General features: G+C 39.1%; 1 protein-coding gene across 4 annotated transcripts; it reads right to left on the bottom strand.

Moving 5' to 3' along the window:
- Positions 1 to 34,484: 34,484 nt before the first annotated feature.
- LOC110663858 (monocopper oxidase-like protein SKU5) lies at positions 34,485 to 39,630 on the bottom strand. 4 transcript variants are annotated; one of them, XM_058149936.1, is made up of 9 exons: positions 39,246 to 39,626; positions 38,811 to 38,920; positions 38,458 to 38,728; positions 38,226 to 38,364; positions 36,920 to 37,283; positions 36,237 to 36,602; positions 36,059 to 36,137; positions 35,035 to 35,231; positions 34,485 to 34,775 (listed from the first exon to the last, which is right to left on the bottom strand). In XM_058149936.1, exons 1-9 carry the CDS (start codon positions 39,387 to 39,389, stop codon positions 34,667 to 34,669), a joined length of 1,779 nt encoding a protein of 592 aa, XP_058005919.1. In that variant the 5' UTR covers positions 39,390 to 39,626; the 3' UTR covers positions 34,485 to 34,666. The 4 variants fall into 4 exon arrangements, with proteins under 4 accessions (XP_058005919.1, XP_058005921.1, XP_058005920.1 ...); XM_058149938.1 differs by lacking the exon at positions 38,811 to 38,920 and having other exon boundaries at positions 39,246 to 39,392; XM_058149937.1 differs by lacking the exons at positions 34,485 to 34,775; positions 35,035 to 35,231 and adding an exon at positions 35,238 to 35,411 and having other exon boundaries at positions 39,246 to 39,630.
- Between the last annotated feature and the right edge of the window lie 32,459 nt (positions 39,631 to 72,089).

Raw genomic sequence — 72,089 nt, 5'->3', positions numbered from 1 at the left:
ATCAGGTGATTCTTCCACCTCTGCCGGATTTTCAATGACCGGTTTAGTGAAGACTTCTGTGATTCTCGGGACTACTTTCATCTTTCCCACTTTCTGATCGAATCTCTGATCCCAAAGTGTTTTCCTCATCCAGAATCGTCCATCCATAAGGGCATCTTCCTCATAACCCAAACCACTGCGACCTATCTTCTGAATAGCCGGTATAGGTTCAACGATCTCTTGCAATGCGGTGCCCAAGCCTTTGCCCTCCTGATATCCATTCTTTGACATCACTTTGGCCACCATAGCCATAGCCTTATCATTTCCGGTGTCTTGTAACTCAAGGGCCTGGAAAGAGCTTTCCAACGACTCCTCGGCCGCTTCCACATAAGGGAGTGATTGTGGCTTGGTGACTAATATGGCTTCTTCTCCTCTCACCGTGATGATTTTGCCGTCCATAATATATTTGATCTTTTGGTGCAAAGTTGAAGGAACGGCGTTCGCAGAATGGATCCAAGGCCTCCCCAACAACATAGTGTAGGCCGGCTCAATGTTCATCACCTAAAACGTGACGTTGAAAGTACATGCACCGACTTGGATTGGCAAGTCAATGTCTCCCAACACTTCTCTCCTTGTACCGTCGAAGGCTCTCACCACCATAGCACTCTGACGTATATCAGATTGGTCAACCGGCAGCCTGGCCAAGGTGGTATTAGGCAGTACATTCAGAGCTGACCCGTTATCAATAAGTACCTTGGCTACTATACACCCCTTACACTTCACTGTTACATGCAGAGCTTTAGTGTGCCTTAAACCCGCAGGGTCTATCTCGTCCTCCGAGAAAGTAACAGAACTGGATGCCTGGATTTGCCCCACTATCTTCTCAAACTGCCCCGGAGTAATGTCGGGGTTTACATAGGCCTGATCCAGGATTCTCTGCAAGGCTTGTCGGTGCACTTCCGAACTCAAGATCAGTGATAACAGCGAAATTCGGGCAGGTGTCTTTCTCAACCGCTCCACCACATCATACTCGCTCTGTTTCATTATTTGGAGCAGCAGTTCCTCCTCTTCTTTATGCTCAGCAGGCTCTACCTCCTCTGTCTTCTCAACCTCCTCTTCTGAATTCTTCAATGACTCTCCCATCTTTACTTTCCCTTTCCTCTTTTCTCTCTCTTCGTTCCCGTAACACCTCCCACTTCGAGTTATGAACTCAACTTCTTGCTCATGCGAGGAGGATTTTGTGGTAGTGACAGGTTGAGGATTATCCTGGGGAGTAGCACTGGCGGTAGGTCCGACATAAGTCATCTGAAAGTGTTCATGAGGAGCGAAACATGGCTTAGGAGGTGCCGGGGGTGAAGCAAGGCTAGGAGCCGGTGTACTGCTTGACGCTCCTTGGGTGAGGACTTGGAAATTATAGTTCCAAGGTATGGCATGGGTGTTGGTAATAGGGAGCTGAGATGGGGCTCGGATAACCGTTACTGGTGGCGAGGCTACTGGGGGTGAGAAGGTGATTCTGGGTTTAGAGGTAGAAGCATTCTGGCTGTATCTAGTGGTGTTCACTCCCTCTTCCATCTTCGACCTTGTCTGGCATCTCAGAACCTTGAGAGACAACAAGTTCTGAACCTCTTGCCTGAATCTCTCACAGCCCCGCAGCTCATGATCAGCTGCTCCTCCATGATAAGGACACCCCGTACCTTCTTCTAATCCCGTTACCTGAGGGCAAAGGTAGCCTTCCCTCATTGCCACAGCAAAAATTTCTTTAAAGTAAGGAATCAACTTGTCCACTTCCGGTGTTAATCCCTCTCCATCAGACTCTATCATATTTACACCACCGCCCGCATTATGGTTAGGCAGTGGGTTTGAGGTAACATTGGGGAGGGAACCATTTCCCTCAATTTTTAGCCATCCATTCCGGATTAGAGAGTGCACTCTTCCTCTGAGTGCTCCGCAGTTGTCAGTTGAGTGCCCTTGTGCCCCCCCATGATACTCACAACGGGCAGTGGCATCATACCACCTAGGATATGGAGGCTGAATTGGGTCTAGGGAGACTGGTACAATTTGGTTGATACCGACAAGGTATCGGTATATTTCACTGAGTGGGAGGGGAAGAGGTGGATCCGGGTTTCTTGGGGGTCTTGAGTTGTTTGGTGGTGGTCTTGGTTGAGCAGGAGGAGGAGGTGGTCTTGGTTGGTAATTTGCAGGGGAAGGGTATTGTGGGCGTGGGTGTGGATAATTTGGGAAAGGCGGTGGAATGTTTGCGATTGTTTGGCCATGAGGGGGAGGATATGGCCGATAATTGTTTTGAGGGAACGGGGAATAATTGTTTTGACGGGTGACAGAATGCACATCACCCTCCTTCTTCTTGCCAAAGCTGGCAGTCTTTTTCGCAGGGTTCTCAGCCAACTCCTGCAACCGTCCCATTCTTAGATTGGCCTCTATTCTTTCACCGGCCTGTATGATGTCAGAAAAGCTGTTGGAAGTGTTCCCAATCATCAAATTGAAATAAGGGGCTTTCAACGTCTCAATGAACAGAGAGCACAGCTCATTGTCAGTCACCGGAGAGTGGACTTCTGCCGCCTTTTCTCTCCATCTCTGGGCATACTCCTTGAAGCTTTCCCGGTCTTTCTGCACCAGATTTTGAAGATCCCTCCTTGTGGGGGCCACATCGCAGTTAAATTTGTACTGCTTTAAAAAGGCCTCGGCTAAATCCTTCCAGGAGCGCAGTCTGCTCCTGTCTAACTGAATACACCACCTCAGCGCTGCTCCAGAGAGGCTCTCATGAAAGAAGTGGATTAACAGTCTGTCATCATCTGTCATAGAGGACATCTTGGCAATATAGGTGGCCAAATGAATTCGAGGATCTGAATTCCCGGTATACTTATCAAAATCGGGGACCTTGAATTTGGGCGGCACTACCACATCCGGTACTAATCTTAGTGATGCCACGTCAACTGAGCCATACATATTCAGGCCCTCTATAGCTCTCAATCTCTCTTCCAGAGCGGACAGCTTCTCATTTTCTCTCATCTTACTTTCTCCTCCTGTTGTGTGAGGTACTCCCCCAACTAGGAAATGAGGGGCAGAATGAATTGGAGGGTTCGGGACCGAAAGGGATGGTTCGGCATTCGGGATGGCTGGATAATAAGAGAAAGGAGGTTCATTGTTGACAGTGACCGTCGGATCCGGGATTGATGGCTGGAAAGTGAAAGAGGTTGAAGCGTAGTGAGAATCAACTGTTGTAGGAGGTGGGGGAGGTAATGGTAGGTTAAGGTCAGAAGCTGGCTTATTTTGGGACATCTCCCTCATCAGCTTCATAAGTTCTGAAACCTGGTCTTTTAGTTCAGACACTTGCCCCTGTAGGTTCTGTACTTGTTCCTGGTCTTCCATTAGTTTTCTTGTTCGAGATCTTGTTAAGTACACTCGCTGGGGTTGAATCGCGTGCTTGGTCAGACTTGCCTTGTTCGAAGCAATATTGTTTTTTCTGTAAGGAGCCAAAAAAGAAATTTTTAGTGAATTTTGATCAAAATTAAATAGGGTCCTGATGTGGACGAAGGATACGGTGGCATTTGAGAGCCAGAAATGAAATCTGTTGAAGGATAACTGCATCAACTTTATCATGGCATCGTTCGATAGTCTGACTGTGAATGACTGGATTGAATGTGTGTTTATGATACCTGTCCATATAACGCATTCAATTTTTCATATAACCCTAGCGAGGGAATTCCTACGGGAGTCATATTATTCATTCACAAATTTGCTCAACAATGGTCCAGAAATCATTTCATTAACTGAATAATTTGTACACCGCATTCTTTACATCGGCCTAGGCTCTGGGAGGTTTTTTATAATGAGATGAAATTTTCTGAGATACTCATATAACCTTTCTTCTTGTTTGGCAGGGTCGAAAGCTTTCAGAGCATACTCAGATTCAGGTAGGAGTTCTTGCTTTCCCTGTGCTATCGTTCTCTCCAGCTGGTCAACGTTCTCTTTCAGCTCTTGATAGAGAGCAGCTTGTCTTTCTTTCTCTTTCCTTTCCTTTGCACATTCTTTGAGAATATCGTTAATGAGTAGTGCTTGTTCTCTCAGTTCGAGCTTTTTCTTTTTATTTTCTTGTTTATGCTCTTCTACGAGTATCTCTTGGTATTTTATTTCTTCCTGGAGCTTGCTGTTTCGTGCTTCTACTTCTTTTGATACATCTTGGAGCGAACTTCTTTCCTTTTCCCACCGTGCCTTTTGCTCTTCGAACCCCATTTTCTCAGCCCTTGCCTCTTCCCGGAGTCTTCTTACTTTCCTCTTGAGAATCTGTTGTTTGTCCTCCAACTGTTTTATTTGCTCTTGCAGTTGCGAGTTCTCGGTATTTGCCTTTTGTAGCGAGTCAACCAGGCGATCATCAGCTTCTTCTAATAGGACATCTCGGCGCGGATTGCTGTCTTCGAATTCTGTAGTTGAGTATTCTCGGTCCCTGTCAGCTCTCCATTTAAGATAATCGCCCAAGGCGCTTGGGCCTTTAGGCGCTCTCTTCATCAGAGTGATGTTCTCCCAAGACTTGAGAGCCATTTTCAACCCTTCCTCTTCCTTGAGCTCATGGTAGAAATGGCTTTGGTGATATTCTTCAATGTCGATTCTGGACTGTGTTGAGCCAAACTGCCTCATTACCAATGCCGGAGTGTAACTTGTGTATCCGGTTACTCCGATTAGGGACACCGACTGATTTCCTCCCGTGTTGATCAAAACGGATTGGCCTGACGCCCACAGCTTCCTCCAACAATAATCATGGCTATTAAAACTCAAAATCTGTTCCCGCCACTGCTGTTCATTCTTCGAACTGATTATTAACCGGGTCATCTTCTCGATGGGAGGCTGGTCAAGGTACCAAGTCAATCCCTTTGTCTCCACAGGGCATATGTGACTGATAATCCAGAGATATAACAATTGAGAACAACACTTGATGGACCCTTTACCCTATTGTCTGCAGTAGGTAAGGGTTAATAAGGTCTCCGCAAGAATTGCCGGTATCGGATTGACCTCCTGCCTTTCTACCGCCCAGAATACTTCCACCGTGCTGCAGGTTATGATTCCTAATGGTCTCGGGAACAAAATCAGGCCATAGATTCCCAATGCGAGCGCTACTGAAGCTTGATCCCACTGTTTCTCTTGGAGGAATTGATCTAACCGCTTCTCGAGGTAGGTCCAATACCATCCATGCGTGTTCCCTTTGACCGTTTCTTTTGACTTTGCCTCCTCCGAAGGAATACCCAACAAATGTGTTAATCATTTCCAGGTCTGCCTATGCTCAAGGTGTAGGTAGATCCGATTCTGTGTTGAGTAAGGAATCCCTAGTAATGCCTGATATTCTTCCATAGTGGGAACTGTATCAATGTCATTGAAAGAGAATACCCCGTACTTAGTATTCCAAACTGACAGCATGGCCTTTAATGCCGGGATTTGGACCTTGACTTGCATTAGGGTTGCAATTTTCCCGTATTTCTTTTCAAATCATGCCTTGACTTGCTCGGGAAGCGACCTCCATCCATTAGACAGGCTCTCGAGGCTGTTCATTCTGACCTCGATTTTATTCTGATCCCATAAGGATAGTAAGCTAGCATGTGCCTTGGAAACATTATTCTGCGGGGGTACTGGAGTATGAGTTGATTTGGACCAAAGTTTGGCATTCTGAACCTCTTCTGCCGACTGACTCGAGGATGCCATGATAAAAATGATGCCTTATCCTTTTATGCACTCTTGGTTTGATGATGCTCATGAAAAACTCGTTAGCAAGATAAATTTGGGTAATTTTGAATCATACTGTTGGCAGGGTGACACATACACATTTATCAAAGTAGGAAAATGTGTAGGTGTTTCAGTAGAATTCAAGATTACCCTCACAAAAACGAACAAAAGGAAATTAAAGCATAACAGGGAAAGAGTAAGTATGCCCCTTTTTGTCCTAGCATAGGGAGACTCCTGATACCGGATGAGTGCTACCTAATTGGATAGTTCTATCTTATAAGGTAGCTTACTACGGCTTTCAGCTATTGTGATAGTTTAGCTCAAGGTCTAATTTTCTAAAAGCCACAGGTTCCCAAATTGCCCCTACTATAATAAAGAGAGCCCGTTCTATAACCATGATATTATCGGGAAAATTCCACGAGTATCACGGTGGATAGAACGAGTTTCAATCTGAGCAGAAGCCTTCACGGATACTAACGGGGTAAAACCCACGGGTACCGCTACATGACCCCCTCCTACTTTCCTAAAAGAGTAAGAAAGCCCGGGTATAGGACCGAAGTGTGTGAGGACATCGTGTGAGTGTTCAGTGTGTGAAGGGACACCTTTACCTCTTCCCAATTCAGGGGGATTTTATCCTTTCCATTTTTCCTTTTTCCTTTTTTTTTTCGAAACGAAGAGCACTGTAGGGGGATAAAACAAGCAAAACAAGCAAAACAAGCGGAACAGTTAGTAGGAATAAACAAAAATTAACACGTAAACTATCGCCGGGTGAGCCCACCTAACTATAATTTGATTAGAAAATTAAATCTACTTTTTAGACCTCTAGACCGGGGTTAAATTCGGATATAATATCCCCAGCGGAGTCGCCAAGCTGTCGCAAGGGGTTTTGCGGTCGCTGAACGAACCCTCACCGAAGTGGGAAAGAATGAGGAGTCGCCACCTTAGTTTTGAGGGAAACTAAAGAAAACCATTTGTGAAAATAAATTGAAATGAAACCACTTCAAGACAGAGATTCTAGGTTTGGGGTCCGTAAACGGGTGGGGAAGGTGTTAGGCACCCCACCTCATCCCTTAATAAGGGTAAGTAGATTTAACTTTGCATTAGTTAGGAGGGCTTGAATGGACATGTTAATCCTTTTGTCAAAAGGAAATTTTAATTTTTCACTAAATTCGGATCACCCAGATACATAAGTAAATGAGACAACCTCAGTGAATTGACGTCGCATATCATTTTTGGTTTTGGGATTATTTTGCGTACAGGTTAAGATCTGGTGTGAGAATCGGATAAGAACTCTCCTCCGATCTCTTTTAAGTATTTATTAAAATTTTAGCTCGGAGATCGGATAAGAACTCTCCTCCGATCTCTTTTAAATGTTTATGGAAATTTTAGATCGAGAAACGGATAAGAACTCTCCTCCGATCTCTTTTAAATGTTTATGGAAATTTTAGCTGAGAATCGGATAAGAACTCTCCTCCGATCTCTTTTAAATATTTATTAAAATTTTAGCTCGGAGATCGGATAAGAACTCTCCTCCGATCTCTTTTAAATATTTATTAAAACTTTAGCTCGGAGATCGGATAAGAACTCTCCTCCGATCTCTTTTTAAATGTTTATGGAAATTTTAGATTGAGAAACGGATAAGAACTCTCCTCCGATCTCCTTTTAAATGTTTATGGAAATTTTAGATTGAGAAACGGATAAGGACTCTCCTCCGATCTCTTTTAGATTAACAGGAGCCTGAAAGGGACTTTTCCGATCTCCCGAATTTTAATTTCAGCTACATGTCATAAGAGCCTAAAGCTAAGGATTCTGGCATTCAAAGATGCTGGGGATAAGGCTTCTTGATACCTTGTGACTAAACGGGGGATACTAGACTTGATTTACCAACCTTCCATGCAGTCACCTTACCAATACCTATTAATGTCCGATCTATTCTGTTTCGTTTACTTTGGTTTTATTCCACTTTATGGCATCTTGCCGAATTGCCGCCACGCCACCTAATAGTTTGGCTATTTTCCTGATGTGTTATTCAGGCTTTCTCTTTTAAAAGAGACCCTTAAGTTGCAGTTACCTACGTTTTACCCAACCACTTACACGCTACTAGGAGCTAGGAAACTTTCATTCAGAAATGACGAAGATTAATAAAATGATGGACTGATCACTAAAGAAATAACTCGAGAGTAACATTCTTTGGGGTTCTTTGGCACAAAATGAACTTGGAGAAAATCGCATACATAAGAAGAACAAAGAAAATGCGAAAAGTAAACGTAAACACTTAATAAAACGGCAATATGAGCTCTTACCTATAAGGAGCCAAATCTATCGAAATAACTACGGGGTGGCAAATAGTGATAAGACAGCGGACTGATTAGCCTGAGGGCTGATGTTCGTTGTGAACAGAAGGGTGCTTAGCTAAAATGCAATCAGATTAAGATAAAAACCGAGTGGAATGAAGTTGAGCTTGGACAATGGGAATGAAAACAGAGATGATAAAGGGCTGAAAGTGAGAATGTGACCAGATAATGAACAAACTGAAAATGTAGAGTTCCAGTATTCAGAATCCTTTTCAAGAAAACACTTCAGAAAACTAGTTTCAAAAGTCTTTCTAATCAACACTTCTAAGTAGCAGAGTAACAAACTGAATGAAGTTTCAGAGTTCTTCCGCTATAATAACTATCTCTCTTTTTGCCCGTCCCCTTGAACAGTTTTCAGGCAGGTATTTATAGGAATCGGGTGCTCCCCATGAAGGGTCAGGATTTATTTTGAGGGAGATGGAGGGTCTGGATTTTGAAGGACATGATCGGATGTTTGAGAATTAAAGAGAACCAAAAGTGAACGGCTGAGATTATTCTTCAGAATATTTGTCCTTTTCTTCTTTCAATCTGACGGTCTCAAATCCTTTTGTCCGGAGCGATCTGAGGGCTAAGAGCAAAAGGCGCTGGTCTTATCGTCTCCTCTCTTGATCCAAGGGCTCCAGGTTCGTCCTTACAAGTGAGATCAACAGTGGAGATTGGGATGTACAGATCACATGACATACCTCGCACTGTCAAAGATTAAGTAAGCGATTCTTAGGCGTGCGGTGGAGATCTCGTCTGCCACGCTTTAACTACCTCGGCTCTGATTCTGACGACGGTTATTTGGGATTTGTCTTATTCTTTTTGCCTTCCGATCTCTCCCACGCTCCTATGCTGGTCTCCCATCTTCCGATCTCTATTATTCCGATCTCTATTATTCCGATCCCTAGAGATCGCCCAAATGATGTAATCCGATCTTTTGAATAAAAGTCAATTATCATCTTATTATTATTGCATTAATTATTTTCCGATCTCTGATGTGTTTATCCGATCTGGTTCCTAACTGAACAACCCTTAACTGATCCGCAATTCGAATCATTTATCTTAATATGCCGATCTCTAATTAGCCGTTCTCTCTATGGGATTTGAGAGACGTGTCAGAACAGCTGGCTAATCCCGTTAACCGATGCATTGCCTGGGACATCGTGAGCATTAAATGCTCGGACGAGTATAAATAGGGGTAGGGGTTAGCCAGTTTCTTACTTATTCCATTTTCTGTCTCTCGCAAGCAATTCCAAAACTCTCCCGATTTTCAAGCTCTTCCGACTCCGTTCAAGCTCCGGTAAGGGTTTTAATCCTTCTTTTAGCTTTAAGTTCTTTGTTTTCCTTAAAAATGAGCGGCGCCGAAGGTCAGAGAGCGACGAGCCCTCCTTCCATTCAGTTCTCGTGGTCGTCGGATGAAGAAGAGGTGGTTGGGCCGAGCGCACAACCAGAACCTCCTAGGGTCTCCGTTCCAGCTCGGGGGCGGATCGCACCATCAAGGCATGCACCTTCTTCGGGAAGGAAGAATCTTCCTATGGACGAGCTGCCGTCGATCTTGCAAGAATCCGATCTGCAATCGTTTAGCCAGGAGTACAACATGGAGCCCGATTCATATGAACTTATCCGGTGTCACGGCGATCACCGAGCCGATCACTCCTTTGAAGAGAATGACATGGTGATGGTATACGAGGAACAGTTAAAGGCCGGTCTTCGGTTCCCTCTGGACGACTTCTTCAAGGAGGTCCTAAAATTTCACCGAGTGTGCATTGCCCAAATTCATCCTAACTCGTGGCGGATCTTGGTAGCCTTCCGAGGCCTGTGCCGAGCTAAGGGAATCAGACCTACGGCTAAGGTGTTCGCCGAACTGCATAGGCTAACTCGCCGAAAGGATGACGAGCACTGGTTCTTTCAGGCGAAGCCTCATTGTGGGCTCTTTACCGATCTGCCCTCCTCCCTTAAGAATTGGAAGAACCGCTTCTTCATTCTGAGGAGCAAAAATCCGACCTGCTTTGAGGACTTCCCCCGTAGCTGGTGGCACCAGGGGCCCTTGATTCCGAAGCGTATTATCCTGAACAAGGAGGAAAGCCTAATAGTGATGGAATTGAAGAATCAAGCTGCCACTCAAAAGTACTCCTGTTTAGATGCGGTGACTGCCGAGCTGCATCATTGGACGATGGAGTTGATCACGGGCGAAAGTCGCGGGCTTCAGCTCTCTGATCTTGGCATCGGTATTTTCTATTTCTCAGATCTTTGGACCTTAGCGATCTCACTGACCTCTTTTTTGTGCAGGTATGGCGAGTGGTGAAGGTTCCAGGAAGCGGAAGAAAGAAAAAGAGATTTCCCGGAAAATAAAGGAGATGAAGCGTTCGGCATTACTTCAAACACCCGGCCATGAACCTGGGGAGACGCAAGGAGGCCCGCCCCGACCTTCGGGGCCGCCGATCACAGAAGCTGTCCGATCTCCTCCTCAACAGGAAGATCTGCCTCCACCTCCTCCAGTTGCTCCAAGCACAGAAGGGGGTCGTTCTCGACCTCCTACGAGGCCCCCTTCTCGTGGCGCTCAAGTGCTGATTGCCTCCCTGGAGAACAACCGTACTGTTCGGGAGAACCCCGATTTTGCCAAAGTCTTGGGGTCTTCCATCTGCCTTCGGGAGGATCGGGACAGACTGTCTCCGGACAATCTTGACGACATCCTAACCCGATCCATGAGTCTGAATGTAGAGTGCTTGGTGAACCAGCACATAGTTCGGGAAAAGGCACACCGCCTGGGTAAGGAGGTCGAGAAGAAGAGTCAAGAGGTGGCATCCCTCCGATCCCAACTCTCATCCACTCAGGATTACATATCTCAAATTGAGGGGCGGATGAAGTACTATGAGGATAAGCCGCCGCAATGCACTCATGTTCTGGCTGAAAGGGATCATGCTCTTAGAGAAGTCCAGGCACTCCGGGCCAACGAAGCTGCTCAGGTCGCTCATCTTGCTAAGGAGCTTAAGGCAAAAGATGAGGAGATGGTAACAGGTATAGCCGGTGCCTATGTGAACGCTCACAAGGATCTCTTGGCCGAGCTCCAGAAGCGTTACCCGGAGGAGGACTTCTCTTGGATGGCCGACCTGGCTCCCGAAAGCGAGGAGGAAAGCGAAGAGGAGGCCGAGGGTGAGAGAGAAAATGAGCAAAATGTAGATCAGCCGGGGTGATCCCCTACGAATGACTTGTACAAATTTTGAAGTGAAATGAAGTGGAATGCCCTTTTTGTTCAATGAATGGTTATGATCAGAAAATTTCTAAATTATTAAACACTTGATTGTCTGAGTATGTTGAAATAACTGAAGATGATTATTAACCTAAGTGTGAGAGATCGGAAAACACAATGAGCATGAGATCGGTAGGGAAGAAATGCTGAACGGGACTTGATTAAAATTGGAAATTTGACTTGAACACTTAAGATCGGAATCCTCATTAAACCGGACCAAAACCTTAGCTCTTAAACTTTTGAAAGGGAGATCGGCAATAAAACTGGTGAGAAAAGATCTAGTGTCAGTTCATTTCGTTTATTAACAGAGATCAGGAATATACTTGTCTGGTCCGGAGATTCGACAATGGGTTCGAGAGATCAGTGAGCGATTTAATAGACTAGTAAGGCTTTGACTGATGTGAGGACTTAGCATTAATTTAATTCTTTGTGAGGAGAGATCGGAAATATGACTGTCTATCAAAGAGAGATCGGAAATGTGATTAGCTGTCAAAAGGAGACTTAGTACTGAGGTCAGTTTCAAAGTTTTATTGATTTTGGGGATCGGCCAAAATATGGTGTCGAAAAGTTCTTTAATTTAATTTTCGATTCCGAAATTTTCTTTTCTTCTATTTTATTTGACAGTTAGGTCAGGAGTCACCTCTCAGGGTCAATTGACCAAATTGCCCCTCGCCGGTTCATCCCGGTTGGCAAATAATTCCATATTTCTTTCGGTTCCCTGACCTAATTATTTGACTGACTTAACAGTTCTTTTTCATGATTTTCTCTTTTCCACTGTGTCCATAAGGGTCCTAAGGACAGCAGCGTCACTTTTTACGGTTCGAAATTTGAGTTTAAAACGACTTCGCAGTCATTCCCGAGAAGGTCACCCATCGCTGTGACTCTCGACTCGTTTAACTTCTTTTGTTCTGTCTTTCTTATTTATACTTAACTAATTGAACATTACTAATTATTTTTGTTTGTGGCTTATCTAGTTGTCTTAAGTGTGGTTCTAATCCCCTTAACTGTCCGGACCGACACCGTCACGAATGATGAAATCTACCAGCTATGCAAACGGGGTGTTACAATTCTCCCCCCCTTAAAATAAATTTCGTCTCGAAATTTTACCTGGTATCAATCTCTGAACAGCTGTGGGTGCTGTCTCCTCATGTCCTCCTCTCGTTCCCAAGTAGCCTCCTGGCCCAAATGATGGTTCCACAACACTTTTACCAACGGTATCTACTTGTTTCGTAGCTGCTTCACCTCATAAGCCAGAATCTCTATGGGTTCTTCTTCATATGTGAGGTCTGGATTTACTTCAATTTCCTCTACTGGTAGTACATGAGATGGGTCTGATCGATACCTCCTCAACATAGACACATGGAAGACATTATGTATCTTTTCCAACTCTGGAGGTAGTGCCAACCGATATGCCAAAGGACCCACTCTTTCCAGAACCTCATATGGCCCAATGAAACGAGGACTCGCTTCCCTTTCTCGAATCTCATAATTCTCTTCCAAGGAGAAAATTTGAGGAAAACTTTCTCACCCACTGCATACTGAATATCCCTTCTTTTCAAATCAATGTAGGACTTCTGACGGTCTGATGCAGCTTTAAGTCGATCTCTAATCAATTTGATTTTCTCTTCAGTTTGCTGAACGATTTCGGGTTCAATCATCTTTCTTTCACCCACGTCATCCCAACACAACGGGGTTCTACATTTTCTGCCATACAAAGCTTCATATGGAGGCATCCCAATGCTTGATTGGTAGCTGTTGTTGTAAGCAAACTCAATCAAAGGCAAGTGTGTATCCCAACTACCCTCAAACTCAATCACACAAGCCCGTAGCATGTCCTCCAAGATCTGAATTACCATCTCAGACTGGCCATCTGTCTGTGGGTGGAATGCAGTACTGAAGTTCAATCTAGTTCCTAGGGCTCTCTGAAGACTACCCCAGAATTTAGAAGTGAACCTAGGATCTCTGTCTGACACGATGGATACTGGCACTCCATGCAGTCTCACAATCTCATCGATGTATACCTTGGCCAATCTTTCCAAACTATAATCCATCCGGACTGGCAGAAAATGAGCAGATTTAGTCAGTCTGTCAACAATGACCCAAACTGCATCATGACTCTTCTGTGTCCTCGGAAGTCCCATCACAAAATCCATCGTTATTCTTTCCCATTTCCATTCAGGCACTGCTAGTGGATGTAACAACCCAGTGGGTACTTGATGCTCTGCCTTTACTTGTTGACAAGTTAGGCATTTGGATACAAACTCTGCCACATCTCGTTTCATACCCATCCACCAGTAATGCTCCTTTAGCCCTCTGTACATTTTTGTACCACCAGGGTGCATGGCAAAAGGAGACTCATGTGCTTCCTTCAAAATGATCTTCCTCAATTCAACATCCTTAGAAACACATATTCTGCCCTGGTGTAGCAGTAGACCATCATCTCTGATTGAGAATTCTGGTTTCTTGCCTTGCCTGACTTCTTCCAATAGCTTCTGATACTTCTGATCATTCTGAGCAGCCATTCTAATCTGATCAATCAACACTGGCTGTACATGCCATGCAACTGCTGTCTGCCCATCATCATTAATCTCTAAGCTGGCATGCAATGATCTCAACTCATGTACCAAAGACAAAGGAGTAACCCGTAGACTTGCCATAGTCTTGCGACTTAAGGCATCAGCCACAACATTAGCTTTCCCTGGCTGATAGTCTATCAAACAATCATAGTCTTTTATCAACTCTAACCATCTCCTCTGTCTCAAATTCAGCTCTTTCTGGGTGCCCAAATACTTCAAACTCTTATGATCTGTATAGATGTAGCACTTCTCCCCATACAAATAATGTCTCCAGATCTTAAGAGCAAACACTACAGCTGCAAGCTCCAAGTCATGTGTTGGATAATTCCTCTCATGCGGTTTTAGCTGGCGTGATGCATAGGCAATGACATTTCGATCTTGCATCAATACACAGCCTAACCCATTGTGAGAAGCATCACTATATACTATATATTCTTTACCCAGAGTAGGTAAAGTCGATCTGAGCTTCACCAAACATCTCTTCAATTCATCAAAACTCACTGGCATTTGTCCGTCCACCGAAATTTTACATCTTTTCTAAGCGGCTTGGTCAATGGAGATGCCAACATGGAGAATCCTTCACAAATCTACGGTAGTATCGGCTAAAACCTAAAACTACGAATTTCTGTGACATTTCTGGGTGGCCTCCAATTAAGGACAGCTTCAATCTTACTTGGATCTACCTTAATGCCCTCTTCTGATACTACATGCCCCAAAAAAGATATTTCTTTCAGCCAAAATTCACACTTCGACAATTTGGCATATAGCTGTTTCTCCCTCAAAGTCTGCAGTACAATCTGCAGATGTCTATCATGCTCTTCTGCATTCCTCGAATAAACCAATATATCATCTATGAATACCACAACAAACTGGTCAAGGTATGGTCTGAAGATAGTGTTCATCAGATCCATAAAAGCAGTCGGAGCATTAGTTAACCCGAATGGCATGACTAGGAATTCATAATGGCCATAGCGGGTTCTGAAGGCAGTTTTAGGAATACTCTGCTCTTGTACTTTCAGCTGATAATAACCTGATCTCAGGTCAATTTTGGAGAACACAGCTGCACCCCTCAACTGATCAAACAAGTCATCAATACGGGGCAATGGATATATGTTCTTTATTGTCACCTTATTCAACTGCCGATAGTCTATGCATAACCGGAGAGTGCCATCCTTCTTCTTTACAAACAACACTGGCGCTCCCCAAGGTGACACACTAGGGAGGATAAAGCCCTTGTCAAGCAACTCCTGCAACTGTACTTTTAACTCTTTTAATTCTGCAGGTGCCATTCTATATGGTGTTATGGAAATTGGGTCCACACCAGGCATAACATCAATCTCAAACTGCACCTCTCTTTCTGGAGGTAATCCTGGCAATTCATCAGCAAATACATCCGGAAAATCACATACAGTAGGGATGTCCCTTAGTACTGGACTCCCCACTTGGGTGTCTATCACATGTGCTAAGTATGCTTCACACCCCTTTCTGATCATTCTTCTGGCTAGTGCAGCCGAAATGATGTTTGATGGCAGTAACTGCCTCTCCCCGTGTATTACCACATCACCGTACAGAGGGAGACCAAAAGTGACTGTCTTCAGTCTACAGTCAATCATGGCATGATGCCTGGCTAACCAATCCATGCCCAAAGATGATATCATACTCTCTGAAGGGCATTTCAATCAAGTCTGATGGGAAAACATGTCCTTGGATTACCAAAGGACAGTCTCTATAAATTCTGTTGACCCGGACCTCTTGTCCTAACGGACTAGTTACTAGCACCTCAAAACCCAGTTGCACACATGGAACAGCAAGTGAACTAACTATGCTAGCACTAACATATGAATGGGTTGAACTCGGATCAAACAATACAAATACTTCTTGATCAGAGACAGAGAATGTACCAGCTCCCACATCAGAAGTCTCAGCCTCTTCTCGCTGTCTCATTGTGTAGATTCTGGTTGAAGCACTTCCTTGTCTGGCCGACCAAGCGTGCTCGATCGCTGAAGTAGTGCCTCTACCTCTGCCTCTTCCTCTGCCAATTGACTGTGAACCTCTGAGAGCAGGACTCTGAATAGATCCCTCGGCAGTAGTAGGAGCTGGACTATATCTCAGAGCACTAGTACAGTCTTTAGCTATATGGCCCTTGCCACCATGATTAGCGAGCTCCAGTGGCCCAGTAGCACTCTCCCCCATGAATCTTGCCACAGGTCTCACAGGGGCAGGAAGAATGTGAACCCCTGCTCGACTGCTGACCAGACCTAGGGGGTCTCTGTCAGGAGAATCGGCCCCTACCAAATCTTCCACCTCGACCCCTGCTGGGTCCACTAAACTTCTTCTTTTTCCTAGAAGTCCCACCAGAACTCGGCTCTACAGACTTTTCCCCCTTGTCTTTGTCTGATTTCTCAGCTTTCTCTGATTTTTCTTTCACTGGGGTTGCTTCTGATTCTATTCTTTCCAACTCAAGTCCTTGAGACATGAGCTCTGAAAAGTTGCTGTGTCGGAATCCCACAACTTGCATCCTTATGCTGGGCTTCAAACCCGTATCAAATCTCTTACATCTTGCCTTCTTTGGTAGTAAGGAGACTCAAAGATAGTGACTCAAAGTGAGAACTCCCTCTCATACTCTGCCACTGATCGATTCCCTTGTTTCATACTCAAAAATTCTTGCAGTTTCTGGTCAACATATGCATCTGGGATGTATTTCTGTCTGAATTCTCTGATGAAGTCATCCCAGGTCAACACTGGTGGTTCAGCCAAGCTGTGGGGGATGGTCTTCCACCAATCATACGCATCCCCTTGCAGTAGCGACACAGAATACTCAAACTTCAGTTCATCTTGGCAATGTAGCTTCTTAAATACTCTGTCTATTCTTTCAAGCCATTGCTCTGCCTCTAAAGGGTTCACTGTACCCTTAAATTCTGCAGCCCCATACTTCAGCAATTTATCATACTGTCTGGCTAGAGGCAATGGTTGTGCCAAAGGTGGTTGTGGTGGAGCTTGAGCCGGCATACCCCCAGCCATTTGCTGAAACATCGCATCCATCTGCTGTGCGAATTGTGCAGGGAACTGCGGCATTTGTGGGGTCTTTCTTGACCCACGACATTCGCAAGGCGGGGCTTCCTCTTGTGCCTCGGCTTCAGCATCGCTCAATCGAGCGATCCCCTTCTTCCATAACAGTCTGGAGTAGGGCATCTCCTGAACAAGTAACACAGAGATTTCCCTCCGTTAGTTCATATTCATGATGTAATGCACTGTATGTAACAATTATGGACATTGAACAGTTGAGAAAGACACAAATTTATAAGTTAAAACATACTTCAAAAATTTGCTCTGATACCACTAAAACATGTCACACCTTACCCCTCTGTAAGGCATAACATGATCGCGTAGAATACCTAATGAACTACCGAACTTCACCTACCGATAACTCATTAAGTACCCTACAAGGGATTTTAAAACGATTTTCTTATTTTTGATAAGTGGTGAGCATTTCTAATACGTATTTTAAACATGTAATTAAATTGAAAGCTAGTTGGAAATTTTAGCCCATTTTATTTTTTTGCAAATTTTATAAAAATTTTGACAGAGTTCCCTCTGTATTTTGAGAAAACAGTTCTTCAAATACCTGTAAAAAACACTTCTAAAAATTTTCTCAACAACTGCTTCAATTTCATACGCAATCTCAATCAAGTTCTCAACACATTTATCAACTTTCAATTTCAAATCCACTATCCAATGATCATCAAAATACTAACAATCCATTTCATTCAAATTAAATAAAATAGTTCCATTCATATTTCGTTAGAAACAAAACAATTTAAATAGATTATTACAAAATTTACATTAAGAGAATTTCAAACTACAATATATATTATAACTTTATACAAATCTTATACAACTGCTCAAGACCCATTTTTACATGTCCATACATTTATGTGCAATATATACATCAAAAGAAATATTTACAATTAGGGTATAAATTATACCCGAAACTATAGGCTGAATGATCCTCAATCTTTAGCAGCTCAGTCTGCTGCTCCTCTAGTCTCTGTATCTGCGACAGCAATAAAAGCTATCGCTGAGTACTAGGACTCAGTGGTGCACAACATACTAAAATAATCTTTATGCAAAAATAAAATCACATTTATTCAAAAATTTGACTAAACATAAGCATTAAACACAAAACATGAATTATGAGATTTTAATGCAAACTACGTTCATTTCGAAGTATCAAAACACATTTCATAAAACCCACAGTTAAATCATGCCATTCGAAACAAATAGAATCTCAATAGCCAGAGGCTAAAGAGAAATCACATTACAAGGCTAGCTAGCTCAAATATATGGATATCCATTCACATCCTCTTCTACTGGCACACCTCAACACTTCTCCAGAGAAGGAATCAAAATTCGAAACTAATTACCCCCACTAGTCGTGCTAGTGAGGTGTTCAAATATATAGTCATGACACTGTAGTTTCAAAACTTATCTTAACAATTTGCTAAACATTGCTATTTCAAATATACACAATAACTTTCACAGTTTAAATCAAAACATCATAAATAATGTCACAAATAAACTTTCAACAATTTCAAAACACAAGTGAAATACATATTTCGTTCACTTTATCAATGAATTTTAAAGCATGGAGATGTTGTGCACAAACCTCAAGCGAGTCGTCCCTTAGCCTCGACTCGGTTCCTCGGGTTCCTTCTCGATATTCTTTTCAACTGAAACACACAATTTTACAATGTTTCAGTACTAGAACTTAACATAAATCCAAAATAAATTTAGCTTCACATTTACCTAATTCTAACGTGTTAAATTCGACGTTCTTGAAATTTTTGTGTTTCGGGTTACTATTCACTACACTATTCAAGTCAAATAGTTGACTTTCTAAGGCTTAATAGGTATGGGAACTCAAACTTCACCCACATACCACATTTTGGTCATTAAATTTGTTGGTTTTGGTCATTTTCTCAAAGCTTAAATCCTTTTTGGCCAAATTGTCAAATTTTCAGTTTTGGTGCTCCAAGTTGCACTGTTCCATTGGCCCTTTTACTGTTGGAATTTGGCAAAACTTCCTTCATAGAAAATGTTTCTTATTATCTTAAGTGTATTCTCATTTTTGGATCACCCCAATTGGAGTTTTGTAGCTCAAGTTATAGCCAAAATACAATTATTGTTCACGTGCACTGTTCATGCTGCAATTTAGGTTCTGGCAGATTTTTGATCCAACTTCATTCAATAATTTGATCAAGTTAAGTCCATAATTTGGTCTAATTTCCTTCATACGAAATATTATATTATGTCTTAGGTTTCCATCGGTTCAAGAATCGCCTAAATCAGAGTTTTCTAGAGAGAGTTATAGCCATTGGAACTTTACTGTTCAAATGGAAATTTACAGTTTTGCAGGTTCAGTAACTCAACTTTGCTCAATCATTTGATTAGGTTAATGGCATAATTTGGGTTGGTGTTCTTCATGAAAGTTTTAGATCTATATCTTATCTAATTACTGATAAAATTTCAGGTCATTTTGACCTTCCTAGCTCGAGTTATGACCAAATGAACAATTACTGTTCATTTGGTCAATTTGTGCAGTGGCAGCCTACTCTCATTTCACTTTGGTCAATTGGTTCACTAAGTTTTGGTCAGTTTTTGGCCATGGTGTTAGTAGTATGCCCTAGAGCATATCATTTAGTATGTATCTTGTACATAATTTTATTAATAAAAGGCATTTCCACTTTTCCATTTACATAATATATTTATGTGTAATAGAAAAGGTCCATTGATATTTTGTTAGAAATATTATTCTTAAGTTGTTAAGAATATGAGTGACAATATTTCTAGCACAAAGTATCATAAATAGGTTCACAATCGAGGATACTTCATAATAAGGACATGACTTATCCAGAAAGATTGTATTCATGTTTGTTCCCAAGTTATTTATATGAGATATAAATAAGATGGAATGGTGAGTCTCATGCCATATAACAAACATGATAGGCACTTATAAATGATAAGTAGGCCGAACCAGTGACACTTATGACAAACACATGGAGTTTACTCTTGTCAATGTTTTGTCATAAATCATATCAGTGCATATAATCTTTAGACCTGAGATAGCACAGTTATCTTGTATATAGGTAGTTTGAGTTTGATCTGCTTTCATACTTGTACGTGTATGGGTATATGGGCATCTGTTGGCTCCTACTAGTTATATATGGAGGTAGGTGTTGATCAAGATGGAATCTATTCCTCTAAGTAAATAGAGATAAAATCCTATGTTCATTTAATTGTTCTTGATGTTTCAAGTTCCTGGCCAGGATAGATAGATTTATTGTAAAAGAGTTTCGATGAGAAAAATCTTTTAATCAAGCTGGAATTAAAAGAGAACATAATATTCATAGCAAATGGAGTTTGACATAAACCATGACTCCAGCTTGAGTTAGGATTTTGTAACAGAGAGATTCTAGTGCATGGTAACATATGATTATAGGTTCATTTAAGGTAAACCTTATTACTAATTGGGTGGCCATGGCATGCTATGCTAGGTATTAACCATGGTCTATGAGGTTCATAAAATGATTTAGAGAAATCATTTATGGTAAGAAAGAGTTCTGATGATATTAAGAGTTGATATCATGTCTCATTGCCAATTAGTGATGAGCCTAGTAAGTCACACACATACACAAGTTATCACCTATTTAAATATGATTTAATTAATTAATTAAAGAGTTTAATTGATTAATTAAATAGATTTGGTTTGCAATTAAATTGCAAAGTCCCTAGCATGACTTGAAACCAAATCTAGATTATTGGATGTATAATATAAGTTAAATTTATATTTAAAGTGTTTAAATATGAATTAATTAATGAGAAATTAATTAATAGAGATTAATTAATTAATTTATATTTGATATAAATTAATTAGAAGAAGAAAATAATTATTTTGGGTTAAGAACTCAAAATTAAGACACAGGGGCATTTTGGTCATTTTGCAGTGTGACACGTGGCACCATGAGATGGTGACACGTGGCATAACACATAAGCTTGCCAAATGTTTTTTAATCATGTAAGATGATTAAAATCAAGATTAAATATAGGTTTGACACTTGGCACAATGTGATTGGGTCACTTAAACCTAGAGCTAATCAAAAGGTGACATGTGGCTAGGGTTTAATGTGTTAACCTAGCTATTTAAGTGTGGTTATGAAAAGAAAACATAACCAGCAGCCTCTCCTCTCAATTGTCACGCCACTTTGAGCCTCTCCAGCTATTTCTCTTCATCTTTCATCAATTCAAAGAGATTAGCCATCAATCTCTTGAATTAAGAACACTAGAAATTGTTTCTAGTGTCCTGTTTACATCTCTAATCTCTTAAAAGGCAGAACTTGAATTTCTAATTAATAGAAAAGGCTTTAGAAGCTATTCAAGGGCTGCCATAGGTGTTCTTGGTGTGGACAAGCTAGAGGGACAACATCTGGTGTCCTGAAGACGAATCTCAAAGGCACAAACACGCTGCAGCACATCAAGAGGTTAGTGTAATCGTTCTTGATTTAATCTAGGGTTCTAAAATTAATCTGATTAATTTTAAAATCTTAAATGGCAAATACAGATCCAAAAACATATTAAAAGAGTTTTAATATGTTGTTTATCATTGAAATCAAATAGATAAAAATAAATCTTGCATGGTGCATGTGACCCTAGGCGAAAATTTTTGAATTCAATGGTATAATCTTGTGTTTTTCATGCTTCCGTTCCTTCACATGGTTCCTCAATAAAAATTGTGCTATTTTATGTCTATTTTCATCCCCAATTGGTGGCATATTAATTGGACTTGTAAAATTTCCGTTTTGGTCCTTCAAAGTTGGCTTGGTCATGCTGCCAGCAGCATGACCATATACCCTCCGAATTTGGCTTCACTTCCAACAATTCAAACACAACTCATTTGGTCACAATTGACCATTTTTCACTTCACAATAGGTCAAACATGCCATTTACTCATTTCTTACATTTTTGGTTCACAAACCCTAAGTCCCAAAACCCTAACTCACTAAGTTGTTTCATTTAACCAATTCAATGCCTATATACGTGCTTCTTTAACTCTATCAAGCTCATATACACCTTTAAGTCCATCAAATTCATGCACACACATCAAACCCTTAGCTAGATGAGTTTTTCTTTAATCCTTCAACAATTAATTTTTTTTCATTTGAAGCATGATTCTAATTAATTGAACTATAAACACAATTAATTCAACTAGAAATTTCAAGTTAAGCTTACTAACCTTTCCTTGAATTTTCAATCTTCAAATCTTTCACTTTCTTCACTTTTCTTTCCTTAGTTCTCCTTTTCAAGTTGCAAGAACAAGGTGTAATCCATAATTTTTGGGGAGTTTGTGGGAAAATTTGGGGTTTTAAAAGCTTACACACAAGTTTTAATGGAGGATTTAACTATGGTGAGGGAGAGGGAAATGGGAGGCGGCAAGAATGGGAGAAGAAGAAGAGATTTTTGTTTTGTTTTTTTTCTTTTCTTTTCTTTATTTATTTTAGTTATGGAAGACCACAAAATCCAAATTAATTAATCAAATTAATTAATTTAGTTATGGCATCATGCATGAGGTCATGCATGATGTCATCACCTTTTTACTTTTTGATTTTCTTCTCTTTTTTTTATATTTTTCTATTAGTTCTTTAATTTAATTTTCGATTCCGAAATTTTCTTTTCTCCGATTTTATTTGACAGTTAGGTCAGGAGTCAGCTCTCGGGGTCAATTAACCAAATTGCCCCTCGCCGGTTCATCCCGGTTTGCAAATAATTCCATATTTCTTTCGGTTCCCTAACCTAATTATTTGACTGACTTAACAGTTCTTTTTCGTGATTTTCTCTTTTCCACTGTGTCCATAAGGGTCCTAAGGACCGCAGCGTCACTTTTTACGGTTCGAAATTTGAGTTTAAAATGACTTCGCAGTCATTCCCGAGAAGGTCACCCATCGCTGTGACTCTCGGCTCGTTTAACTTCTTTTGTTTTGTTTTTCTTATTTATACTTAACTAATTGAACATTACTAATTATTTGTGTTTGTGGCTTATCTAGTTGTCTTAAGTGTGGTTCTAATCCCCTTAAGCTATGGGACCGACAGGTCAGGAGCGATGAAATCTACCAGGCTATGCAAACGGGGTGTTACATTGTAAACCCATTTCGACTGTATGGCTTTTTTATGAGAAGGAAGGGAGGCAAGCTACCAAGTACCATTATTTTCCAAAGCACACAATTCCTTTTCCATGGCATCGACCCAACAAGGGTTATTCTTAGCCTAATGATAACTTTTGGGCTCATGGATCAAAGAGACGTTAGCAAAAAAAGCCAAATCAGTAGGATGAAAAATAGGATTATGAATAGAAACTATACCTTGGTGATGAGGCAGAACCAGTGAACCAGTGGAGATGGAAGCTGTGGAAGTTGGTAAAAGATTGTCACAGTGAATCATAACAACAAAATCATTAAGCCAAGAAGGTTTATGAACCTGTCTAGTACTCTTTCTAAGTACTAGTGGACCAAGAGGTGAAATGGAAGACATGGTTGGGGATGGTTCAATAACAGGAGATGTAGGTGGAGAGTTGACAACAACAAGGGACGTAGGAACAACTTCTTGAGTGGGGACATCTGTTGAGACAAAGGGAAGAATTATAGACTCACTTGGCTCAAGGATGCGGTTAGGAATACTAATTGATGAAGAAGAGATAGCAGGTGACCCAAAGAAAGGAAAGACGTGTTCATGGAAAAGGACATCACGAGAAGTACAAAAGGATTTTGTGTCCAAGTTATAGAGTTTGTAAGCCTTTTGTCCTGCAGGGTAACCAAGAAAAATACAGCGAACACGCGAGGCAAATTTATCTTTGTTTGGATGAACGTTAGACGCATAACAGAGACACCCGAAGGCTTTCATGACATTATAATCAGGTGGCTTACCATTAAGGACCTCGTAAGGGGATTTCCACTTCAAGAATCTTGTTGGTAAACGATTTATGATGTATGTGGCAGTGAGTAAGGATTCACTCCAAAATTGTTTAGGAATATGTGATTGAAACATGAGCGACTGAGCAATCTGTAACAGATGTTTATGCTTTCGCTCCACGACACCATTTTGCTATGGAGAGTAGGCACATGAATGTTGGTGAATGATGCCTTTATCATGAAACAATTGTGAACAATAAGCATTAAGAAACTCACTACCATTATCACTGCGAATGACCTAGACAGAGGTATGATACTGTGTTGTGATGGAGTTGAGAAACATGGAAATGGTATGAGGTGCTTGTGTTTTATCTTGTAAAAGAAAAGTCCAAGTGGCACGACTAAAATCATCAACCAATGTTAACATATATCGTGCACCAGCGATAGAATGCACTCTATATGGTCCCCAAAGATCTATATGAATGAGTTGAAATGGTTTGGATGAATACGTTTGACTGGTTGGAAAAGGTAGACGCTGCTGTTTAGACAAATGACACATGCTGCAATCAGCAATAATGGGACTAAAAGTTATAGATGGAATATGACTGAGAGTAGTGTGAGATGTATGCCCCTAACGAAAATGCCATAAAGTATCATGAACAGAAAATCCTTTATTTATTTGATGACAAGAGGTATTAGATTGGTTACATTTATTTAAAACATTGTCATGAATGTCTATTACAGTTGAAGGATCACAAACAGATGAAGACCAAAAACTATTATCCAATCTATACAATCCTCCTGCCATTCTCCCAGTTGCCACCACTTCCTCAGTCAACTGGTCTTACAAAACACAGTGGTTAGTGTAAAAAATGGCATTGATATTAGAAGTTGCGGCTAGTTTACTGACAGATAAAAGGTTGTGTTTAAATGTTGGGATGCATAAAATGTCTTTGAGAATTAGTTTGGGTGTTACTGTGATGGTGCCTATTTGACAGGTTTCTTTCTTTGAACCATCGGGTAAACTTACAAATATAGGTTTGGGAAGAGTTTGACATGAGTCAAGGAATAAAGGATTAAAAGTCATATGAGATGAGGCACCCGTATCAATGATCCATGTACCTTTCCAGTCATTTTCAGTGCTAAGTAAAGAAAAGTTATTAGCCATACCTGCAAAACCAGCGTAATTGGCACAGCTATCATCAGTACTCATTTTCCCTTTCATGTATCTTGCTACCTCTTGCTGTACAGCTGTGGTAAACTCAACAGAGTTGGCCCAATTCTCACTTCTTTTGGGTACATCAGTTAAGAAATCACCATCAAAAGGTGTATCCTACATTTTAGTGGTCATGTATGCTTGTGGCTTTTTCATCTTCTTCTGCTTAAGCTCCTGAAACCATTCAGGATATCCGTGCAACTCAAAGCACGTCTCCTTGACATGTCCGGACTTATTACAATAGCTGTAGTACCATCTTCTTTCTTTCCCAAATCTCCTTTTTTCCATGACTTGTTTGGCATCAGATCTTTCCTTGTGAATGTGTTTTTAGCCATTAACACAACATTTTCACTTGCTTCAGTTATCTGTCCATGTATCTCCCTCTGTTTCTCCACATTAAAGACCACAGAATAGGCTTTATTAATTTTTAGCAGTGGATCCATAAGCAGCACCTGGTTTTGAACATGATCATAACCATCCCGGAGACCTATTAGAAATTGTATCACCGTATCACCGTTCTCAATATCTGTCATAGTCTTTGATGCACCACAAGTACACACAGGAAAGGATCGTAAGCAACTTAGTTCGTCCCAAAGCTTCTTAAGCTTTGTGAAATATACCACTACCGGCATGTTATCTTGAGAGAAAGAACTAATTTCCCGTTTGATCTTATACAACAGAGGCCCGTTACTCTCACCGAAGCACAGTTTCAGTTCTTCCCATAGTTCTCTGGCTGTAGTAACATAGAGAAAAGCTTCTACTAAATCCTTTGAAATTGCATTCAAGATCCATGAAAAAACCATGGAATCAGCTCTTTGCCATTTATTGAATGTAGGAGAATCTTCCTCAGGTTTCTCGGTACTACCATTAATGAATCCTAATTTGTTCTTCGTGCAAAGTGCTATCATCATTTAACCACTCCAAGCCAGGTAGTTTGTTCCAGTCAGTGGTGCACTGACTAGCGCCAAGCCTGGATTATCAGAGTTTTGAAGATGAAAAATGTAACGATCGGGCTCCCAACCACTAGAGGAATTGTCTGCTTTGGCTATAAGCCTCACGGTTTTGTCCCATAGGTGGAATGGAGAACTTCCCAGGAGGTCACCCATCCTAGGATTTCTCTCAAGCGCACTTAACCCTGGAGTTCTTCCAACTCTCCAGGCCATTCCACTAAAAGGCGCCTCTAGTGATTAGTTTCCCCATTTTCTATATCATTACTTTTTGAACCCAGGACCATCTCCGTGCTTTGCCGATGTGGGATTTGCCTAAGGGACCTTTGAACTTCTTCCTAGGTGCAGGAGATGAGCTAGACTGACCCGGGCCCCTCTTCTGCTATCTCTCTATTGCAAGATAATGCATATCAATGGTGGGATACAGTGTCTAGTGAAGTGCAGTCAGAATAAATAACCTGGGACTTCTTCCTCTCAGAGTTCAAAAAGAAGTATGTGGGTAGTGTATATTTGGAAGAGAGTATGAAAAAGAATTTGTCAGACTAAGCCGTTAGCAAAAGGTCCCTCAGGCAAATCCCACATTGGCAAAGCACGGAGACTCTGGTTTGTCGAGACTCAGGCAAATCCCTCAGGCAAATCCGTGGATTGATTTGTCGAGACTCTGGTTTCACTTGAATCTCCGGCATCCATTTCCAAGAACAATCAAAGAACAGTATTACAAGGAAGAAATATGTATTATAACAATACCTTCTTCTGATTCAATCACCAGAAGTAGCAGATGCATAAAACAAGATCGCCATTCACACAGGACAAATGCTCTGATACCATGAAAAGACAGGAGAATGAGAGAAAATATTGTGAAATTATAACTGCTTCTATTTGAGACTCTTCTACTATTTTTATACAAAGAACTATACAGCTGTCTCTAACAAATTTGCCAACTCATTATTCTTAACAAAATAACTGTTCCTGCCAATCTTTTCTTGCTATTTATAATTGATAAATTACTCAATATGCTACAGTAACTACTTGCAAAATGTTATATAAACAAAGAAATTATATAAAACAGAATTGTTATTTATCGTTGACCATAAATTTGTTGCAGAACGTAAGTTAAAAACCCATTATGATTAAATCATTAAAATAACTGCCTATAATTGATGGATATAAAACATGAGAATTTGTGATTTTACTTCTCAATTCATTAAAAAAAATAATAAATTGGCCTTGTTGAAAGGGTGTAAATGGAGATATCGCGTAGGAAACTGATGATTTTGTTTAAATTATTAACAATATTGAATATTGAATCTAAATTGTTTAATAAGATTTTAAACTCAAAGAAAATGTCTGATGAATGTAGGAGGAGTAGATATATAGAGTTGTTCAAACTATAGGGGAATTAAACTCATGAGCCATACTATGAAGTTGTGAGAGAGAGTTGTAGAACATCGACTACGTCATGACACTTCTATCTCTCCCAATCAATTTGGCTTCATGCCTGGTCGTTCAACTATGAAAGCGATCTTTCTCATTAGAAGCTTGATGGAGAAATATAGAGATGTGAAGAAAGATCTACACATAGTTTTTATCAATTTTGAGAAGGCTTATGATAGTGTTCCAAGAGATGTCTTATGAAGAGTGTTAGAATAAAAGAGGGTATCTATTAGGTACATACAAGTATTGAAAGATATGTATGAAGGAGTAACTACTAGTATGCGCACAGTGGGAGGGGACGCAAGAGATTATCCTATCTCAATTGGATTATACCAAGATTCATCTGTAAGCCCTTACCTTTTTACATTAGTTCTAGATGAACTGACGAAACATATACAAGAGAGTATCCCTTGGTGCATGATATTTGCGGATGATATAGTTCTAATAAATGAGATGCGAGAATGAGTCAATAGAAAGCTAGAGCTTTGGAGAAGTACTCTAGAGTCAAAAGACTTTAAGTTAAGTGGAACGAAGACAGAATACATGCGTTGCAAGTTTAGTGAAGACCGAACTGGTAATAGAGAATGAGTTAGTTTGGATGGAGTGGTATTGCCCCAAAATAATTGCTTTAAATATCTTAGCTCAATCATTCAAGTAGATGGGGGATGTGAGGAGGATGTTAGTCACAGGATTAAAGTCGGATGGTTGAAGTGGAGACATGCTAAGGGAGTTTAATATGATCGCAAGATTCCTAATAAGTTGAAAGGAAAATTTAACCGTACAGTCATACTACTGGCCATGTTATATGGTAGGAGTGTTGGGCAATGAAGGAGCCGTATGTATCTAAGATAAGAGCTGCGGATATGAGAATGTTAAGGTGGATGAGTAGTCATACTAGACTAGATAAAATCCGTAATGAGAGTATTAGAAAAAAAGTAGGAGTAGTGCAAATTGAGGATAAATTGAGAGAATAGAGATTGATGTGGTTTGATAATGTGAAACATAGACATACGGAGGCTTCAATTAGACAAATAGAGCACATTAGGTTAGATGATAGAAAGAAAAGAAGAGGTAAGTCTAAACTGACTTGGAGGAGATTAGTACAACTTGACTTAGAAGCATTATACATTTTCGAGAATTTAACCCAAAATCGTTTAAAGTGGAGAAAGAGAATACATATAGTTGACTCTAATAAATTTTTGGGATAAAAGTTTAGTTAAGTTGAGTTGAATTGTATTAACAATATTGAATCAATTATATTCTCATGAGGTACAGTGAGAAAAAGTATTAAACAACATGCGTGCTGGTATATTTAAAAAAGAAAGCTTTCATCAGATTGACACCACGCTCGTACACAAATCCATCAAAGCTGGAGCATCCAGGTCCACCATTGAGCCAAAGAACAAACGGATCCTTTAATGGATTCCCTTTAGATTCAACAAAGTAGTAAAATGATTTCTTGCCATGGCTTTCATCAATAGTCACATACCTTCATAAAGAAAAAAAAAAAGGCAAGAAAGAAAACCCACAAAATCATCCGTTTCAAAAAACACTTCACTGGTCACAATCACATAACTTCAGTACCAAGAACTTGGAGAGAATAAAACAGGAGAAATCTTGAATCAGCATGCATTTTTGTTTTTAAATAATAATAATAATAATAATAATAATAATAATAATAATAATAATATGTGTATAAAATTCAAAAAATAAAGGCTTACCCAGAATAGTGTTTAGAAGGAAGAGTGCCAGAGAAACCAGGAATTTGAGTGATCAGAGCAGTTTAAGGACCTGAGTAAGCTTGTAGTACAAAGCTCAGTACGAAGCTCAACAACAACTAAACAATACTGTATAAGATGGGAAGTGTCCCAGCCATGGCAGAGAAGAAAAGAATTACTGAGCATAAAAAAAAAAAAAATTATCCACAAGCACCACAGAAGCACTGTGATTCTTATTTATGAGCTTATAAAGGGTCAGTGTGGGCTGCGGTTATGCAACTTGATGGGACTTTGATTTTTGTTGGAAGCCAAGGCCTACAACACATATCATCCAGAGAAAGACAGAGAAACAGAGGAAATAGGTGGTGGCACCTACTCCAACACAACAAAACACAATAAAAGTAGGAGGATCAGAAAGCTATGAAGTGCTCAGTTGATAATGAAAAGAAAAAGGAAGGGAATGAAAGTTGGCCAATCAAAAGCCAAAAATATCTAAGAGCAGGTATTTTAGTTTCTTAGAAACCTTTTTGACGTAAATAATTATTAAATTTAAAGGGAGTATTGATTAAATTATAATTAATTTATTTTAATTTAAATTTATATAAGTGATTAGATTATGTATGTATACTTAATAATTAAGATGTATGTAACAATAATCACATGGAATCTATGAACATGTAATTCACAGAAATAAATAAATAAAATTTTACAAAGAAATCTTTACCTATTACATCAAATTTATAAAAATAATTCATATAGTATTTGGTAATAATTAAAAATCAAGTATAATTGTATATTGTTAATTAATATAATTTAAGGTTTAGTATTATTAATAAATATATTTATAAATAACAACTCTGCCTAAGTAGTTTGCGCTTAGCCGGTCCCAAGCCCGGATAAAGGAGGAGGGTTGCGGTAGGTAGGTGACAACCAGCGTAAAATTTTGTCACATCTTATGATATGGATTCAAATGATATAAACGTTGGGGCGTCCTTTACTAACGGCGCGCTACATCGGAGCCCGGGTGTAGTGAGAAATATGCAAGGGTGTAGGGCGTTCACCGAAAGCGACGCGCCATGCCGGCGCCCGGGTGTGGTGTTAAGTGAGCAAGGGTTCCCACATCATAGACGGGTGTGGGTAAAGAAGTTAGTCCATAGGATAGACAATAGAATAGATAGTGGAACAGAACACAAGATAGACATAGAAAACAATAGAAGATATCATAAAAAGAGACTAATTAGGAAGGAACAGGATAGGAGGAGGATCAGGGTTGGTACTTGGAATATTGGATCACTTACAGGAAAATTAATGGAGCTTGTGGATACCTTGGAAAGGAGAAGGGTGAATATTGCTTGCATTCAGGAGATTAAATGGGTAGGAGAGAAAAGCAAAGAAGTGGGTAATTCAGGGTACAAACTGTGGTTTACCGGAAAGGAGAGAAATAAGAACGGAGTGGGCATAATCATAGACAGGACATTGAAAGACGCTGTAATAGCTGTGAAAAGAGTAGGAGATAGAATTATACTAGTAAAGCTAGTACTAGAAGGAAAAACAATAAATGTAGTTAGTGCTTATGCCCCACAAATAGGACTAGATAGTGAGAGTAAACAAAGGTTTTGGGAAGATATGGATGATTTAATGCAAAGCATACCAAATGAAGAGAATATTTTCATTGGTGGAGATTTGAATGGACATGTAGGAAGTGATAGGCAAGGCTATGAGAATGTTCATGGAGGTTTTGGTTTTGGCAGTCGAAATGAGGAGGGAAAAAACATCCTGGATTTTGCTATGGCATACGACCTAATACTAGCAAATACCTACTTTATAAAAAGAGAGTCACATTTAGTGACTTTCAAAAGTGGGCAACATAGAAGCCAAATCGACTTCCTCTTAACCAGGAAGACAAATAGAGCTCTATGCAAGGATTGCAAGGTCATTCCAGGAGAGGCTTTAACAAGTCAACATCGGTTAGTGGTATTGGATGTCAAGTTTAGGAACAATTCAAGTAAGGTCAGAAGAAATAGTGTAGCTCAAACAAAGTGGTGGGATTTCAAAGGAGTAAAGCAAGTGAAGTTCAAAAATGAGCTTCTCGAGTCTGAAGCATGGAAGCTGAATATGGAGGCCAATGATATGTGGATACAGATGGCATCAAAAATTAGAGAAGTAGCTAGAAAAGTACTTGGAGAGTCTAAAGGACATGGACCACCCTCAAAAGAGAGATGGTGGTGGAATGAGGAAGTACAAAAGGCAGTGAAGAGAAAAAGAGAATGGTATAAGAAATTACCTAAATGTGATAATAATGAGGCATATGAACAGTACAAGATAGCAAAGAAAGAGGCAAAAAAGACAGTTAGTCAAGCAAGAGCACAGGCCTTTGAAAAGTTATATGAGAAACTTGGAACTAAAGAAGGGGAGAAAGATATTTATAGATTAGCAAGGATGAGAGAAAGGAAATGTCAAGATGTCAATCAAGTTAGGTGCATTAAGGATAAAGAAGGAAAAGTGTTGGTGAAAGATGAGGACATTAAAGAAAGATGGAGAAATTATTTTAATGATCTCTTTAATAATAGTCAAAATGGTAATAGCGTGAATATAGACTATAGAACGATAGAAAAGAATGTGAATTATACTAGAAGGATTAGATCTTTAGAAGTAAAGGAAGCACTTAAGAGAATGAAAGTGGGTAAAGCCTGTGGACCCGATGGAATACCAATTGAAGTGTGGAAGTGTTTGGGAGATATGGGAGTGGCATGGTTAACTAAATTATTTAATAAGATTCTAAACTCAAAGAAAATGCCTGATGAATGGAGGAGGAGTATTTTAGTACCTATTTTTAAAAATAAGGGAGACATACAGAGTTGCTCGAACTATAAGGGAATTAAACTTATGAGCCATACTATGAAGTTGTGGGAGAGAGTTGTGGAGCATCGACTACGTCGTGATACTTCTATCTCTCTCAATCAATTTGGCTTCATGCCCGGTCGTTCAACTATGGAAGCTATCTTTCTCATTAGAAGCTTGATGGAGAAATATAGAGATGTGAAGAAAGATCTACACATGGTTTTTATTGATTTGGAGAAGGCTTATGATAGTGTTCCAAGAGATGTCCTATGGAGTGTGTTAGAACAAAAGAGGGTATCTATTAGGTACATACAAGTGTTAAAAGATATGTATGAAGGAGCAAGTACTATTGTACGCACAGTGGGAGGGAACACAAGAGATTTTCCGATCTCAATTGGATTACACCAAGGATCAGCTATAAGTCCTTACCTTTTTACATTAGTTTTAGATGAATTGACGAAACATATACAAGAGAGTATTCCTTGGTGCATGATGTTTGCGGATGATATTGTTCTGATAGATGAGACGCGAGAAGGAGTCAATAGAAAGCTAAAGCTTTGGAGAAGTACTCTAGAGTCAAAGGGCTTTAAGTTAAGTAGAACGAAGACAGAATACATGCATTGCAAGTTTAGTGAAGGCCAAACTGGCGATAGGGAAGGAGTTAGTTTGGATGGAGTGGTACTATCCCAAAGTAATCACTTTAAATATCTTGGCTCAGTCCTTCAAGTAGATGGGGGATGTGAGGAGGATGTTAGTCATAGGATTAAAGCCGGATGGTTGAAGTGGAGACGTGCCACGGGAGTTTTATGTGATCGCAAGATTCCCAATAAGTTAAAAGGAAAATTTTACCGTACAGCCATACGACCGGCTTTGTTATATGGTAGTGAGTGTTGGGCATTGAAGGAGTCGTATGCGTCTAAGATAAGAGTTGCAGAGATGAGAATGTTAAGGTGGATGAGTGGCCATACTAGACTAGATAAAGTTCGTAATGAGAGTATTAGAGAAAAGGTAGGAGTGGTACCAATTGAGGATAAGTTGAGAGAAGGGAGATTGAGGTGGTTTGGTCATGTGAAGCGTAGACATACGGAGGCTCTAGTTAGACAAGTAGAGCACATTAGGTTAGAGGATAGAAAAAGAAAAAGGGGTAGACCTAAATTGACTAGGAGGAGAGTAATACAACATGACCTAGAAGTATTACAAATTTCTGAGGATTTAACCCAAAATCGTTTAGAGTGGAGAAAGCGAATCCATATAGTCGACCCTAAATTTTTGGGATAAAGGCTTAGTTGAGTTGAGTTTTATATTTATAAATAATATTATAATATTTATTAAAAATAAAATGAACCAAATCACTAACTAAATTATCTTTTATTAAAATAATCAAATTTAATTATTTTTTTAATCATAATCCAATAATACAAACCCTTATTTAAAATTTTAAATAATTAATAAATTAGAAATTTATTCAATATAATTATTATATACTACTATAATTAATTAGACATAAGATTTACTAATTAATTTTATGAATTACATGAATCGGATGAATTTGGTTCAAAAATGATTTGAAATTGAAGGCTTCGATTGTGATTTCGATTTTGGGTTCTATTGTTATTCGATGTAGTCAATGATTGAAATATTTTGAATTTATTTTTTCAAGAGAATCGAACCGGATCAGATCATTAGTCCGAACTTTCAATTCTAATTTAGTCTGGTTCAAGAGGAGGGGCTGGGGACTGATACTCCCCAAGATGATTTCAATTTGATTCAAACACGTGAACTGTTGATCATTCTGATCTCAAATTTAATCGAATCAATTATGATCTGATTAAACTGGAGCTCAATTTTTGTTCTGTACGCATGCTAAACATAGCGAAGCCATGGCACGAGGCCTGTGTTAATATTTATTCCTGAAGCCAAGTTATTTTCAAGCTACTTGAATTTAGACTAAACTTGAGCAGTTCAAGTTACAAAACTGAATGTAGTTTACTTATTATAACAATTAATTTATTCAGTATTCAATTTTTAATGTAAATTTAAGTATATTTTATTATTTTCTAATAGTAATCTATGATACTATTATTTTTATAGTTCTAGTTCAATTTTTATTTATTTTTTTTATAAAAAATTTGATAATTTTTTAATGAGAATCATAAAATAAATACAGTATAATTTTTTTATGAAAAAATTATAAATATAGACAATTAAAATAAATCATCTCAATAGAGAAGAATCATATTAATTGATAATTTATTAATATTCTATTCAGAGAAATGACTTGAATAGAGAAAAATCATATTGTGCTAGTAGCTGATCTTTAATTTACTTTCTCCATTTTACTAAATTATACCCTTACCCAACATTCTGAATATTGATGCAGACTTAATATTTAAAAAAGCTGAATGACAAAATAATCCATATAACCGACCTTTAACTAAGTTGAATTTCTACAGTTTTGGGAACCACTGAAAATGGAGATCTTACACTTCACTCACCAATTTGCAAATTAACCACTTGAATTACAGAATCAAATATGATACAACAATACAATTAATAGAATGTTATTTTCTATGATACAAGTCTTTGGTTCCAACAATATATCCTTTGCTGCTTTCAGCAGATGTTTCATTTCCTGTGGAACAGATTGTACCCTTTTTACATTCACCTATATCCATGCCTGTTACCTGATAAAACTTGCGTACAATGTTGCGGCTAATGCAAGAAGAACTGCTCTACTCACACTCTGAAGTGTTGGTGCACTTGAAAACTTGAATCTCTGAGCCTGGTCCCTGCGAAAAAAGAGGAAAAGGAAGGAATTGTAACGGAGTATTGACAAACCAAAGTTCAAACAGTAATGCATGATTCCATATGTTGCAAAGTCTCAAGTACCTAGTAAGATATTCCAAAGATTTGTAGAAAATAATTTAATCAATTGGAGGTAAAACTTCAGCCAGAATCAAAATAAAAAATGTGGGCTTCGACTGAAAATCATCTTTAAGAGTACGTTAACAAGAGTGATCTACAACAGTTCTGCTTCTGAAATCTTACTTCTGTAAGGATGATAATAGGCCACAATATATGGCATTATCAGGCAAAGAAACCTCAGATGTGTCGATCTCTGGATTTACAACACTCATATAAACCTCCTGGCCCAGATACCATGAGTTGAGATTTTCTGCTCGGAGATTCCAAATGCCAGCATTGTCAAGAGAAACTAAGATGGCAGTCCAAGCTCCAGGAAAGACCTGTAATCAAAGGAGAATAAGAAGTTATTATAAAACTGATGGGGCTAAATTCCTTTCTGTGTGAATCATAATGCATTTCCTGTAACTGTCTTCATACCCATAGCAAATAGCAAGGGCAGTAATAGGAAAAGCCAGTGCACAGAAATTTTTTTTAATCCTTTCCCTCTCACTTCCACAAATCTGCAGTGAAAATAATTGACCTATTTTGAAAACATGAAACTTTCCCTTCTAATTTCTTTCAAATAAATGATAAGTGTTAAAGTCCAAGTCTAATTGGAATTAGGATAAGGAAGTATAATTAATTTAGGAAGTTTAGTAGAATTTCAATTATAAAGTTTAATATATATATATACATGAGTAGTTGGTTGGCCGAGCTCACAAAGTAGAGAAGTGCGTTAAATTCTTTGTTTGAGTGATTTTGAGGGTGAGATTTGCACATCAGTAAGCATGCATACAAAGCAAAGATTTGACATTTTCTCAGAAGACACACCATGTCTACTTTACAACAGAATTTAAGTTACCAATTACCAATTACATTCTGAAGAAAATACACCATTAAAGTATCTACCATCACTATAGAGTTGGTTTCTCATATACACTATGCAGTGTCTATCATGCAATTTGACATTTATACAGCACATAATCCTCCAAGGTTAATCTCTTAGTAGAGAAACACAGCTTTTTCCCATAATGTTTGAGGAGTGATCTCTAGTTTTGTTTTCCACAAAATACATTCAGATGTCATCATCCTCTTGTGCCTTTCCAGGAAAAAAAAAAATCAGCAATGACCTCAAGGCATTTAGAATGTAGGTTGAAAGAAAACTTACCTGTATAGTGCAGCGAGCAACACCATCCCATTTGTTGTATGTCCCTCTGCTATTCTCTGTCCACACTCCAAAGTCCATACTACAATGAAGACAAAGAAATTGCACAATTTCATTTCTAATTTCTAAATTCCATTATTTAGGAATAGAGATGAAAAACATATCAAACTGGAAAGCTCACCCCACAACAAAAAATGCATATCCATCCATATGGTAGCTCTGGACAGTGGTATCATTATTCTGAAAGATTATTTCCATAAAACCTTTGAAAGTGCCATTAATTAGAGATGTATCAAATTTTGGAGGTCTGTTCATTGGTCTATTTGGGAAGTCAAGCTTGTAGACACCTGAAATGTTGTATTTCTGAGCAAGCATCAGGGGTGTGGGAGGTGGTAAGTATGAAATGCCATTAAGGGTAGTACGCCACTTCCCATCAATAAGCTCAGCAGGTCTATTGAGAATCACATATACATCTGTCACAGTAATATCACCATATTTGAAAGACCCCTGTGGATTTGGACGAGCAGCACCAGCTGAGACATTCCATCTGAAAATGCAACAGCATCACAAAAATCTGAGAAAAATCAGCCTACCATCCACGAATATCAAAAGCAGTTATTTGCATATGATCTTCAGGGAAATTGAACTAGATATAAGAGCAAACAATAGGATTTCTGGTTTTAATGTTACATCAGTTCTCCCTTTCTACAAAACTTGTAACTAAGCAGCTTGAAAGACGAACTCGACTCAGATTATTAATTAATCAGCATTCTGGTAAGGGGTATAGCAATCTTTTTAATAACTCAAAATGATAGGTAAAGGTATCTTCAATATTGAACCAAAGAGATATATATTAGCTACAACCTTATGGATCTTGCTTGATTCATTGAGAAATATATATCTTGTTCATTAGGAGGGTCAGGAAGAGACCCTGAAGCAGGTCCCTGAGAATTGGAATAGTGCAAGATAGCAACTCCAGCAGCTTTAGTCCAAGCAGATGAATTTACATATCTGGGACTGGCAACAATATAGTAATCACTGCTAGCATTTTGATCCATTGTAACCAAGAATGAATATGACTGACCCACATGAATGTCCATGTTTTCATAGTTTTGCTGAACAGTGTATGATCCTTCAGTCTCTACAAGAAGCAAGTTATGATTTTGTATTCTGAAATTCAAGCTGGTTGAGATACCAACATTGTGCACCCGGAGACGATATGTCTTTCCTGTTTAAGATGAAAAGTAAACCATCTAGCTATCCAAAAAAAAAAAAAAAAAGCAGGAAGAGTAATATAGAATGTTGTCAGAGCATATTAACCAAAATGTCAATTACCTGGCTCAAATTACACTCCATAAATTAGAGAAGGGGAAAAAATTTCGATAGTTAAGAGTGTATTGCTCCCCAAAGAATTCCTGCAGGCTTTGGACCCTTTATTTTTGTCATCACTCAAAGGAAGTAAACCTTGCTAATTTTCAAGTTTGCACAGGTTTTAAAGGGAGAGAGAAGGTATCTTATACATTTTATCAATGTTTTGGACCACGCATGGACATCTCATTTAACTGGAACTAATTTAAATGTTCATTTAACTGGAATTAATTTAAATGTTCTCCATATCATTTGAAAGCATATAGCCCTTTCCACTGGAAGAAGCCAGTACAAAAAAAGGGCATTCTAGCAGGTAAGAAGCTCAGATGACATGATAAAAGAACTGAATGAAAGATTTTCACAAAATTTGATGAATGAAAGAACTCATGTGGAAGTGACAAAAACTCAACGCCAATGCTGTAAAAATCAAGGCACACTTGTATCAAACACTACGCAAGACAGATAGGATTACCAAGACTCCCAATGACATATTCAAATGTTTCCATCTTGTTCTTTACATTGCACGTGTCAATGAAACTATCTTCCAGATTGGGGGCAATGATAAGATAGCACAATCAACTTTTGACCATAACTCTAATGATCGATTGCTAGCATTATATGCAAATATCATTTGAAACCCATGAGACAACCAAACCTCCTTTACCATATGCCTACTTAATGGAAATTTTTTGAAAATTTTTCGAATTTATAATTATAAAATCATTCCCTCCAAGCAAGATTCTAATTCTAAAAAAAGATATAATAGTAAACTGAACCTAGGATACACATCTCGGGAACTTACCAGGTTCAACATTTATTATCTGATAAGTAATGCCTTCTTGGACAAGTGCCTCATCATATCTGTAAGGACCAAACCCATTAATGAGGATACCATCAGGAACTCCTACGTCATCTCCCTTTTCAACATGTTTCCTTAGTTCCTGTTTACCCGTAAACATTGGTCAACCGCATAAACCAACTAAAGCAGCCAGGTGTTCACCAAAAGCAATAAGCCAAACACGATTTGTACAGACCTTATGACTCTTTGTATACCAGTCACTGATAAAAACAATAATATCTCCGTCAGGCACAGCAAATGGTAAAGGAATGACGTCCCTATTGTTTATGATAATTCCTCCATATCCACCTGCTGCTCTCTGGAAGTTGAGGGAAGGGAAGTAAAAGAAACTTCCTATCTGATCTTTGACCTGAAACTGATACGTCCAATTCCAACCAGCAGGAATCGGACAATTAGTCCCCAAAACACCATCTTGCCAGGAGTTTTTCCTATTCTGTACGCCATTCCTACACCAAGGTAAACAACATAAATATTAATAAATTCATTGCCAGATTATGTTCTAACATTGTAGTAAAGCACATCCTATACCATGTAAGAAGCAGTGGCTCATCAAGTTCATTCTTGACATTGACAATCACGTTCCAATTTGTAGTGACATTAAGAATAGGTCCAGGAAATAGCCCATTAATACCAATCACCTGGTATAATGATTCAAATAGTTGGCTTCAGATGACATAACTCATAATCACGCACCAACTGGAAAGTTTCTAATTGCTTTCAGACGGAATTATGCAATTCAAACACCAGACTAGCTAGGCAGTAATAAGAAACAAAAGGGAAAAAGAAGTAACAAGCATGTAATTATGAGAAATCATCCATTATTATTGAAAAAGTTTAATACAAAAACTATAATTATAGTCAGGAAAAAGAGTTTCTTGAAATCTGAAAGAGTTAATAGAGAAGAAGACAAGAAGTAACAGTTGAAAAAGCAAACAGAATTGCAGTTAAGAAAAGAGAGAGAACCTGCTGCTTAACTCCCAGAGAATATCCAGTAAGGTAAGAGACAGTCCAATCAAAAAAGACATAAGGGTCATCTGCCAAAGAACCAGTAACCAGACACCCAACTAAGAGGAAGAAGAAGGAGACGCATGAGAAAACAGAGGGCATTGGATCCCTTATCTCTCCCTTATCTTTCCCTTGTTTTCTAGAGACAGAGGAAAGAAGTGAGAGTGGGAAAATAAAATCCAATAAAGCCACATGGGATTCTGAAGAAGGCCATGTTTGCAGACAGCTAGAAGGCTTCTGCAGCTGCCAGTTCCAGGGAGGGCCCCCCAAGTTTTCAGAAATTTTTAGAAAACTGGAGCCGCATTTCAGCCCCAGTCCCACCGCTTCTTCTTTCTATTGTTATTTGTTCACTATGCTTGGCGGGCATAAAATTGAGAGGAAAAAACAAAAGGGTTATTTACTTATTTTCTTTCTTTTCCCTCCGTTTGAAAAGGAAAATGCCAAAAGAGTTTCTACCGACAACCGAGGCTCTTGGGATCGTCCCAAATCCCAAAAAAAAAAAAATATATATATATATATATATATATATATATATATATATATATTTATTTTCTAATAATATAGTATTAAGATATAATTTTCAAATTATTTAATTATTTAAATTTTATAATTAAAATAATATTTTTCTTAACTTCAAATGTAAAAATTAATTCTAAAAATGACAACAAATTGAATATTTTCAAATAATCGGTTCAATTAAATCTTATTAAAATATATTTAAATATTATATAATTAAATTTAATATGAATTAAAGTTTAAAAAATAATGTGGTTTGATTAAGTTTGAGTTTTATATATTTTAATATTTGTTAGTTGTTTAAATAGATAATTAATTAATTATAAATTATATATTTTTTATAATAATATTTAAAAATGTTCATATATTATATTTTAATTAAAAAAATTAAATATTTTATAAAATTAAAAAAACTTTTAAAATATAAATTATCAATAAAATATATTTTATATAATTATTAATTACAATATATAAAATTAATGTTTTGAGTATTATTTTAATAATAATAATAATAATAATAATTGGGTTTAAACTATTCTAAGTAGTTTATAATAAATTTTAACTAAATTTGGAATAGATTTAAGTATTGAATATATTAATTGGGTGTCAATTGGAATATGCTAATTTTTATGATTACTTTACCTATTATTATTCCTAATTAATTCTAATCTAACTTATTATATTAGTATCTTTTATTTTCAAAAAATATAATATTTTATTAATAATATTTTTTTCTTGTTGAAAATAATATATTTATATATTTATTTAAAAATTATATTTAATTTAGATAACAAATTAAGTGGGTATTTGACCTAATTTATGAGTATGAATTAATTATTTAAATAATTTTTTAAAAGCCATGTACAACTCTATTGTAAATATTGAAACTATTCATAAAAATAATATTTGTTTCAAAAATCAGTCAATATAGTATTATCAATGTGTGTTACTATTAGAGCACTTGATAAAAACGTCATTTGAAATTGCATTTTCTTAAATATACATCCAATTATTGAAATATTTGAAATTCAGATAATTTATTCTCGAGCTATCTGAACAACCTTCAAATGCATATTTAAGTTAAATGCTACCTTCTCTTTAAAATACAAATTTTAAAAGTACAAAAAGCTGATGGTAACATTTTTACAGTTCTCTATTGTTTTTATATCAGATTTTTTTTTCTTCTCTTTTGTCTCTTGTAAAAAAATTTCTTTTAATTCTTCAAGGATGATTATGCATATGGGGTTTTTTAGAACTTTTTATTTTATATTTATTTATTTTATATCTATTTGCTTAATAAATAAATATATAAATATTTATTTTAAATTATTCCTTAAAATAGAAATCAAAAGTAGTTTAAAACTATTTCAATTTCTAATTAAATATTATTTTCTGTGATATTTAGGACAATAATTAAATTATCTTTATTTATATTTAATGAATAATTAAAATATTTTTTAGATATTCTAATTATAAATACATTTTGTTTTGCTTGTAATTACAACTAATAATTTATGAAATTTATTTTATTTTCAATATATTTAATATAAATATAAAAATATACAACAATTTAATAAACCATAGCATGTAAAATTCTAAATAAAATTTTCAAATCTTAATAACAAAAAAGTCACAATATATATTAACAAAAATATCAATTTCGTTTATTCCTAATTTTTATTTTTTAAAAATTTTACATTTTATCATTAAAATTGTCATGACCCAACCTATGGGCCGGACTGGCACTAGAACTTGAGATTCGTAGTAAGCCTAACTATTCCTTAATCCAATCTTAAGGTCCATTTTAAACTCAATTTCAAGAATTCAACCGGACAGAGTCCGGCCATAATATGGACCATACAACGGGGAGTTTTTAACTCGCCTGACCTGTAAACACAATATATAACAATTTGGGGAGCTCAGCTCACGCTCCACATACTCATCATGTCACAAATCAAATGGGAGCTCAGTTCTCTCATCCAATCCAATTACACTCACATATACATGCATTTAATGTTCTTACAAATTCAACATAATATTATATTATAGTCCCAAATTAATTAAAATACTTCTAACATATGCGGAGTCTAAAATTTTGGCTAAATTGTACAAAATACATTAGATATTACTAATTGACCTGCGAAGAAGAGGAGCAGGTTAGTCACAACAAGTAATCCTCCTGTAGCCTGAAAAAATAAGGTAAACAGAAGTAGGCGTTCGACTCAGAGAGAGTAAAATATTAATTTTAACTACAATTTCTATAGCTATCTAGAGCTAATGCATCCAAAGGAGTGGAATGCAACACCATCGAAATTTTCATGCACATCACATCATAACAGCAAAAAGGCAATTTGAAGCGCTCACACACCCAATAATGTTCAAACAGTACATATATGGGAGCTGATCCCCTATACAGCTCTCTTAATCCAACCTCTACCAGCGAGTGTCTCTCAAGCCGGACTTTCGCTTGATAAACCAAATGCGGGGGCCAGCGAGATCATCTAGAGGCATGCCTACCCTAACTTATCCATAAAGGACCAGGTCCCAGCGAGTGTCTCTCAAGCCGCGTCTACCCGTCCTATCCATATCCAATACCACACATGTCACGACCCAACCTATGGGCCGGACCGGCACTAGGACCTAGGCCAGCCTAAAGCTCCCAAGGCCCGTAGTAAGCCTAACTATTCATTAACCCAACTCTAAGGCCCATTTGGGCCCAATTTCAAGAAATCAACCGGACAGAGTCCGGCCATAAAATGGACCTACCAACGGGGAGTTTTTGACTCACCCAACCTGTAAACCCAGTAAATACTCAATCGGGGAGCTCAGCTCACCCTCCACATACTCATATCATCATAAAAACATATGGGAGCTCGGCTCCCTCATCCAATCCATCAAACATGCATATCATTATACGTTTACAGGTCCAATATGGTAATAATATTACAGACCAAAATCAAATAAATACTTCTAACACATGCGAAAATTCTAGGAGTAAATAAAATTACACAAATATTGATAAACAACCTACGAAGGAGAAAAGCAGGTTAACCACAATAAAATCCTTCTGTAGCCTGAAAAAATATTGAACAGGAGTGAGCGTTCGACTCAGAGAGTAAAATATCAATTTTAACCATAATCTCTATAACTATCTAAAACTAATGCACCCTATAGAGTGGAATGCAACACCAGCAATAATTTCACATCATAACATCAAAAAGGTAATTTGGAGCACTCACGCACCCAGTAATATCAATCATAATATATATGGAGCCGATCCCTATCTGACTCTCTTAAATCCAACCTGTGCCAGTGAAGAACTCAGCTCGGACTTCCACTTAATAACCAAATCGGGGTCCCAGCGAAGAACTCAAGCCGTGTCTACCCCGAAGGACCGGGTCCCAGCGAAGATCTCAAGCCGTGTTTACCCGTCCTATCAATAGTCCACACCACATCATACGCATGCCAACGCACGCACACTGCTCCAAATTACCACAACAACATAAATGGCACTTTCACAGTTATGAATGCAACATAAAACGTGCCTAGAGTTTAACTACATAGATACATACATATAAGTGATGCATGGGCATGCTTGAACATATAATAATATCAAAATTACAATTAAAATTAATATTTTACTCACAGACTTGACAATAGTCACTGTGGCGGTTGGGCGGAGAAAGAAGGCTGTCCCGGCTCATCTGACAATTACATTACAATTATTTAATACAAATGACTCAATACAAATCAAGAAAAGACCAACTACGTCCTAAGTTGTGCCGAAAATCCGGCAGAGTCTCCCCTATACCTAGGACCTACCCAACCTGCAAAAGGGCTCAAAACACACTTCTAAATCCACAATCCATATATCTACAATTCAATCACATCACACAGCCCCTCCTGGGCCCATCAAATCAGTCATCCATCACAGTATGTAAAATTTCAATTTAGTCCTTATAATTGATCATTTTTGCAAAAACTGCCCAAATAAGCTCTAAAAATTCTAAAACTTTGCCCCGCGGTCCTTAGCAATATTACTAGGCTATTGCAAAAAGAATCATAATTTTCTGAGCTACCACGAATATTTTATGGATTTTTTAATCCTATTTAAGCACTAGAAAATTACAAAAAAGCAAGGTTCGGGTTTACCTTTGCTGATTCCGACTTCTGGGACGCGCTCGGGACGTCTGACAATGGGGGGGTAGCCAAAACCTCGGTCCAATTCGGAGACTTTTCCAGAATAGTGCATTCGCCGGAAATTCATGCACCGATCAACTGTCGAATTTCCGCTAACTGAGGATACCTACACGAAGCCCACAACACAGGGGTTAGTACATAAATTTTTTAGAATTTTCTAAGCTCATTTAATGCTCGGAAAGACACTGCGAAGTTCCGTGGGATCCACCAAAAAACGGTGTCAGAAAAATTCAAAATTTATGTTGCCGCGAAGCTCTCGACGAGTGGAGCGCTCTGGTACTCTCGGTTTTCTCGTGGGATTCACGGTTTGCGAGAAATCTAGCCCGAAAGTCAAAATGGGCTAAAACTTCCCGGGCAAAAATTGGATAAACCTCTTGATGGATTTCGGTGTTCTTGGTGTCTATGGAAAGCTCTCGACGAGTAGATGAGTTTAGACACAAGACCCGGTCCGACAGGGCGGATCGCCGATTTTGGCCGAAGACGAACGGTCGCGCACAAGGCCGCCCACTCGGCGCCATTTTCCGGCGTTCCAGGAGGCGGCCGGTCGTGGGGGAGGGATGAGGCGGCGCGCCGGCGAGCTGGGGTGGCAGGGGAGGTGGCGGCGCGGCAAGGGGAGGAGGGAGGAGAGAGAAAAAGAGAGAAAAGGGGAGAGGGGTCGGACGCGCGCGGGGAGGAGGAAGAAAAAGAAGAAGACCGGTCCGATTCGACCGGTCCGATCCGGTCCGGTTCGATTCGAAATACAAAATTTTGAATTTTTTACTCTGCCTCGGGATCGAAAACGAGGTCCAAAAATTTCGAAAAAATTTCAGAAAACTCAGAAAAATTCGTAGACCCCAAATATATTTTTAGTTTTGCTACATGGTCTTTAAATTAATTTTTAAAAATCATCAAAGTTTATATTTTCAGAAAATCGAATCCAATTTTTTAAAATCCGAAAAATCTCAAATAATTTCTTAAAATTTAAATAAAATTAAAATATCAATAATACTCATAAAATAATAAAATTTAAAATTTTGGGGTGTTACAACACACCACAAGCACGCTAACGCACGCACACTGCTTCAAATTACTATAAACAACATCCATGGCACCTTATCAATTAAGAATGCAATATAAAATATGCCTGGTATTTAACTTCATATATACATATTTATAAGTGGTGCATGGGCATGCCTAAACATATAATAATATTGAAATTATAATTAAAATTAATATTTTACTCACAGACTTGAATCGAGATCACTGCGGCAGCTGGGCAGAGGAGGAAGGCTGTCCCAACTCACCTAATAATTTTATTGTAATTGTTTAATATATTTGACTCAATACATGTTTAGAAAGGACCAAAGACGCTCTAAGTTGTGCTGAAAATCCGGCAGAGTCTCCCCTATACCTAGGATTTACCAAACCTGCAAAAGGGTTCAAAATACACTTCTATATCCACAAGTCGCACATTCACAACTCAATCACATCACATGGCCCCTCCTGGGTCCATCCAAATAGTCAACAGCCATAATTTGAAAAATTATAATTTAGTCCCTACAATTACCTCTTTTGCAAAAACTACCCAAATGAGCTCTAAAAATTTTAAAATTTTGTCTTGCGGTCCTTAGTAATATTATTATAATTTTTTTAACCTACCACGAATATTTTATAGATTTTTTATCGTAATCAAGCACTAGATAATTAAGAAAAAGTAATGTTCAAGTTTACCTATGCCAATTCTGACATTGGAGACATGTCCAAAACGTCTGAAAATGGTAGGGTAGTTTTGGTAGCCTGTTGCCCTGTCTGAAATTACAGACTTGAGCAACAGTTGAATTTCCTCGAATTGAAGATACCTACGTGAACCCCACAACACGAGGGTCAATACATAATTTTTATGGAATTTATTAAGCTCATTTAGTACTCAAAAAAATACTGCGAAGTTTCGTGGGACCCATCGAAAAATGGTGTCAAAAAAATTCAAAATGGGTATTGCCACGAAGCTCTTGCCGAGGGGAGCTCTCTAGTACTCTCGGATTTTTTATGGGATTCACGGTTTACGAGAAATCTAGCCCAAAAGTCGAAATTGACTAAAACTTTTCGGATAAAAATTAGACAAACCGCTCGATGGATTTTGGTGTTCTTGATGTCTATAGAAAGCTCTCGAGGTGTAGATAGATTTTGGGACAAGACTCGATCTAATCGGTGGCCAGGTCGACCGGAATCGGCCCAGGAAGGTAAAATGTCGGGTGCACAAAGGGAGAGAGTTTAGCGCGATTTTTCAGCCAGCTGGGGCATCGGCCGGGGGCGGGGAGGGGTCCTTGGAGGCACGCCGGCGAGCTGGGAAGGGAGGGGCGGCGGTGGGTTGGCAAAAGGAGGAGAGAGGAGAGAGAAAATGGTGAGGGAAGAGAGGGAGTCAGGCGAACGCGGGGAAGGAGAAGAAGAAAATAAAAAGGCCTGTTCGATTTGACCGGTCTGACCCGATCCGGTTCGATTTGGCCTGTCTGATTCAGGATATCCGAAATTAAATTTTTACTCTGCCCTGAGATAAAAAACAGGGCCCAAAATTTTCAAAAAAATTTCAAAAAACTCAAAAAAATTCATAGAGTCTAAATATATTTTTAGTTTGCCACGTGGTCTTTAAATTAATTTTTAAAAATCATCTAAGTTTCACATTTTCAAAAAATCTAACCCTATTTCTAAAATTCGAAAAATTTCAAAAAAATTTCCAAAATTTAAATAAAATAAAATATTAATATTTACCTATAAAATAATTAATTTAAAAATTAGGGGTGTTACATTCTTCCCCCTTACAGAAAATTCGTCCTCGAATTTTTACACAAGGCAGAATAAAAGAACAAAATTACACATTGAACAAATAAGGGTACTTGCTACGCATGTCCCGCTCTAACTCCCAGGTGCATTCTTCCACTGACTGGCTTCTCTACAAAACCTTAACCATAGGGATCTGTTTTGATCTTAGTTGCCTCACTTGGTAGTCCACTATGGCTACTGGCTGCTCCTCAAACATCAAGTCTTCTTTCAGCTCTAATGTATCCTGATGTAGCACATAAGAAGGATCAGGTATGTATTTCCTGAGCATAGAGATGTGAAACACAAGGTGAACATGAGAAAGGCTGGGTGGTAACTCCAACCGATAGGCAACTGCTCAGACTCTATCAGTAACCTCAAAAGGTCCAATATACCGAGGTGCCAACTTGCCCTTCTTTCTAAATCTCATAACTCCCTTCATCGGAGAAACCTTCAGGAATACATAATCACCTACTACAAACTCTACATCCCTCCATCTAGGATCTGCATAATTCTTCTGCCTGCTGAAAGCCGTTTTCAATCGTTCCCTGATCAAAGGAACCATCTCAAAAGTGTATTGCACTAGGTCTACATTATGCACCTTTGCTTCTCACATTTTCGTCCAATATAAAGGAGACCTACACTTTCTGCCATACAGTGCCTCATAGGGTGCCATCCCGATACTTGAATGATAATTGTTATTGTAGGCAAACTTCACCAAAAGTAGCTAATCATCCCATTGACCTCCGAAAACCAGGACACACATACGAAGCATATCCTCCAATGTCTGAATTGTCCTTTTGGACTGCCTGTCTGTCTGGGGGTGAAAGGCGGTACTAAAGTTTAACTGCGTGCTAAGTGCCTCTTGCAGCTTTCTCCAAAATCTAGAAGTGAACTGGGGCCCTCTGTCAGATATTATAGAAGCAGGAACTCCATGCAATCTGACTATTTCTCGAACATAGAGCCTGGCGTATTATGCAACAGAATAGGTGGCTCGCATAGACAAGAAATGAGTTGATTTAGTCAGACGATCTACAATTACCCATATCGAATCATATCCCTCTTTGGTACGAGGCAGCATAGTTACAAAATTCATAGTGATCATTTTCCACTTCCATTCTGGGATAGGGAGCTCTTGCAGCTTCTCTGACGGCCTCTGGTGTTCAAACTTTACCTTCTGACAAGTCAAGCACTTGGACACAAAGTCTGCTATTTCCCTCTTCATGCCATTCTACTAGTAGCTATCCTTCACATTATGGTACATCTTGGTAGAGCCTGGGTGGACACTGTAGGGTGTATAGTGTGCCTCTTGTATGATCTCATTCCTGAGGTTGTTCATGTCGGGCACACATATCCTGGAACCTTGCATAAGAGAGTCATCACTAGCAAATCCAAATTCACAACCTTGACCCTGCTGTACTCTTTATATAATCTTCATTAATTGCGGGTCCCTGTGCTAAGAAACTCTGATTCTATCTCACAGGTCTGGTCTTACTAAAAAATGGGCCAATAATACCCCCTCATCTAAAATATTTAAGATCAGACCTTGATCCATCAACTTGTGTACTTCCTAAATTAATGGTCTCCTCACTGTTGATACGTGCGCCAAGCTGTCAAAAGATTTTCTGCTCAGAGCATCTGCTACTACATTGGCCTTCCTAGGATGATACTAGATGGTATAATCATAGTCCTTCAGAAGTTCTATCCATCTCCTCTGCCTCAAGTTTAAATCACTTTATTGGAAGATATACTTCAAACTCTTATGGTCAGTGTATATCTCGCATACTTCACCATACAGGTAGTGTCTCCAGATCTTTAATGCAAAGACTACAACCGCTATTTCTAAATCATGGGTGGGATAGTTCTGCTCATGCCTCTTTAGCTGCCTTGAAGCATAAGCTGCTACTTTCTCATGTTGCATCAAAACACACCCTAAACTAACTCTGGAGGCATCACAGTACACGGTATATCCTTCACCACTCATTGGTAATGTCAATACAGGGGCTGTAGTTAGACATTCCTTAAGCTTTTGGAAGCTTTCCTCACAATCATCTATCCAAATGAACGGAACATTCTTCCAAGTTAACTTAGTTAGGGGAGCAGCTATCCTAGAGAAATTCTATACAAAACACCTATAGTAGCCAGCTAGGCTCAAAAAACTTCGCACCTCAGTGAATGTTGTAGGCCTAGCCTCAATTCTTGAGATCTACTTGAATGCCTTCACTAGAAACCACGTGTCCCAAGAATGAGATGCTTTCTAGCCAAAATTCACATTTTGAAAATTTGACATATAGTTGGTGCTCTCTCAAAGTCTGCAACGCCATCCTCAAATGCCACACATGTTCTTTCTCGATCTGAGAGTATACCAAAATATCATCTATGAATACAATGACAAAACGGTCCAGGAATAGCTTGAACACCCTGGTCATCAAGTCCATGAAGGCGGCTGGTGCATTAGTGGGTCCAAAAGACATCACTAAGAACTCATAATGGCCATATCTTATCCTGAACGCTGTCTTAGACAAATCCTCATTCCTGATTCTCAACTGATGGTAGCCTGACTGTAGATCTATTTTGAAAAAGAATCTAGCCCCTTGGAGCTGATCAAACAGATCATCAATCTGAGGAAGTGGGTACTTATTCTTCACAGTCACCTTATTCAGCTGTCTATAATCAATAAATAACCTTAAGGAGCCATCTTTCTTCCTCACAAATAGAACAGAAACGCTTTAGGGGGAGGTACTTAAACGGATAAAACCCTTGTCCAGAAGCTCTTGTAGTTGCTCCTTTAGTTCCTTCAATTCTGTTGGGGCCATCCTGTAAGGCGGCATTGATATGGGGTTTGTACCAGGCACAATGTCAATGCAAAACTCTATTTCCCTTCCTGGTGGTAACCCTGGAAGCTCCTTAGGGAAGACATCCATAAATTATCTGACAACTGGAACATTCTCAATGTCAATACCTTCTACAGACTTATCTCTCACTAATGCCAAATACCCCTGACACCCATGCCTCAACATCTTTCTAGCACTAATTACTGACACCAAGTTATATGGAGCCACGCTTCTGTCACCATCAAAGCTAAACTCTTCCACACCAGGTATATGAAAATCACCTTTTTATTCCAGCAGTCTACAGTGGCATAATGAGTTGCCAGCCAATCCATGCCCAAAATTATATCAAAATCCATTACCAGTAAGGGAACCAAGTCTGCTCGAAGGATTCTTCCATCCACCACCATGGGGCTACCCGGAAAAACCATATCCATATATATGTTGTCACTAAGAGTGGTAGCTATAGACAAGGGGCATTCTAAAGTTGTAGGGCTCCTACCCAATCTCTTGGCAAAAATGGGGGAGACAAATGAGTGCATAGCACCTGGATCTATCAAAACATAAGCCTCATAGGAACAGGCTAGAAGAATACCTACCACAACTGCATTGGAAGCCTGAGCATCCTGGTGGGTGAAGGTGAAAACTTGAGCTTGACCCCTACCCTGCATTGCAGAAACCTAAAGTTGACTTCTACCTCCTGACCTGCCTCCAAATCCACGTCCTCCTTGTCCTTGGCCCTGTTGGCCACTGAACTGACTGCCTGCCATACTGGAAGTGCCAGGATACAATTGACGAGGAACATTTATAACAGAACCCTGTGACCCCATCTGTGACTCAGTGAACATGGGACATTCTCTAGTAAAGTGACCCTGCTGGCCACACCGGAAACATACTCCTAAACCCACAAGGTCCTGAATGTCCTCTTCCACACTATGTGCAAGGTGCCAAGGAGGATCCTAAACCAGATCCAAAACTGCTGTAACCCGAACTGTGACCACTGTTGGATCCGTACCTTGATCTGAATCCTTGAGATCTGTGTTTAAAACCACCCTTTTTGTTGTTTCTACTTCTTCCTCTGTAATGACCTTGGCCTCCACTATCCATGGTACCCATGTAGGGAACACCTGAAGAACTCTCTGCTCTATTCTTCTTTGCCCTTCCACTGTCATCTTCTGTATAGCTGATTTTAATATGTTGGACTCGATCAATTACCACATCAAAAGATTGATCAGACATCATAGTCAGGTTTGCATACTTCCTGTCCAGCCCCTTTAGGAACCTCTTTATCTTCATACTTTCTGTAACCACTGCTGTGGGGGCATACCTACTCAGTTCCAAAAATTCTGTAGCATATTCATCTACAGATCTGCCATTCTGCCTTAAGGCCTCAAAGGCCCACTACTTTTGGTCTTTGAAGCTTTCTGACACAAACCTGTTGATGAACAGTTCCACAAACTAGGTCAAATATAATCCCTCAATATGAGGTAGTACGCAGTCTGTCATCCACTGCCTTGGCCCAATATATGCTGCACACACTCTACTAATCTCCTGTCAATTAACTGTAGTTCCACCCTTGCCTGTTTGCAGGAGTCTAAAAACCAGTAAGCATCATCAGTTACATCATAGATACTAGGCACTAACTTCTTAAAATTAATTATTTGTTTGTAAGGTTCTCCTCTTAGTACGGTGGGCTGCTGCTGTCGACACCATATTTTGGTCGATCCCCAGAATTAATAAACTCTGAAACCGATCCCCAGTACTAAATCTCTTTGTGCTAGATAACCACATTTTCGATCTCTCCTCACAAGGAATTGAATCAATGCTAAGTCCTCACATCAGTCAAGACCTTACCGGTCTATTAAATCACTCACCGATCTCTCAAACCCATTGTCGAATCTCCTGACCAGTCAAGTATATTCCTGATCTCTGTTGACAAACGAAATGAACTGACACTAGATCTTTTCTTACCAGTTTTATTGCCGATCTCCCTTTCAAAAGTTTAAGAGCTAAGGTTTTGGTCCGGTTTAATGAGGATTCCGATCTTAAGTGTTCAAGTCAAATTTCCAATTTTAATCAAGTCCCGTTCAGCATTTCTTCCCTACCGATCTCATGCTTATTGTGCTTTCCGATCTCTTACGCTTAGATTAATAATTGCATTTAGTTCTTGTTTTGCTATGCTCAGACAATCAAATACTTAGGCAATTCAGAGATTTTCCAATCACATCCAATCATTGAACAAAGAGCGATTTCATTTCATACCAACATTTGTACAAGTCATTGATCCCCCAGCCTGATCTACATTTTGCTCATTTTCTCTCTCACCCTCGGCCTCCTCTTCGCTTTCCTCCTCGCCTCCGGGAGCCAGGTCGGCCATCCAAGAGAAGTCCTCCTCTGGGTAACGCTTCTGGAGCTCGGCCAAGAGATCCTTGTGAGCGTTCACATAAGCACCGGCTATCCCTGTCACCATCTCTTCATCTTTTGCCTTAAGCTCCTCAGTAAGGTGAGCAACCTGAGCAGCTTCGTTGGCCCGGAGCGCCTGGACTTCTCCAAGAGCATGATCCCTTTCAGCCAGAACATGAGCCTGTTCGGCCAGTTTATCCTCATAGTACTTCATACGCCCCTCAATTTGAGATATGTAATCTTGAGCGGATGAGAGTTGGGATCGGAGGGATGCCACTTCTTGACTCTTCTTCTCGACCTCCTTACCCAGGCGGTGAGCCTTTTCCCGGACTATGTGCTGGTTCACCAGGCACTCTACATTCAGACTCATGGATCGGGTCAGAATGTCGTCGAGATTGTCCGGAGACAGTCGGTCCCGATCCTCCCGAAGGCAGATGGAAGACCCCAAGACTTTGGCAAAACCTGGGTTCTCCCGAACAGTCCGGTTCTTCTCTAGGGAAGCGATCAGCACTTGAGCGCCACGAGGAGGAGGCCTCGCAGAAGGTTGAGAAGGACCCCCTTCTGTGCTTGGAGCAACTGGAGGAAGTGGAGGTGGCTCTTCTCGTCTAGGAGGAGATCGGACAGCTTATGTGATCTGCGGTCCCGAAGGTCGTGGCGAGCCTCTTTGTATCTCCCCAGATTCATGGCCGGGTGTCTGAAGCAGTTCCGAACGCTTCATCTCTTTTATCTTCCGGGAAATCTCTCTTTCTTTCTGAAGGAGCGGAAGCGTGAAAAACACAAGTTTATACCATTGAATTCAAAAAATTTTCACCTAGGGTCACATGCACCATGCAAGATTTATTTTTATCTATTTGATTTCAATGATAAACAACATATTAAAACTCTTTTAATATGTTTTTGGATCTGTATTTTCCATTTAAGATTTTAAAATTAATCAGATTAATTTTAGAACCCTAGATTAAATCAAGAACGATTACACTAACCTCTTGATGTCTTTGCAGTATGTGCGCCTTTGAGATTCGCGTCTTGAGGACACGGATGTTGTCCCTCTAGCTTGTCCACACCAAGAACACCTATGGCAGCCCTTGAACAGCTTCTAAAGCCTTTTCTATTAATTAGAAATTCAAGTTCTGCCTTTTAAGAGATTAGAGATGTAAACAGGACACTAGAAACAATTTCTAGCGTTCTTAATTCAAGAGATTGATGGCTAATTTCTTTGAATTGATGAGAGATGAAGAGAAATAGCTGGAGAGGCTCAAAGTGGCGTGACAATTGAGAGGAGAGGCTGCTGGTTATGTTTTCTTTTCATAACCACACTTAAATAGCTAGGTTAACACATTAAACCCTAGCCACATGTCACCTTTTGATTAGCTCTAGGTTTAAGTGACCCAATCACATTGTGCCAAGTGTCAAACCTATATTTAATCTTGATTTTAATCATCTTACATGATTAAAAGATATTTGGCAAGCTTATGTGTTATGCCATGTGTCACCATCTCATGGTGCCACGTGTCTGTAATGAAATGACCAAAATGCCCTGTGTCTTAATTTTGAGTTCTTAACCCAAAATAATTATTTTCTTCTTCTAATTAATTTATATCAAATATAAATTAATTAATTAATCTCTATTAATTAATTTCTCATCAATTAAATTCATATTTAAACACTTTAAATATAAATTTAATTTATACTACACATCCAATAATCTAGATTTGGTTTCAAGTCATGCTAGGGACTTTGCAATTTAATTGCAAACCAAATCTATTTAATTAATCAATTAAACTCTTTAATTAATTAATTAAATCATATTTAAATAGGTGATAACTTGTGTCTGTGTGTGACTTACTAGGCTCATCACTCATTGGCAATGAGGCGTGATATCAACTCTTAATATCATCGAACTCTTTCTTACCATAAATGATTTCTCTAAATCATTTTATGAACCTCATAGACCATGGTTAACACCTAGCATAGCATGCCATGGCCACCCAATTAGTAATAAGGTTTACCTTAAATGAACCTATAATCATATGTTACCATGCACTAGAATCTCTCTGTTACAAAATCCCAACTCAAGCCGAGTCATGGTTTATGTCAAACTCCATTTGCTATGAATATTATGTTCTCTTTTAATTCCAGTTCTTGATTAAAAGATTTTCTCATCGAAACTCTTTTACGAATAAATCTATCTGTCTGGCAGAACTTGAAACATCAAGAACAATTAAATGAACATAGGATTTTATCTCTATTTACTTAGAGGAACAGATTCCATCTTGATCAACACCTACCTCTATATATAACTAGTAGGAGCCAACACATGCCCATATACCCATACACAGTACAAGTATGAAAGCGATCAAACTCAAACTACCTATATACAAGATAAGCTGTGCTATCTCAGTCTAAAGATTATATGCATCGATATGATTTATGACAAAACATTGACAAGAGTAAACTCCATGTGCTTGTCATAAGTGTCACTGGTTCGGCCTACTTATCATTTATAAGTGCCTATCATGTTTGTTATATGGCATGAGACTCACCATTCCATCTTATTTATATCTCATATAAATAACTTGGTAACAAACATGAATACAATCTTTCTGGATAAGTCATGTCCTTATTATGAAGTATCCTCGATTGTGAACCTATTTATGATACTTTGTGCTAGAAATATTGTCACTCATATTCTTAACAACTTAAGAATAATATTTCTAACAAAATATCAATGGACCTTTTCTATTACACATAAATATATTATGTAAACGGAAAAGTGGAAATGCCTTTTATTAATAAAATTATGTACAAAATACATACTAAATGATATGCTCTAGGGCATACTACTAACAATCTCCCACTAGCACTAGAGCCATTCATTACAATACCTTAGACCCATCTTCTCAAGATGCCGGTCTAACTGAACTTGTGACAAAAGCTTAGTGAATGGATCAATTTGGATTTTTGGTGATGTTATTTTTCTGCATGGCTATATCGCCTTGCACAACTATATCTCTGATAATGTAGTAGTGCCTTTCTATGTGTTTGGATTTTGGTGAGACCTTAGTTCCTTAGCCTGTAATGACTGCTCCATTGTTGTCACAGTGTAATGGAACTGCTGACTCAATGGAAGGAACTACTGTAAGTTCTGTCATGAACTTCTTTATCCAAACAGCTTCCTTTGCAAAGATCTCGATGCAAAGAATATACTCGACCTCGATGAGTGGAATCTGCGATGTGCTCTGTTTGGAACTCTTCCAACCGATCGCACCTCCATTACAAATGAACACATATCCAGAGGTAGACTTTCTATCATCGATATCTGATTGGAAATCAGAATCAGTATAACCATCCAATTGCAAGTCTCCACCTCCATAAATCAAGAATAAATCCTTAGTTCTTCTCAAGTACTTAAGGATATTCTTGTGACTATCGATGTTCCAAACCTGGATTGGATTGATACCTGCTAGTCAAACTAACAGCATATGCGATATCCGGCCTAGTACACAACATCGCATACATTAAACTTCCAATAGCCGAAGCATATGGAATCCTGGCCATCTTATCTCTTTCTTCAGGTGTCTTTGGAGACATCTCTTTAGAAAGGTGGATACCATGTCTCACTGGTAACAATCCTCTCTTGGAATCAAGCATGTTAAACCTCTTTAACACCTTTTCCAAGTATAGACTTTGGGATAAACCAATTATTCTTTTCGCTCTATCTCTATAGATGCGAATCCCAAGAATATAGGTTGCCTCCCCTAAGTCTTTCATGGAGAATGTATTTGACAACCATACCTTTATAGTCGTCAACATACCTGTATCATTACCCATCAACAGTATGTCATCCACATATAAGACAAGGAAAGTGATAGCACTGTCACTAACCTTCTTATATACACATGGCTCATCCTCATTTTTGATAAAACCAAAAGATTTAATGGCTTCATCAAAACGGATGTTCCAACTCCTCGAAGCTTGTTTCAACCCATAAATGGATCGCTTTAGCTTGCATACCTTGGAACCATCTTGGGATTCAAATCCCTTAGGTTGTTCCATGAAAATGTTTTCTTCAATGTATCCATTGAGAAAAGCTGTTTTGACATCCATCTGCCAAATCTCATAACCATAGTATGCAGCTATTGCTAATAAAATCCTAATTGATTTAAACATGGCAACAGGCGAGAAAGTCTCCTCATAGTCTATTCCTTGCCTTTGGCGAAACCCTTTCGCTATTAGCCTTGCCTTATAGGTCTCTACCTTTCCATCAGAACCAATTTTCTTCTTGAAAACCCATTTGTTCCTTATAGGTACAATACCTTCAGGTGGGTCAACAAGATCCCAAACTTGATTCTTATACATGGAATCAATCTCGGATTTCATAGCATCAATCCATTTTGAAGAGTCTATATCTGATATAGCTTCTTCATAGGTAAGTGGATCATCTCCATGATCTACTTCTTCATGAGTAGACAACTCTTGTTCTTCTTCATGAAGAAAACCATATCTCACTGGTGGGTGAGATACCCTGGTTGTTCTACGAGGAACAGCTTTAGATGTTTCATTAATGGGTATAGGTTGACTAGATGGATCTATATCCATCTTATTTGTTGGTTGGTCAGAATTCTCCAATTCTAACTCTATTTGCCTTCCTTTGCCTCCTTCTTGAACAAACTGTTGTTCAAGAAATGTGGCATCTCTACTTATCACAACCTTTTGTGAAGTAGGCAAATAAAAATAATATCCAAAACTATCTTTTGGATATCCAACAAATCGACCTCTTTCTGATCTGGTCTCCAATTTATCAGTGTTGACTTTTGATATAAGTGGACAACCCCAAATCTTAACATGCTTAAGACTTGGTTTTCTTCCATGCCATATCTCATAAGGTGTGGAAGAAACTGATTTTGATGGAATCCTATTCAGAATATATAAAGCTGATTCTAATGCAAATCCCCAAAAGGAGATTGGCATATCAGTATAGCTCATCATACTACGTACCATATCCAATAGGGTACAATTTCTCCTTCGATACACCATTCATTGTGGTGTTCTGGAGGAGTCGGTGAGAAACAATGCCATGCTCTCTCAAGTATTCATCAAATTCGATACTCAAATATTCACCTCCACGATCTGATCGAAGAGCTTTAATATTCTTTCCTGTTTGATTTTCTACTTCAGATTTAAATTCTTTGAACTTTTCAAAAGATTCATGTTTGTATTTCATCAAATACAAATACCCAAACCTTGATTTATCATCAGTAAAGGTAATAAAATAATGAAAACCCCTTCTAGCCATTTCTTTAAACGGACCACATACATCACTATGTATTAGTTCCAAAATATTTTCAGCTCTTAGCCCTTGTCCAACAAAGGGTAATCTAGTCATTTTTGCCTTGAAGGCAAGATTCACAAGTTGGAGTAGGCTCAGAGCCCAATGAGGATAAAATCCCCATTTTCTCCAATTTTGTAATCCTATCTTCTGCAACATGACATAACCTTAAGTGCCAAATATATTTTGAACTTGAGTTGGTTTTCACCATGGCATTGCATTCATTTAGATTGCTATACTCTGGCCAGTGGAAACACTTTCTTACTGGTAATGGAAACACTTTCTTGTTGGCAGTGGAAACACTTTCCTGTTGGCAGTGGAAACACTTTCCTTTGCCTTCATCAGCTTTAGTCTTCCTTTTCTGTTTAGCTATTTTCTTAGAAGGACCAGGAATCTGAGGTTTCTTTTTCTTATTGCCCTTTTTCTTGTTGGACTTTCCAGCAGAAGAAGATGCAACCAAAGCTACCTCTTTTCCTTTATTGCCTGGCATATTCTTTTGGGCAATAACCAGCATGTTGAGTAAACCAGCTAAGGTGCATTCCTGTTTAGTCATATGGAAATTTGTCACAAAATTCCCAAAAGACTCAGGAAGGGACTGAAGGATCAAATCCGTTAGTAGTTGGAAATCCATGTGGAAGTCAAGATGTTCCAACTGCTCAATCAGCCGAATCATCTTGTAGACATGATCTCTAACATTCTGTCCCTCAGACATCCTCATGCGGAATAGCTGCCAAGATATCTCATACCTAGCATTTCTGCTGTGCTCACCATACAACTCTTGTAGGTGAAGGAGGATCTCTCTTGCACTCTGTATGTTTCCATGCTGCTTCTGTAACTCATTACTCATGGAAGCAAGCATGTAACACTTAGCTCTCATATTATGCTCCTTCCACTTGTCCAAAGTTTCATGTTCCTCTTGTGTGGCCTCTGGAGGTAAGGGACCAGGAACATTTGAATCTAGAACATATCCTATATGTTCAAGGTTCAGGACAAGTTTCAAATTTCTTAGCTAATCTGACAGATTAGGTCATGTCAACCTATTGTGATCAAGTATGCTTGCAAGGATATTGGATGGTGGTGGTTGTTTTGTGCTCATTTTTATCAGAAAATTAACTGCAGAAAATAACCAGATTAATTAGTAAATGTATCATGTAATTAACCAAAATGATTATGGTCTTTTAATCAAATTGGTCCTCCCACTAACTTAGCGAATCCTACACTTCCAAAGTAGAAAACGGAAATCCTAGTTGGATGGATTTCTAGTGGGTGATTGAATTCTTATAATTCTATTGATCATCCTCAGGTACATCCATTATTGGAATTACAATAAACTATAAGTGAGCAACTCCTTGCCCATCACATCTCATGTGAGGTTCAATCCTTTACCTAGCCCCTAATGCTCAAAATCTCAGGTACATCCATTATTGACTTATCTTGCATTAGTTAAGTTGATCCCATTGAGCCAGTAATTATGTAAATAATTTTAATGTCCTCAGGTACATCCAATATTGGCCACTAAACCATTTACATATTTACAACATCTCATGCTTAACAATTATTCTTAAGAAAATCTCTTAAATTAATTGCATCTCATGCAACTATTTAAAATTTCTTAAAATAATTGCCCCAATGGAGGGCTTATGTTATAATTACTTTAATTATACCATTTCCAACTTAATCATTTGTTTGGAAGATTTTATAGCCATCCTAATTACTATTAAGGTCTCACTTTGCACATTATCCATTTAGCATGCATATATCATATAATTGCATACATTCCCATACATCTCATGCATTCATGGATAAGCAGTAAATATGGTATGATCATGGACTTTCTAAGGGATTCAATTCTGAGCCACCAAGAATTGAATCAGGGCATTCCTAGGTGCATTTCATTCATTCATTTTACAAGAGTTGCTGAAGGAGTACATAATCAACACTTGATATTGAATTCCTTCCACTGGTCCCACCAATGCTCTTGACCTCCTTGAACTTCTTGCAATCCAATATTACATAGTAATCCTTGGCATACCAAGGCGAATTTACAAGAACTTAAATAAATGAAATTACAACCCAAAAATATTACAAACTTAATAATACATGCCCAAAATAAATTAAAATAAATTAATTAATTTACAATCCCAAAGAAACATAAAAGAAATAAATCCAATCACATTGGTCTTTTATAGTCCATGATCATCCATCATGCATATCACTATTTAACAATTAAATAAAACATACATACTTAAATTAAATTGAATATCTCATATTCAACTTAAAATCCAGATTTGAATATGATTCAAATAAATTTAAAAAATCAGATTTGAATCTCATTCAAACAAATTTAAAAATTCAGATTTGAATCACATTCAAACAACTTCAAAAATTCAGATTTGAATCACATTCAAACATTTTTTAAAAAATCATATTTGAATCACATTCAAATATTTCTTAAAAAATCAGATCTGAATTTTATTGAATCAATTTTAAAAAATCAGATTTAAATATGATTCAAACAACTTTAAAAATTCAGATTTGAATCACATTCAAACAACTTTTAAAATTCAGATTTGAATCACATTCAAAAAAATTTTTAAAATTCTGATTTTAATCATAATTTAATTGTGTGATTAAAACAACTAATTAAACACTTTAATTAGTCAAAGAATAGGCCTTAGATCATACAACAATTGCAGAATTAAAAGCCAAACCTTGAACCACCCAAGGAACCATTGTTGCCGCCACCAATGGTGGCTTCACCATGTGTGCCGCCACATCTCATGATCCAACCAGCAATGAATCTCTTGATCTCATGATCAAACACACAATTAAATTATATAATCAACAATCTAAATGGCAAATATAGTAGCTCTGATACCAATTGAAGGAGCGGAAGCGTGAAAAACACAAGTTTATACCATTGAATTCAAAAAATTTTCACCTAGGGTCACATGCACCATGCAAGATTTATTTTTATCTATTTGATTTCAATGATAAACAACATGTTAAAACTCTTTTAATATGTTTTTGGATCTGTATTTTCCATTTAAGATTTTAAAATTAATCAGATTAATTTTAGAACCCTAGATTAAATCAAGAACGATTACACTAACCTCTTGATGTGCTGCAAATGTCTGCGCCTTTGAGATTCGTCTTGAGGACACGGATGTTGTCCCTCTAGCTTGTCCACACCAAGAACACCTATGGCAGCCCTTGAACAGCTTCTAAAGCCTTTTCTATTAATTAGAAATTCAAGTTCTGCCTTTTAAGAGATTAGAGATGTAAACAGGACACTAGAAACAATTTCTAGCGTTCTTAATTCAAGAGATTGATGGCTAATCTCTTTGAATTGATGAGAGATGAAGAGAAATAGCTGGAGAGGCTCAAAGTGGCGTGACAATTGAGAGGAGAGGCTGCTGGTTATGTTTTCTTTTCATAACCACACTTAAATAGCTAGGTTAACACATTAAACCCTAGCCACATGTCACCTTTTGATTAGCTCTAGGTTTAAGTGACCCAATCACATTGTGCCAAGTGTCAAACCTATATTTAATCTTGATTTTAATCATCTTACATGATTAAAAATATTTGGCAAGCTTATGTGTTATGCCATGTGTCACCATCTCATGGTGCCACGTGTCACAATCGTGAAATGACCAAAATGCCCCTGTGTCTTAATTTTGAGTTCTTAACCCAAAATAATTATGTTCTTCTTCTAATTAATTTATATCAAATATAAATTAATTAATTAATCTCTATTAATTAATTTCTCATCAATTAAATTCATATTTAAACACTTTAAATATAAATTTAATTTATACTACACATCCAATAATCTAGATTTGGTTTCAAGTCATGCTAGGGACTTTGCAATTTAATTGCAAACCAAATCTATTTAATTAATCAATTAAACTCTTTAATTAATTAATTAAATCATATTTAAATAGGTGATAACTTGTGTATGTGTGTGACTTACTAGACTCATCACTAATTGGCAATGAGGCGTGATATCAACTCTTAATATCATCGAACTCTTTCTTACCATAAATGATTTCTCTAAATCATTTTATGAACCTCATAGACCATGGTTAACACCTAGCATAGCATGCCATGGCCACCCAATTAGTAATAAGGTTTACCTTAAATGAACCTATAATCATATGTTACCATGCACTAGAATCTCTCTGTTACAAAATCCCAACTCAAGCTGGAGTCATGGTTTATGTCAAACTCCATTTGCTATGAATATTATGTTCTCTTTTAATTCCAGTTCTTGATTAAAAGATTTTTCTCATCGAAACTCTTTTAGAATAAATCTATCTGTCCTGGCCAGGAACTTGAAACATCAAGAACAATTAAATGAACATAGGATTTTATCTCTATTTACTTATAGGAACAGATTCCATCTTGATCAACACCTACCTCCATATATAACTAGTAGGAGCCAACACATGCCCATATACCCATACACAGTACAAGTATGAAAGCAGTATCAAACTCAAACTACCTATATACAAGATAACTGGCTATCTCAGGTCTAAAGATTATATGCACTGATATGATTTATGACAAAACATTGACAAGAGTAAACTCCATGTGCTTGTCATAAGTGTCACTGGTTCGGCCTACTTATCATTTATAAGTGCCTATCATGTTTGTTATATGGCATGAGACTCACCATTCCATCTTATTGATATCTCATATAAATAACTTGGGAACAAACATGAATACAATATTTCTGGATAAGTCATGTCCTTATTATGAAGTATCCTCGATTGTGAACCTATTTATGATACTTTGTGCTAGAAATATTGTCACTCATATTCTTAACAACTTAAGAATAATATTTCTAACAAAATATCAATGGACCTTTTCTATTACACATAAATATATTATGTAAACGGAAAAGTGGAAATGCCTTTTATTAATAAAATTATGTACAAGATACATACTAAATGATATGCTCTAAGGCATACTACTAACACTTTCTTCCACTTCTTGGAACCCTCACCACCCGCCATACCTGCACAAAGAAGAGGTCAGTGAGATCGCTAAGGTCCTGAGATCTGAGATGTAGAAAGTACCAATGCCGAGGTCAGAGAGCAGAAGCTCGCGATCTTGGCCGGTGATCAGTTGTATAGTCCAATGATGCAGCTCGGCAGTCATCGCATCTAAACAGGAGAACTTCTCCCTAGCCGCTTGATCTTTCAGTTCCATCACCACGGCTCCCTCTTCCCTATTCAGAGCGAGATGCTTCGGAATCAAGGGCCCCTGGTGCCACCAGCTACGGGGGAAGTCCTCAAAGCAGTTTGGATTTTTGCTCCTCAGAATGAAGAAGCGGTTCTTCCAATTCTTAAGGGAGGAGGCGGTCGGTAAGAGCCCACAATGAGGCTTCGCTGAAAGAACCGGTGCTCGTCGTCGTCCTTTCTCGAGTTAGCTGTCTTGATTCGGCGAACATCTTAGCCGTAGGACTGATTCCCTTAGCTCGGCACAGGCCTCGGAAGGCTACTAAGATCCGCCACGAGTTAGGGTGAATTTGGGCAATGCACACTCGGTGAAATTTTAAGACCTCTTTGAAGAAGTCGTCCAGAGGGAAACGAAGACCGGCCTTTAATTGTTCTTCATAGACCATGATCATATCATTTTCTTCGAAGGAGTGATCGGCACGAAGATCGCCGTGGCATTTAATTAGCTCGTACGAGTCAGGCCGAATGTTGTATTCTTGGCTGAGCATCGCGGTCGGTTTCTTGAAGGACCGATGGCGGCTCGTCCGAGGAGGTTCTCTCCCTGAAGAAGGCGCATGCCTTGATAATGTCGCTTGTCCCAGAGCTGGAACGGAGACCCTAGGAGGTTCAGGTCGCGCGCTTGGCCCGACTACCTCTACCTCATCGGACGACCACGAAAACTGAATAGAAGGAGGGCTCGTAGCTCTCTGACCTTCGGCACCGCTCATTTTCAAAGGAAATAAAGATTTTAAACTAAAAGAAAGATCAAAGCCCTTACCGGAGTCTGATCGGTGTCGGAGGAACTTGAGAAAATGAGAGGATTTCGGGGTTGTTCGCGAGAGACTGAAAATGACATAAGAGAGCGAATGGCTGGCCCCTCCTCTATTTATACTCATCCGAGCATTTAATGCTCACTCTGTCCTAGGCGGCGCATCGGTTAACGGGATTCGCCAACTGTTTCTGACATTTCCCAAGAATATTCTAGATACCTCACAAAGAGACCGGCTAGGTAAGGATCGGCAGATTAAAAGGGATATTTTGAATTACAGATCGGTAAAGAACCAGATCGGATAATCACATTAGAGATCGGAAAATAATCAATGCAATAATAATAAGATGATAATCGACAAAATAAAGTCTTTATCTCTAGGGATCGGATTACACTAAAATTGGATCACATCATTCCTGTGATCTCTAGAGATCGGATTATATTAATAACAAAATACATCATTTGGGCGATCTCTAGGGACCAGAATGTCACATTGTGACTGATCCAAAGGGGTGTCATCGACCAGAACCGAGGCGCTGTCGGAACACCCAATGTGGTGAGAAGTCGGATAAACTTGGAAGAGCAACCGTCAAAGGTCGGCGGAACATCAGCAATTTGATCAGCCAAAATCGGTTCACCGATTATGCCAGTTGAACGACTCGAGATCGATACAATCGAGGTCCGCAATCCAGATCGGTCAATTGATTTAGTTCTCTCACCATCATCAGATAAGGTCATCACGATTATTCGATCACCAGGGTCATGAATTTTAAGTCGAGGAATAAGAAAAACAATAGGAGAAAGATCAAAAGCCAATGTCATGGCAGGGACTATTGCTGGAGCAAGAATTGTGAGTAGGAAGGGGAGAAAATCAAATGAGGGGGGGGCTTCCCGGTTGAAGGTATATATATAGGAAAATCTGAGCATTTATTGCTGAGCAGAAAACGAAGCGGACGCTTCGGGAATCGAAGGAAATTAATGCTTTGACTGAACTAAATCGGATGAAAGGACTGGAGTAGGAGAGATCGAAAAAGAGGAGTCCGGTATGAGAGATCGGAAAAGCATCATATTGAAAAGATCAGAAAAGAGGAGTCTGGTATGAAAGATCGGAGAAGGACCATGTTAAGAAGGTCGGAAAGGAAGAGAGAGCAGAAAGCGAAAGGGCGCTTACTGCCGTCACCATAATCAGAGCCGAGGTAGTTAAAGCATTACCAGGTAAAATCTCAATCGTACGCCCCAGAATCGCCCACATTTCTGACGTGCGCTGTACATCCTAATCTCCACCGTTGATCCAACTTGTAAGGACGAGCTCAGAGCCCTTGGATCGAAGAAGAAGACGACAAAACCAGCGCCTTTCACTCCTAGCCCTCGGATCCCCCCGGACAAGAGAATTTGGAACCGTCAGATTAGAAGAAGAAAATGACAAATATTCTAAAGAGGATCTCAGCCGTCCGTTCTGATCCTCTTTAATTCCTGAGCCTCAGATCATGTCCTTCGAAATCCTGACCCTCCATCTCCCTCAAAATAGATCCTGACCCTTCATGGGGAGCACCCGGTTCCTATAAATACCTGCATGAAAACTGTTCAAAGGGACGAAAAAAAGAGATAGAAAAAGGCAGTGACCATAGTGGAAGAACTCTGAAATTTAATTCAGTTCGTTACTCTGCTATTTTAGCTTTCATAAGAAAAACTTTGGAAACTAGTTTTCTGAAGTGTTTTCTTGCAAAAGGGATTTTTGAATACTGAAATTCTTCATTTTCAGTCCGTTCATTATCCTGTGACACTCTCACCTTTTGTCTCTGTTATCTTCTATTTCCATTCATATTGTCCAAGTTCAACTCCATTCAAGCTTGGTTATTTTGACCTGTTTACATTTTAACAAAGAATCCTTCATTTCGAGGCGAACCTTAGTCCTCCAGCTATCAACCTGTAGTCCTGTTACATTCTGTGATTCCATAATTAGTTTAGTAGATTCGACTCCCTACAGGTGAGTGCTATATCGTTATTTTATCAAATGTTCTTCTTTATTCACGTATTTCATTTATTCTTTTTCTGTTTGTAATTTTCACCAAATTTATACTATTTTTTTAAAACACGGAGGTAGTCGTTCTCGAGTTTACTTCTTTGTTAATCAGTTTATCCTTTGATTTATCTTCATTACTTCTTAGCACAGGAGTTCTGGTCCCAAATAGCGTAGAAATAACTAAACAAAATGTAGTTAACGGCAACTTAAAAGTCCTTTTATAATGATAAAAGGTCTAAATAATAAGACAGGGAAATGGTGAAGCCGAATCACTAGGAAAATTCAATAGGTCATTAGGCAAGACGTCATAAGACAAAATGAAACCAAACCTTGGATAACTAAATAGAATAGATCGGGCATCAACAGGTATTGGTAAGGTGACCACATGGAAGGTCGGTAAATTCAGTCTAGTATCCCCGTCTAGTCACAAGGTATCAATTAATTAAAAGAAGCCTTATCCCCAGCACCTTTGAATGCCAGAATCCTTAGCTTTAGGCTCTTATGACATGTAGCTGAAATTAAGATTCGGGAGATCGGAAAAGTCCCTTTCAGGTCCCTGTTAATTTAAAAGAGATCGGAGGAGAGTTCTTATCCGATTGTCAACTTAAAATTCCAATAGACATTTAAAAGAGATCGGAGGAGAGTTCTTATCCGATTCTCAACTTAAAATTCCAATAGACATTTAAAAGAGATCGGAGGAGAGTTCTTATCCGTTTCTCGATCTAAAATTTCCATAAACATTTAAAAGGAGATCGGAGGAGAGTTCTTATCCGATCTTCGAGCTAAAATTTTAATAAATACTTAAAGGAGATCGGAGAAGAGTTCTTATCCGATTCTCAATCCTAAAACTTTAAATACTTCAAAAGAGATCGGAGGAGGGTTCTTATCCGATCTCCAATCAGAATTTTAATAAATATTTAAAAGAGATCGGAGGAGAGTTCTTATCCGATTCTCACACCAAATTTTAACCTGTACGCAAAATAATCCCAAAACCAAAAATGATATGCGACGTCAATTCACTGAGGTTGTCTCATTTACTTATGTATCTGGGTGATCCGAATTTAGTGAAAAATTAAAATTTCCTTTTGACAAAAGGATTAACATCTCCATCCGAGCCCTCCTAACTAATTTATGAAAAACGCGAAGTTAAATCTACTTGCCCTTATTGAGGGACGAGGTGGGGTGCCTAACACCTTCCCCACCCGTTTACGGACCCCGAACCTAGAATCTCTGTCTTGAAGTGGTTTCATTTCAATCTATTTTCACAAATGGTTTTCTTTAGTTTCCCTCAAAACTAAGGTGGCGACTCCTCACTCTTTCCCACTTCGGTGAGGGTTCGTTCAGGCGACCGCAAAATCCCTTGCGACAGCTTGGCGACTCCACTGGGGATTCTTGAGATTTAACCCCGGTCTAGAGGTCCAAAAGTAGATTTAATTTTTCAATCAAATTATAGTTAGGTGGGCTCACCCGGCAATATTTTATGTGTTAATTTTTGTTTATTCCTACTAACTGTTCCGCTTGTTTTGCTTGTTTTATTCCCTACTGTGCCCTCCGTTTCGAAAAAAGGGGAAAAAGGAAAAATGGGAAGAATAAAATCCCCCTGAATTGGGAAGAGGTAAAGGTGTCCCTTCACACACTGAACACTCACACGATGTCCTCACACACTTCGGTCCTATACCCGGGCTTTCTTACCCTTTTAGGAAAGTAGGAGGGGGTCATGTAGCGGTACCCGTGGGTTTTACCCCGTTAGTATCCGTGAAGGCTTCTGCTCAGATTGAAACTCGTTCTATCCACTGTGATACTCGTGGAATTTTCCCGATAATATCATGGTTATAGAACGGGGCTCTACTATTACAGTAGGGGCAATTTGGGAACCTGTGGCTTTTAGAAAATTAGACCTTGAGCTAAACTATCACAATAGCTGAAAGCCGTAGTAAGCTACCTTATAAGATAGAACTATCCAATTAGGTAGCACTCATCCGGTATCAGGAGTCTCCCTATGTTAGGACAAAAGGGACATACTTACTCTTACCCTATTCTGTTTATTTTACTTTGTTCTTACTTTTAAGGGTAATCTTGCATTATATCGTTAAGAAAACCTGCACATTTTCCTACTTTGATAAATATGTGGGTACCACTCTGCCAACGATATAATACGAGATTACCTGAATTTATCCTACTAACGAGTTTTTCCGCAGGCATCACCAAACCAACAGTCTGTAAAAAGGACAGGCATCATTTTTATCATGGCATCCTTGAGTCAGTCGGCAGAAGAAGTTCAGAATGCTAAACTTTGGTCCAAATCAACTCACATTCCAGTACCCCCGCAAAATGATGTTTCCAAGGCACATGCTAGCTTACTACCTTCATGGGATCTGAATAAAATTGAGGTCAGAATGAACAGCTTCGAGGGTCTGTCTAACGGTTGGAGGTCGCTTCCTGATCAGGTCAAGGCACGATTTGAAAAGAAGTACGGGAGGATTGCAACCCTAATGCGAGTCAAGGTCCAAATCCCGGCATTAAAGGCCATGCTGTCGGTTTGGAGTCCTAAGTACGGGGTATTCTCTTTCAATGATATTGATACAGTTCCCACTATGGAAGAATATCAGGCATTACTAGAGATTCCTTACTCAACACAGAATCGGATCTACCTACACCTTGAGCATAGGCAGACCTGGAAACGATTAACACATTTGTTGGGTATTCCTTCGGAGGAGGCAAAGTCAAAAGAAACTGTCAAAGGGAACACGCATGGATGGTACTGGACCTACCTCGAGAAGCGGTTAGATCAATACCTCCAAGAGAAACGGTGGGATCAAGCTTCAGTAGCACTCGCATTGGGAATCTATGGCCTGATTTTGTTCCCAGGCCCATTAGGAATCATAACCTGCAGCACGGTGGAAGTATTCTCGGGCGAGAAAGGCAGGAGGTCAATCCGATACCGGCAATTCTTGCGGAGACCTTATTAACCCTTACCTACTGTAGACAACAAGGTAAAGGGTCCATCAAGTGTTGTTCTCAATTGTTATATCTCTGGATTATCAGTTACATATGCCCTATGGAGACAAAGGGATTGACTTGGTACCTTGACCAGCCTCCCATCGAGAAGATGACCTGGTTAATAATCAGTCCGAAGAATGAACAAAGAAGCGGTGAAATGATTTTGAGTTTCAATAGCCATGATTATCGTTGAGGAAAGCGTGGGCGTCAGCCAATCCGCTTTGATCAAGACGGAGGTAATCGCAGGTATCCCTAATCGGAGTAACCGGATACACAAGTTACACTCCGGCATTGATAATGAGGCAGTTTGGTTCAACACAGACCAGGATCAACGTTGAAGAATACCACCAAGGTCATTTCTACCATGAGCTCGGGGAAGTGGAAGGGTTGAAAATGGCTCGCAAGTCTTGGGAGAACATCACTCTGATGGAAAGGTCACCTAAAGGTCCAAGTGCCACACGCGATTATCTTGAATGGAGGGCTGACAGGGACCGAGAATACTCAACTGTAGAATTCAAAGACAGTGACCCTCGCCGGAACGTCCTATTAGAAGAAGCTGATAACCGTCTGGCTGACTCACTACAAAAGGCAAATACCGAGAACTCACAACTGCAAAAACAAACAAAACAGTTCGAAGACCAACGGCAAAGCCTTAAAAGAAAGGTGAGAAGACTCAGGGAAGAGGCAAAGGTTGAAAAGATGGGGTTCGAAGAGCAAAAGGTACAGTGGGAAAAGGAAAAAGACTCTCTCTAAGCTGAGGTAAAAGAAGTGGAAGTGCAGAATAGTAAGCTTCAGGAAAAAATGAAATATCAAGAAATACTCGTTGAAGAGTATAAACAAGAAAACAAAAAGAAGAAGCTCGAATTGAAAGAACAGGCATTACTCATCAATGATATTCTGAAAGAGTGTGCTAAGGAAAGGAAAGAGAAAGAAAGACAAGCTGCCTTCTATCAAGAGCTGAAAGAGAATGTCGACCAACTGGAGAGAATGATAGCACAGGGAAAGCAAGAACTATTACCTGAATCCGAGTATGCTCTGAAAGCATTCGACCCTACCAAACAAGAAGAAAGGATATATGAGTATCTCAGAAAATGCCATCTCATTATAAAGAACCTCCCAGAGCCTAGGCCGATGTAAAGAAATACGGTGTACGAATTATTTAGTTAATGAAATGATTTTTGGACCATTGTTTAGCAAATTTGTGAATGAATAATATGACTCCCGTAGGAACTTCCTCGCTAGGGTTATGTGAAAAATTGAGTGCGCTATATGGACAAGTATCATAAATGCGCATTCAATCCAGTCATTCACGGTCAGACTATCGAACGATGCCATGATAAAAGTTAATGCGATCATCCTTTAGCAGATTTCATTCTGGCTCCCAAACGCCATTGTATCCTTCGTCCGAACCAGGACTTTTAGTTTTTTTTACAAAATTCATTAAAACTTTTTTTCCCCTACAGGAAATCAACATTGCTCCAAACAAGGCAAGTCTGACCAGGCACACGGTTCAACCCAAGAGAGTGTACTTAACAAGATCCCGGACAAAGAAGATAATGGAAGACCAGGAACAAGTACAGAACCTACAAGGGCAAGTGTCTGAACTTAAAGATCAGGTCTCAGAACTTATGAGACTAATGAGGGAAATGTCCCAGAATAAACCTGCTTCAGAACCAAACTTACCATTACCTCCACCACCACCTACAATAAATGATCCGCACCAAGCTTCAACTTCTTTTACCTTTCAATCACCTATCCCGGACCCGACAGTCACTGTCAATTCGGTCGCCATAAATAATGACCTGCCTTTCTCTTATTACCCGGCTGTCTCAAATGCCGAGCCTCACCCTTCAATCCTAATCCCTCCAGTTTACTCCACCCCTCAGTGGGAGCATATCATGCAGTGGGAGGTGAAAATAAGATGAAAGAAAACGAAAAACTATCTGCTCTAAAAGAGAGACTGAGAGCAATAGAGGGGCTAAACATGTATGGTTCGGTCGACGTGGCATCACTAAGATTAGTGCCAGATGTGGTGGTGCCACCCAAGTTCAAGGTCCCTGATTTTGATAAATACACTGGGAATTCAGACCCTCGTATTCACTTGGCCACCTATATCGCCAAGATGCCGCTTCGACAGAGGACGGCATGCATCGTTGGTCCACTTCTTTCATGAGAGCCTCTCTGGGGCAGCTTTGAGGTGGTGTATTCAGTTGGATAGGAGCAGACTGCGTTCCTGGAAGGATTTAGTTGAGGCTTTCTTAAAGCAGTATAAATTTAACTGCGATGTGGCCCCCACAAGGAGGGATCTTCAAAATCTGGTGCAGAAAGACCGGGAAAGTTTCAAGGAGTACGCCCAGAGATGGAGAGAAAAGGCGGCAGAAGTACACCCTCCGGTGATCGACAATGAGCTATGCTCTCTGTTTATCGAGACATTGAAGGCCCCTTTATTCAACTTAATGATCGGGAATACTTCCAACAGCTTCTCAGACATCATCCAGGCGGGTGAGAGAATTGAGGCCAATTTAAGGTTGGGACGACTGCAGGAGTCAGCTGAAAACCCTGCAAGGAAGACTGCCAATTTTGGCAAGAAGAAGGAGGGTGACGTGCATTCCATCACCCGGCAGAGTAATTACTCCCCACTTCACCAAAATAACTACCGATCATATCCTTCCCCTCACGGCCAAACCATCGCAAACATTCCACCGCCTTTCCCAAATTATCCACACCTACGCCCACAATACTCTTCACCTACGAATTACCAACCAAGACCACCTCCTCCTCCTGCTCAACCAAGACCACCACAAAACAACCCAATACCCCCAAGAAACCCTGATCCACCTCTTCCCCTCCCTCTCAGTGAAATATACCGATACCTTGTCAGTATAAACCAAATTATACCAGTTCCCCTAGACCCGATTCAGCCGCCATACCCCAGGTGGTATGATGCCACTGCCCGTTGTGAGTACCATGGAGGGGCACAAGGGCATTCAACTGACAACTACGGGGCACTCAGAGGAAGGGTGCACGCTTTAATCCGAAATGGATGGTTGAAAATTGAGGGAAATGGTTCCCTCCCTAATGTTACCTCAAACCCATTACCCAACCATAATTCGGGTAATGGTGTAAATATGATTGAATCTGGCAGAGAAAGGTCGATACCGGAGGTAGATGAGCTCATCCCTCACTTTGAGGGGATTTTTGCCATGGCAGTAAAAGAAGGCTACCTTTGCCCTCAGATATCAGGATCGATAAAGAATACGGGATGTCCTTATCATGAAGGGGCAGCTGATCATGAGCTGCGGGATTGTGAGGGATTCAAGCACGAGGTTCAGAACTTGTTATCCCTTAAAATTCTGAGATGCCTGACAAAGTCAAAGACAGAAGGGGGAGTGAACACGACCAGATATAGTCAAAATGCTTCTACCTCTAAACCCAGAATTACTTTCTCACCCCCAGTAACCTCGCCGCCAGTAACGGTTATCCGAGCCCCATCTCAGCTCCCTGTCACCAACACTCACGCCATACCTTGGAACTACAATTTCCAAGTCTTCACTCAAGGAGCGTCAAGCAGTACATCAGCTCCTAATCTTGCCTCACCTCCAGCACCAACAAAACCATGTTTTACTCCTCATGAGCATTTTAGAATGACTTATGCTGGACCTACCACCAGTGCTACTCCCCAGATTGATCCCCAACCCATCGCTGCCACAAAA

The sequence above is a fragment of the Hevea brasiliensis genome, chromosome 7 (assembly GCF_030052815.1).
Source record: "Hevea brasiliensis isolate MT/VB/25A 57/8 chromosome 7, ASM3005281v1, whole genome shotgun sequence".
Classification (NCBI taxonomy): Eukaryota; Viridiplantae; Streptophyta; class Magnoliopsida; order Malpighiales; family Euphorbiaceae; genus Hevea; species Hevea brasiliensis.
Note: the sequence above shows the minus strand (reverse complement) of the source record. Positions and strands in the feature narration are given on the sequence as shown.

Coding starts and splice junctions, on each gene's coding strand:
- LOC110663858 (XM_058149936.1), bottom strand. CDS start 39,389: ATGCCCTCTGTTTTCTCATGCGTCTCCTTCTTCTTCCTCTTAGTTGGG. Junction 36,603..36,919: donor AATCAAGCAAGATCCATAAG/GTTGTAGCTAAT, acceptor TTGCATTTTCAG/ATGGAATGTCTCAGCTGGTG. Junction 35,232..36,058: donor TTGCTCGCTGCACTATACAG/GTAAGTTTTCTT, acceptor CTTTGATTACAG/GTCTTTCCTGGAGCTTGGAC.